The 68,957-nt window shown below is 41.0% G+C and overlaps 2 long non-coding RNA genes across 6 annotated transcripts; one reads left to right on the forward strand and one right to left on the reverse strand.

The window, feature by feature from the left end:
* Positions 1-16,467: 16,467 nt before the first annotated feature.
* Positions 16,468-60,035, reverse strand: LOC108585458. 5 transcript variants are annotated; one of them, XR_004184289.1, is made up of 7 exons: positions 50,914-51,430; positions 40,707-42,500; positions 35,752-35,953; positions 31,899-32,001; positions 23,508-23,597; positions 17,743-17,890; positions 16,468-17,620 (listed from the first exon to the last, which is right to left on the reverse strand). It is a non-coding gene; the product is annotated as an uncharacterized LOC108585458 (long non-coding RNA). The 5 variants fall into 5 exon arrangements; XR_001901819.3 differs by lacking the exon at positions 40,707-42,500; XR_002521571.2 differs by lacking the exons at positions 35,752-35,953; positions 40,707-42,500; positions 50,914-51,430 and adding an exon at positions 59,077-60,035.
* Positions 51,541-56,683, forward strand: LOC103883710. Its single transcript, XR_646044.4, has 2 exons — positions 51,541-51,629; positions 56,563-56,683. It is a non-coding gene; the product is annotated as an uncharacterized LOC103883710 (long non-coding RNA).
* Positions 60,036-68,957: the final 8,922 nt, after the last annotated feature.

Raw genomic sequence — 68,957 nt, forward strand, 5'->3', positions numbered from 1 at the left:
ACAGAGTCTTGCTCTGTAGCCTGAGCTGGAGTGCAGTGGCATGATCTCGGCTCACTGCAACCTCCGCCTCCCTGGTTCAAGGATTCTCCTGCCTCAGCCTCCCGAGTATCTGGGATTACAGGCCTGCACCAACACATCCGGCTCTTTTTTTTTTTTTTTTTTTTGTAAAGGTAGGATTCACCATGTTGGCCAGGCTGGTCTCGAACTCCTGGCCTCAAGTGATCCTCCCACCTTGGCCTCCCAAAGTGCTGGGATTACAGGTGTGAGCCACCACGCCTGGCCTCAGTAGTACTTTTAAACAAGGCAAAACAAGCAAACATTCAGAAAGCGCTTATTTTAAATATTCATGTCCCCACCTTCAAATATCAAAAATAGTCTCTTTTCTGTCTCTGAATGTAGAACGTGGGAAAATGGCTCATCAGACCCGATTTCTACCCCCTCCATGCCTTTCCTTCCAAGATTTCAAAAGGAAATGCAGTGCTGACTTTATGTTTCCCCAGTGTTTTTAATCAACCACCCCTTTGTGAAAATGGAGTATGGAAAGATTTTGGACCCCCAGTTTTTCCTTCTAGCACCTCCAGATTGCTCCTCAACATTTTTTCTCCCTCTCTCCTTCCTCTATATAAACACTAAGATGAAAACAAATGATAAGGGGTTATTTGCTTTCTTTTTCCTGAGGATAAAATTAATATGTGCTCCTTGCACAAAGTTTAGAAAATAGTTTTTAAAGGCATTAAAAAGAGCCATTGATAATTCCGCCATCAAGAATTTGGGGGCTGAGCTGGGAAGCTCTCTTACGGCCAGGAGTTCGAGACCATACTGGGCATCATAGTGAAACCCTGTCCCTACAAAAAGCAGAAATAAAAAAAAAATTAACCAGGCATGGTGGCCTGCGTCAGTAGTCCCAGCTACCCACAACATAGCTGCAAAGAGCTATGATGGTGCCACTGTACTCTGGCCTGGGCAACAGAGTGCAATCCCATCTCTTAAAAAAGAAAAAAGAAAAAAAAAAAAAGCAGAGAGAGAATTAACTGCTAAGGTTTTTTGGTGTGTTTTATCAAAAATTACATATCTATATAAGGAAAATATTTCTGTAAATATATGTAATGTTTCCATAAATAATATATGTAATGCAATTGTGTAAGAGAGAGAGGAGACAGAGAAAGGTATGAAGCATATATTGGCTATGTCCTGGTGGAGACATCTGTCTTCACACTGTGTTCATTTGTTTTTTGCACATCCAAAGAATAAAGACTCAACCCTACAATGCTTTAGACAAAATATGTTCCTGAAAATTCCGAAGAGGAGATGGATGATGGTTTCCCCTAGCTATTGGAAGATAGGCACACATAGTGCAAAAGTATTCAAGGAGGACATAAAACTAAAGAAGAGCAAAATTATGTTCTTCTTCCGCTGAACTGGCCATTAGGGAGGATTCTGTTTTAAGCTCTAGAAGAGGGCTTGGCGATCCACAGCCCGCAGATCAAATCCAGTCACACTCATTCACTTCAATATGTCTACGGCTACTCTCACACTACAATAGCAAAGTTGAATAGTTGTGACAGAGATGTGACAGAGACCATATGGTTCACAAAAACCAAAATACTTACTATATTAAATATTACTTGTCCTTTATAGAAAAGATTTGCTGATCTCTGACCTATAGAAATTTGTTCTAGTTCCAGGGACTCCAAAATTTAGAATTCCTATTTGTATTTTTGTTGTTGTATGGTTGGTTGATTTCTGCTGCTAGGGAGGAAACTTCATTCTTGGTGGAAGGGAGGAATGAGGAGAATCCCCACTATTCTGGTGGGGGTAGAAGGGTTTCCCTTGAAATATGAGACTTGGAGCCTTAGTCTGTAAGAAGAGGAGGGAACAGGTTCTTTAGGATTAGATCAGTAAAAACTTTCTCTAATATCACCCTGCCCTCCACACCCCAAACCGCAGAAATATCCCTTATCAACATCCTATGGGGGTAAAAGTGGATTAAATTGTCCTAGAGATAAATTAGGCACATTTCCAAAAAAATCAGATAGCAAAGGAGATTTTACACATTGCAAAGACCCATAAGAAATGTATTTCTTGAAAACTAATGTAGTATGGTGGTGAAATGCTTTGGCTCTCAAGTCAGACAGACATGGATTTGAGTTCTACCAGCTGTGTGACCCCTGGAAACCTCTGCTTTATCTTCTGAAAAACTGGAATAATAGTAGCCTCCTCATGGGGTTGGTATGAGAAGTAGATTTGATAATTCTTGAAAAAGATTTAGCACCATGCCCAACACATTAACAGAATTCAATAAATGCTTGCTGTTATTTTGAAGACAGTTTTCTGGCTGATTCATGTACTAGGAGTGCTATAATTGTAATTTCCTAAAAAGATTTTTAAAGTATTATTATTAATGGGCCTGACAGTTTTTAGGCCTTTAATAAATGATACCAATAAAGATCTATTTTGGCCAGGCGCGGTAGCTCACACCTGTAATCCTAGCACTTTGGGAGGCCAAGGCAGGCAGATCACCAGAGCTCAGGAGTTCGAGACCAGCCTGGGCAACATGGTGAAACCCTGTCTCTACTAAAATACAAAAATTAGCGGGGCATGGTGGCACATGCCTGTAGTCCCAGCTACTTAGGAGGCTGAGGCAGGAGAATCACTCTGCCGCAAGGCAGAGGTTACAATGAGCCAAGATTGCACCACTGCACTCCAGCCTTCAAGACCTAGTGAGACTCTGTCTAAAAAAAAAACAAAAACAAAAACAAAAAAGCGAGATATATTTGATAGATTACTTTGGCTAATGGAGCATCTTTCAAACTTCTTTGGTTGAATCCATGAGAAGAAACATATTTTGTAATGAAACTCATCACATATGCTTGTGTGTGTGTGTCTGTGGTTATAGCTGGAAAAAAAAAATGCCCATGAAATAGTACATAACCTTCCTACATGCAATGCACTTTGGTATTTTCTATTATATATTTTAAATGGTGATCATAATCTAATCAACTAATTTTGCAACCCACTAAAATGTTAAGACCCATGGTTTGAAAAACATGCAGCATGGGGCCATCCAATTGAGCATCCTGCCTACATGATTGTCTCTTACCTCTAACACAACCATTCTTTGCCATTTTGAGACCTGTAATACCTTTTGTTGTGGTTTATTTTATGTTTCTATGTCCTGGATCCTTAATTATATCTTTTGAAATAAAAATAAAGTTTTAGGCCAGACAAGGTGGCTTATGCCTGAAATCCTCAGCACTTTCGAATGCCAAGGGGAGTGGCTTGACTTGAGCCCAGGAGTTTGAGCCCAGCCTGGGCAATATGGCAAAATCCTACCTCTACACAAAATTAAAAAAAAAAAAAAAAAATTAGCCATGCATGGTGGTGCATGCGTGTAGTGCCATCTACTTAGGAGGCTGAGGTGAGAGGATCACCTGAGCTCGTGGGGCCAAGGTTACAGTGAACCACGATCGTGCCATTGCATTGCAGCTTTGGCAACAGAGTGAGACCTTGTCTCAAAAAAATGTTTTTATTCTTACTCAGAAACTCACAATTTTCTATCACAATGAAGGAACCGAAAGAACTCTCAAAAATTGTTTTTAGAGGGAAGAGATTTTATATTTGCAGAAAATTTAAGGGAGTAGATTGTTCTATCTTCCACAGGAAATTTCATAACACAAACTATAGAAGATAATCAGAAGCAAAAATTATCTGCCTGTTGAAGTCTGAATCAGGATGTGAAAGTTGCTCAGAGACAATTGAGCAAAATATATGAGGAAAAAAAATTCAGTCCTACTGGTTCCTATCTCCACCTACCCACCTCACCAGGATTGCTAATGGTGATTGCTAGTGGGCTGGATTCCAAGAACTTAGTATCAAATAATTTAAAATTTTCTGTTGTATCTCTACCCAAGAAGAATCAGTCTTCTTCATTCTTCTCCCCCTGACTACACACATTCAAATTTTGTAAAGTATGATTCCCTCTTTCATTGACAGAAACACAACCAATATCCAGAGTTTTTGTTTGGATGACCTAAAAACATGTAAAGCGGTGAAAATCCTAGAAAGAGACTCCAATGCAAATAAATGCCAGAACTCTACCTGCATTCCTGAGCCAGGATGGAACTGTCCTGAGCCAGATGAAACCAACTTGCAGAATCCCAAATCCCGAGACTTCCTTTCCTTTCTGTGTCACATACATATTTTCTAATGTTAGTGTGTATAACCTGCTGACCTTTGCCCCCACTGGAATTTCTGAACAAGTTACACAAGCTCAGCAGGGTTGGGGAAGCAACCTGAGTTTCAACCACAGTGTTTTAAATTTTTGTACTTTAATTTTTATCCTTCAAACATGATGCCTTAGATAAATGCTACCCCGCAAAATCTCAAAATATTAGTGAAAGAATGGTGACCCCTTCTCTCCCTTTTTCTTTTTTTTTTTTTCTCTCTTCCAATTTGCTGATTTTCCTACATTTTCTTCAATGAATTATGAGGTGAGGGAGGTTTTCTTTAATTGCTTGAGGAAAATTATACTCTTCTTCCTCTTAAAATATCAAGGAGCTTGTGCAAAACTCTTAGCTGGTTTGTTCTTAGCTGAGTATCAAAGGCAAGGTCAGGAGAATATGACACTTTCATGTATAGTAGCATTTTTTTAAGATAGGCTTTCTTTCTAAGCAGCTTAGGTCCTTCAGGTTCAGATCCTGTATCCCTTTGCCATTTGGTAATGCTAAGCCTCAGTTTTTATATCAGGAGAATGAAACTAATAATAGTATATTATTCATGGTGGTGTCAGGAAGGATTACATCAGATCATCACAGCATGCATGCAGCACTCTCATGTCCCCTGAGCAAGCACACTGTAAACGTTTTCATTATTTTTGTTATTACTTTTGCCTTAGGAGTCCTCTTCCGAAGCCAGAGCCCCTAATCCTGGATAGAGAGAGGACTCCAGCAGCATAATAGAGGCAAAGCTTTACTCCTAGCCTTCCCAGGAATTTCTCCCCAATGAACAGCCAGTCTTATGACTGGAAACTGTGGGAAAGACCTCTAGGATGAAGACATGACCTAGTGAGCATCCCATGACAGATCATCAAAACCTCCGAATAGCACTGGCCTGCTGCTCCAAACAGGCTCCCCTGGGACAAGAGGTCCTAAACGTTCACCCTGCCCTTACTGACAGTCCCCAGAAAGCATGCTGTTAGTGACAGAGTGAAGGTGAGTGAAACCTCCCTGAAGATGCCCCGGTGGGGAGGTGCACCCACAATGTGGGTATCAGGAGCAGACAACGTGAAGCAAAAGGAAGCCTGGGGCCACAACTCATGTTGACAACATTACTCAGATTTCCCCAGACCCCACAGCTTTAACCCTATGTCCTAGAACCACGAGCCAGGACACATGAACTCAGAGCAGGGTTCACACATATCCCCAGATCCCAGAGTTTCCTGCCGGGCCTCCTGGCTGAGAAATCTTTGCAGACCCTTAGGGAGGTGCCAGGGCCATCTCTAAGTTTTCCAGATCTATTAAAAAGATAACTTCCTGGCTGGGAATATTCAAAGTAAACCACCTAAACTGGAGAGGGAGAGACTTTCAGATTCCCTAAGGCCCACTGGCTATTGTTTTGAATGTCCTGCACCATACCTAAGCCTTTAGAGAGACTGGTGAAGTAAATGGTGAACTCTGGCTACTCTCTCAACCCACAAGATTAGTCTAAGAAAAGGTTTCATGATATAAATGTTAGAAACTGATTATCTAAACCTCAATCTCAAGAAATGGAGCTGCAGACACAGCACAACATTCCCCTGCATTTCCCAGTCTCCACATTTTGGCCCAGAGCCCTGGAGACCCAGGAGGCTGAAAACAGCAAAACAAGACATTTTGCCTCATGCTTCATTCCCATCTCCTACAATTTCCTGTCAAATCTGCAGCTGTTTTCTACACCAGGGCTTTACAAGGCTCACAGTAACCTCCCTCAGAAAGAGGAAGACTCTAGGGTTCAACTGGGCCATCCTCCTGCCTCTCGGCAGCTACACCCAACTCGTGAGATACACTCACATCTTTGTGAATTTGACTTCCCTTAAATATCTTTCAATCTCTTTCCAGGTTGACACTTTTATAGATGTCAGGGTTGCACATTCTGATGCAGAGTAAGAAGGAAGGAGTTTTTCCCCAAATTTTCCTTTCTTCCCATGTGCAGAATTTCTGATTTGCACTTAACAGGAGGCTTTGTGACATGTGCACCACAGCTATGTATTACAAAAACCACAGGTTTCAATGAATACTCCTGGGTTGGTTCAGTCCATTGTGCAATGTACAAAATCTGGTTGCATTTCAGGTCCTGGAACTTCCTGAGATATAAGGGATGATGGAGAGGAAGTGTTAAAGGTAAATGTGGTTTTGAGTCAGGATGATTAAGGCGTGGTCTCTGATAGAATAAGCAAGTCAAGAAGCGGAAAAACATTATGAAAGTTAAGACAGCAAGAGAACAGATTTGTGGGTACATTTTAGTTCATCAATGGGAGTGGAATCATTTATTTATTTATTTAGAGACAGGTTCTTGCCCTATCTCCCAGGCTGGAATACAGTGGTCATGTGTGATCACGGCTCACTGCAGTCTTAACCTCCTGGCTCAAGAGATCCTCCCACCTCAGCCCCTTTTCCCACACTCCCAGGTGGCTGGGACTACAGGTATGCACCACCACGCCTGGCTAGCTTTTTTTTTTTTTTTTTTTTTTTGGTTTCTTTTTTGTGTGTACAGACAGGGTCTCACTATGTTGCCCAGGCTTGTCTCAAACTCTTGGGCTCAGGTGATCCTCCTGACACAGTGAAATCATTTTAGAGGGCTTTACACCTTCATTCTGGATTCAGAAAATATGAATCTCATTAGATAAATGAGATTGTTTCTAAAGACTTGGAGCAGGGAAGATTGCTGTGCTGCAGAAACTATTTTTTGTCACAGGAGATAACTGGAAGAATAGGAAGGAGATCCTGCAAGATAATACTAAAAATGATTTGACATTTATATATATATTTAATAATTCCTCCATTTCTGGCATAAGGGAAATTGTAGGGGTGATAGTAGGGGAACTAACAAGGCTTCCTCTCCCTAAGTCAACTCTGAGTTCTGAACACATCTCAGTATTTGAGAACAGTTCTCAAGTCCCCCAAAAGCCTTCTATTTTTTAGTAGAATAGCCTCAGTTCCATCAAGTGATAGTTTCCAAAACCTTCAACACTCACTCTCTTCTGGATATGTTTTAGTTCATCAATGTTCCTCTAAAAATGTAGCATCTAGAACATTAGAAAAGTCTCTAAATGCCATCTGATCTGGTAAAAATTCAATAGATCTATCATCTCCCTTGTGCTGGCCACATGTTTTCCCTCAATGCAACCTAATGTCACATTGGATTATTTGCTGCAATGTGGCAGTCACGATTGGCTTGTATTGCCTTTGCAGTCAATTAATTCCCATTTGTCTTTTTCAAATAAATTACTAGTTTATATTTATGCAATTATTTTGTTTTGTTTTTTTGTCTAACTAAAGGCAAAAACTTACCCCTGTTAAATTATACTATGTAGATTTTAGCTGCCTGCCAATAGAGCTTGTTAAGGCCATTTTAAATCTGGATACTGACTTCTCATTAACCATCCTTCCCAGCTTTGTGTCATTCCCAAATTGGTAATCAGGCCAGTTACGAGTTCTCTCAAATGTTCAACAAAAATGTTCAGTTGTGGGGACAGAAACAAGCCAAGACCACTGTGGCATATGCTTTTATTTTCCTCCTTCTCAACTGGGTTCTTCTTCAGGGTCATATTGTTAGTGTTCACTTCATTAACTTAGAAAATAATGCCATTCCATTATATAAGTCATTGAAAAACTTAACTTTTTTCACAATACCTTTTTGATAAACTTCAATGGTTTGACAAAATGTAGAAGTAGTTACTTCATTAAGAAAAATGTGTCTATGTTATTAAATTGAATTAAAGAATAATGAAGTATTTTACTTGAGGCTCATATGTGGGTTAATGACATAATAATTTTCTAGCACTAGATCAAAGATGAAGGCCAAAGGGAGAGTTGAGAATTCATAAAATGGATGTATACTATAGGCTAGGAGGTAGCTACTCAAAGCTCAGCAGCTTGTTGACATCACAATTACCAAATGATATTTTTTATGATTGCGTAGGCACTGAAATCACTCTGGGGCTTAACATAAACAGAGTAATAAAAGGGAGCCATCTAAAATAGCACTAACCTTTTAAAATGATGTTTCCCATTGAGCGTAAGCTAAGGAATTGGGGTAATTGAGTGACTCATTTTGGCGTGATGATAAAAGGGGCAGAGGGGAAACATGAGCAAATATGTTGACATTCACCTAAAAAATATTTTTAATGAATTAAATTGAGTCTATCCCTGGCTATGGATTCCTGAAAAATAATCACAGTTTCTCAGTTAAGCAATCTCCAGCCTAACCTATATCCTCACCTTCTCTCGTCTCCACCAAAGAAAATAATGGGATTTGCCTTGCTGAGATGGATATGTATCTCACCCCAGCTATGACCTGAGCCTCTTTGACCAGTGAGCTTATGGGAAGGTCCTTTCCCTGCCAGGGGATCAGAGACCACCTGCTCTAAGAAGAGCAGGGAGTAAGTTGGACACGCACACAGAAAATGGGGCATAGGGCTGGGTGGGGAACCTATTGCAGGGTAATGATGTTTCTCATCCCTCCTTGGGTCCGCCTGGCTGGCCTGGGTGTGGCAAGAATATTTCAGACTCATTCAAAGAAGCCTTACACTAGAGTAACCAACCTTCCCAGTTTGTCCAGGACTAAGAGGTTGCCGGGAACTGAGAGGTTGCTCAGCACAATGAACTTGTAATGCCAAAACTGAGAAAGCTCCAGCCACGCTGTGATGAGTTGGTTACCTCATACATACAACTGAACAGGAGGACTGTAAGGGCTTATCCAAGTCAACAAATCTCTTCCCTTAATTCTCCCTGAAACCAAAACTAATGGGGGAGTGGATAGGGGGTGGAGACCTGTTCTTAATGTTACCTGTCAAAGCTCAAGGTACTGAATTTGTCTCCTTCCTATGAATTCCTGAAAATGTGCGGGGTTAGTGGTTTATCATGGGCCATGTAACATTGTGGACAGGATCACTGATTCTGGTCTCAACTGCCTGAATTCAAATGCCGTGTGACCTGGAGAATTTTTCTGATCCTCTCTGTGCTTTCATGTTCTCATTTGTAAAATGGGAATGAGAGTAAGGCCTAACTCATAGGTTTGCTGTGAGAAGTAAATGAGTTATAATAAAGAGCTTAGTACATTACTGGTCACATAGTCCATAGGCATCTGCTATCATGTCTATCTTTAGCAATCCAGCAGATCTTTGTTTGACCTTTGATCGTTGCTTGTGGCGTGCTTTGTATGATCATTCTTTCTCAGCTCTGAGCACCGTGCTAGATAGTAAAAATACGCTCATGAATAAGACTAAGTTCCAGCTCTGCTGCAGCCACAGCGTAGCGGGCAAGATAGACAAATTGGCAATTGGGCTAGTAAAGTAAGAAGGAGAACAAGAGTTAAGGAGTCTGTGATGGGATATCTTAGGGGGTGACATAACTCTGTCTTCCCAATTAAGAAAGTGATATATAGAGTGAGATCTGAAGGAGAAGGAACTGGTAGCACAAAGATAGGGAGGAGGCTGGTAGGGGCATTTCACGCAGAGGGAAACAACAGCATTTCGATTACTGTAAAGTATGAGAAACATGTCACTAAAACATTAAATTCCACGCCCTGTGAGTTCCACCGATAGACCTAAAGCTGCAGAAGAAAAATAATTGTCTCCTGTTCTCCCCTTCTTTCTTTTGGTAAGAAGACCTTGATCTCTGCTGGGTTTTAGCCAAGTACTTAGCCCCCGAGATTTCCTTGAAACTAAGCATGACCTTGTGACTAAGTTTTGGCTAAAGTGCCAACTTCCAGGATCCTCTTGTATTTCTTTTTTTTAAGGAATGTGCTTGCCCTTCAATTCCTCTCTCCCTCTTCCTGTGGGCTAGAATGTGTGGATGTGGAGTGAGCCAGGTTCCACAGTGCTGATGAGTACAATACTTCAGGAGACATGAGAACAGCATGAAGAAGGAACCTGGATCTGCAAGTGCCTGGCAGTGAACAGACCCCACCAACACTGGGCCACTGCTTCTGGACCATCCTAATAAAGTAATGCAAACAAACAAGTCTCTCTTTTTGAAGCCATGATATTTGAGCGTCTCCTTATTATGGCAGCTTCCCTATAACCTAAGTAAGAAAAAGGTAAAGGGAAAAGAGGAATAAAGTTGAAAGAGGAAATGGAAGTAGGTAGGAGAAAAGAAAGGAGAAGGAGAAAGTGTGAAAGCTGGAGAAAAATAAGACTGACAAGAAAATTAAAAAAAAAAAAATACTGTTTAAGCTTTCTAGTGCTTAAGTGACCGAGGATAGTAGTATTTCCAAATAAGCAAATCTGGCAATTGAGGAAAGGTGGCCTGAATGAGTTCAGGCCACAGGCGAGTGAAAAAGAGGCATGTTAGTGAGCTGGCCCAGGGACTACTCTCCACCCTCTCTGGCATCACGGCCTTTACTTCTCCATGTGGAAGGCAAACAATCTAGTTATCTACTAATAACCCAAACATCAGAGAGGTTTGCAAAAATGTAAAGCAATAAATGTAAAAGTCTTCTCACTTTGTTTTGGAAAATATATTTTTCATAAGAATTTATATTATTTATGCTACCAAAAATGAGTTTTTATTATTTTTAAATGGATTAATAAACATTTTTAAATTTTGTCAGCTTTAATATTCACTAAGTAAGATATAGCAATTATGTTTGCACCAACCTAACAGTCATGTCTTATTGTTGTTTTAATGTGCATTTTTCTAATGATATAAAATGTTGAGCATCTTTTCATGTGCTTATTTGTTACGTGCATATCTTTTTGGTGAGGTATCTGTTAAGATCTTTAGCCACTTTTTGATTGGGTGGTTCATTTTCTTATTGACTGAGTTATAAGAGTACTTTGTATATTTTGGGTAACAGTCTTTTATCAGATATGTGTTTTGCACATTTTCTCCCGGTCTATGGCTTGTCTTCCCATTCTCTTGACACTGTCTTTTGCAGAGCAGTTTTTCTTTTTAATGAAGTCCAGCTTATCAATTGTTTCTTTCCAGTATTATGCCTTTGCTATTGTATCTAAAAAGTAATCACCAAACCCAAGGTCACCTAGATTTTTTTTAGTTATCTTGTAGGAGTTTCATAGTTTTGCATTTTATACTTAGGTCTACTTTTTCTCCATTGTATTACTTTTGCTCCTTTGTCAAAGACCAGTTGACTATATTTAGGTGGGTCTGTGTCTGAGCTCTCTTTTCTGTTACATTTATCTGTTTGTCTTTTCTTTCACCAATACCACCTTGTCTTGATTACTGTAGCTTTACAGTAAATCTTGAGGTCAGGTAATGGCAGTCCTCCAACCTGGTTCTACTTCTTCAGTATTGTGTTGATTATTCTGGGTTTTTGCCTTTTCATATAAACTTTAGGATTAATTTGTCAAAAATTCACAAAATAACTTGCCGAGATTTTGATTGGAATTGCAATGAATCTATTGATCAAGTTGAGAAGAACTGACATCTTGACACTCTTGAGTCTTCTTCTTTAATTTTTTTTTTTTTTTTTTTTGAGACAGAGTCTCGCTCTGTCACTCAAGCTGGGGTGCAGTGGTGCGATCTTGGCTCACTGCAAGCTCTGTCTCCCAGGTTCACGCCATTCTCCTGCCTCAGCCTCCCGAGCAGCTGGGACTACAGGCGCCCGCCACCACGCCTGGATAATTTTTTGTACTTTTAGTAGAGATGGGGTTTCACCCTGTTAGCCAGGATGGCCTCGATCTCCTGACCTCGTGATCTGCCCGCCTCGGCCTCCCAAAGTGCTGGGATTACAGGTGTGAGCCACCGTGCCTGGCCTCTTCTTTAATTTTAAAAAGCAGTTTGTAGTTCTCTTCATACATATTTTTTACATATTTTATATAATTTACACCTAAGTATTTCATTTTGAGGGTGCTAATGTAAACAGTATGGTATTATACTTTTTATTTCAAATTCTACTTGTTCATTGCTGGTATAAGGGAAAGCAATTAATTTTTTATATTAACCTTGTATCTTGTAACCTTGCTATAATTGCTTATCAGTTCCAGGAAGGATTTTTGTTTTTGTTTGGTTGATTTTTTTCATATTTTCTACACAGACAATCATATCATCTGTGAACAAAGATAGCTTTATTTATTTTATCCTCATCAGTATACCTTTTGTTTCCTTTGTTATCCTATTGCATTAGCTAGAACTTTCAGTATGACTTTGAAAAGGAGTGGTGAAAAGGTACATCCTTGCCTAGTTCTTGATCTTGTTGGGAAATCTTCTAGTTTCTTATAATTGAATATGATGTTAGCTGTAGGGTTTCCATACATATCTTTTATCAGGTTGAGCTTAGTGTCTGACATTAATCTGGGGAAAATTCTCAGGTGTTTTTTTTTTTTTTTTGATATGGAGTTTTGCCCTGTTGCCCAGGCTGCAGTGCAGTGGTGCGATCTCAGCTCACTGCAACCTCTACCTCTTGAGTTCAAGCAATTCTCGTGTCTCAGCCTCCCGAGTAGCTGGGATTACAGGTGCGCACCGCCACTCCTGATGAATTTTTTTGTACTTTCAGTAGAAATGGGGTTTCGCCATGTTGGCCAGGCTGGTCTTGAACTCCTGACCTCAAGTGATCCGACTCCCTGGGCCTCCCAAAGTGCTGGGATTACAGGTGTGAGCCAGGCCAATTCTCAGTTATTATTGCTTCTACTATTTATTCTGTTTCTTTCTCTCTTTCTTCTTCTGGTGTTCCCATTTTGCATGGAATACCTTTTTAGTTGTCTCACAGTTGTTGGGTATTGTGTTCTCGGTGTTTTTTTTTTTTTTTTTTTTTTCAGTATTTTTCTTTGCTTTTCAGTTTCAGAAGTTTCTATTGAAAAAATCCTCAAGTTCAGAGATTCTTTCTCAGCCTCATTCAGTCTACTAATAAGCCTATCAAAAGCAATCTCTGTTTCTGTTATGGTGTTTTGATCTCTAGCATTTCTTTTAAATTTTTTCTCAGGATTTCCATCTCTCTGCTTGCATTGCCCAACCATTTTTGCATGCTATCTACTTTATTTGTTAGGTTCCTGACATTTTAATCATAGTCACTTTAAATTTTCAGTCTGATAATTTCAACACCCCTGGTGTATCTAAGTCTCGTTCTGATGCTTGCTGTCTTTTCAAACTGTGTTGTTTGCCTTTCCGTATACCTTGTAAATTTTTGATAGTTAGTCATGAGGTACTGGGAAAAAAGAACTGGTGCAAATGGGCCATTAGTAATGTGGTGGTAAGCTGTGGAGGAAGGAGAAACATTCTATAGTCTTATAATTAGGTCATAGTCTTTTAACAAGACTGTGCCTCTAGACGATGAACTTTATAAATGCTTGTCAGTTTTCCCCGCTCCCAGGTGGGACAAGGTGGCTAGAGTAGGCTAGAGGTAGGTAGTTGCCTTCTCCCAGATCAGTTAGGCTCTGGTAAAATCCCAGCAGGTGAGGCTCTGGTTTAATAGTTTCCCTGAGGACAGGCCTTGCTGAGAAGAACAAAATGCTGTCGCATCTTTCCAAATGGCTGTTTTTCCCCTCCCCCTGCCAGAAGCATGAGGGAATTTTTCTTACTCGCTGTGAGAATCTCGTTACATTACTAGAGGTAAAACTGAGACAAGTGTGCCCCCCACCCCAATCATGGCTGGATCCCCCTGAAGTTTCTAACTCATCAGGTTGTCCACGTTGAGCCTCCAGCTTTGGTCCATCACAGTTTTGTCTTTCTACCCCAGCACTGATTCCCATGGAAGCCTCTGCTCCTGGGTTTCTGCTCTAGTAAGCTGTGATTCTCTGTATTTGCCTGTCTCTCTCTCCAACTGGGGGACAGCAGTTTGCCCTGTGACCTCGCTTCTGTTATTGGTTTTTCAGTCTGTTCAGCATTTTACTTGTTAAGACAAGAGTGGTGACTTCCAAGCTCCTTATGTGCTGGACCAGAAACTGGAAGTCTGCCCTAGCGTTTTTTAAGCCCCCTTCATCTCTTTGAATTTTATCCAGCCTGCTCACACTGGTCACAAACTCCTGGGTCACTGCTTTTTCACCATTTTAATCCAATATACTCTTAAGGTGCATTTAGAAAGAAGGAAAGTAAAAGCCAGTATGCATAGCATTCTGTGAGGTCTCTATGTTTTAATTCTCCCTTTAATTATAATCTTAAGTTACAGCTCTCCAGCTGATTTCATTTAGCAGAAGCTTGATGACCAATTCAGATGAAATACTTTCAAAAGTAAGATCATGGATGTTGGCTTACATTGAAATATCCTTCTCCCCCATCACTCCCCGCCACCCCGGTTAAATTCTTTATTTCACTCCAAGGCATACTGACTTCACTTTGCCCCCTCTTTATGGACGCAAAATACTAAGTAGCCTTGATTGAATCTTAGAATAGCCAGGCCCAGTTTTAAGGGCCTTACCTGCATGGCTTCACTTATTTATACCAATAACACTCCTGAAGTTGTTGTGAAAATTAAGTGTTTAGAAAGAGAAAGTGTTCAGTAAGCAGGACATGCTCAAGAAACAATGAACATTATTAAATCTTCTCAAATGCCTTGTGAGTTGCTTATTGCTATCATTCCCATTTTACAGATGAGAAAATAGATGTTAAACAACTCTCCAAGGTCACCCATGTGGCACAGCCAACCTTGGAACCCAGACACTCTGGCTTTTAACCACTATATTTACGACTTTGATTTACTAGAAATTTATGAAAGTTTTAGATAAGACAGACTTTTAATATTTTTATTTTAGACCCCAATGGTCTCTAAAATTGGGGAAATAATCCTGTGTATTTAATTCCCTTTCTTTGTTTTTTTCAGAAACAATTATAAATTAATTAATTTATAATGCCTTAATATTATCCTTATCAACATTGCAGAAAGGAGAGTAAAGAGTTGACAATCACCTGATATCATGGAAATTATATGGATCAGTCTTCCCCAAATATCTTCTCTCAAAAAATGAAAACCCTTTTCTGGTAAAATTATCGTTATTTTTTTCTGGATTATGGATTCTACAGGCTTCAAAACAAGATCAATTGATTTGGCTGACTTCATACACGTCAAAGTCATTTGACTGACTTCATACAAGGCCAAAACTCAAGTTAGATCCTTCAGGGGTCTTTCCACCAGAGTATGCATTTAGTTGGTGCACAGAAAACCTATGCCAAAAACATTATAAGCAGAAGTTAAAAGAGTCCACATATGTTCATGTTGCTGAGGTGTCAGTTATTATTAATTATAACAACCATGGTAACACTTTCACCTTAGGAGACCTTCTGCTCTGAAGATACAAACACATTTTACAATTCACAACCATCTCCTGCTATGGTCTGATTGTTTGTTCCCTGAACCCCATCCCAATTCATATGTTGAAACCTAATCATCAGATTAGAAGGTGGGGCCTTTAGTGCATGATTAGGTCATGAGGGCTCCATCCTCAAGAATGGGACTCATACCCTATAAAAAAGGTCCCAGAGAGATGCCTTTCCTTTCAGCCATGTGAGGACATACCATAGCTATCTATGAAGAATGGGCCCTCAGCAGACAATGAGTCTGCTGGCACTTTGATCTTGGACTTCCCAGCCTCCAAACTGTGAGCAACACATTTCTTTTTTCTTTCTTTCTTTTCTTTTCTTTTCTTTTCTTTTTTTTTTTTTTTTTGAAACAGAGACTCACTCTGTTACTTAAGCTGGAGTGCAATGGCACAATCTTGGCTCACTACAACCTCCACCTCCTGGGTTCAAGGGATTCTCATGCCTCAGCCTACCGAGTAGCTGGGATTACAGACATGCACTACTACACCTACTAATTTTGGTATTTTTAGTAGAGATGGGGTTTTACCATGTTGGCCAGGCTGGTCTCAAACTCCCAACCTCAGGTGATCCGCTTGCCTCAGCCTCCCAAAGTGCTGGGATTGCAGGCATGAGCCACCACACCCAGCAGTAAACAATGAATTTCTATTGTTTATAAATTAAACAGTCTAAGGAATTTTGCTATAGCAGCCCAAACTTCACATCCCACTGAATAACTGAATAGTTATTTTACTAACTGTGGTACTAAAATGATTAAGTACAGAGCTGAGATCAAAAACATAATGAAGGCCAGGCACTGTGGCTCACGCCTGCAATCCCAGCACTTCGTGAGGCCGAGGCGGGTGGATCACCTGAGGCCGAAGTTCAAGACCAGCCTGGCTAACTTAGTGAAACCCTGTCTATACTAAAACAATACAAAAAATTTAGCCAGTCATGGTGGTGCACTCCTGTAGTCCCAGCTACTCAGCAGGCTAAGGCAGGAGAATGTCTTGAACCTGGGAGGTAGAGGTTGCAGTGAACCCAAATTGTGCCACTGCGCTCCTGCTTGGATGAGAGAGCAATACTCTGTCTCAAAAAAGAAAAATAACAATAATGAAGTTAAGTTGGGGGAATCAGAAGCCTGTGTAGTTTGAAACTCAATAACAAATAGATTATTTAGTGAGTAAGCATTAGAGTCAAACTCAATTTTGCCTGAGAGTTACAGTTCCAAGTGTAACTAAGACAGTGTGAGAAGGCACCCAAGTTCTCAGAGCCAGCATACTCTTTAGGAATATGGTGTCATTTTCTTTTAGTAGCAGAGTAATACACCCTCAGTTAGAATAGATGGGAGCAGGAACCAGCTTTGGTTTCTTTTAATATGTACAATCAATGGGAAAAATAAATAAAAATGTAAAAGTAAACAGTGAAAAAAAAAAATCAAAAACGGAGCTGAAAGAAGAAATTAGGAGTTTTGTCGCAAATAAGAGAAGTTCCAGGAAAATTATTTTTAGGGAATTGGCAACAACTGAATTTGTACACATTGAAAGGAAAAAAAGAGAAAAGGGAAAGAAGCGCATTGCTCCAGGCCTAAGTTCTCTCTTACCAGTGTGCTTTGCAAACTCAAGACACACAGTGCTGAGGACTTACAAAAGGCTTGCCTTGGCAACTAAAACATCTTTCACGAAAGCAAATATAAATAGAAGTTATTTACAATTATTAAAAGGGAAGTGTTTAACTCATCACAAACTAAACTACTACTAGAAGAGTAAAAGGTCAAGAGTCGTACAGTACCAAACAGGACCTCCATGCAGAATGGCAGCATTGGGTGGGAATGCCACCTGGGAGGCTCTGGCAAATCTGATGACGAATAAGCAACACCTGACAAGGGGAGTGCTAACTGTCCCTCTGGGTATGATGATGTGCCAACGTGCCCAGAAGAATCTTCGGTTCATGGGGAGTGATGCTGAGTGCCTCATTTGCACATGCATTTAAGCAGAGTAAGCAGAACACGGAACAAAATCTGATGCAAAAATGCAAAAACCCAGATCTTGGCCCAGGAGCGAGAAACCTTTATTCTAAGATTGCTATTGGGTGAGACAAGTGAGAGGAAGTCCTTTGCTCCAGATATTTCTGTGACCTCCTTTTCAAGGCTCCGTGGTGAGGACTTGCAGATTTCTCTGTGTGGATGACAAATATTTTTAGCACACCGGAGCTATTTTTATGCTGAATGTGGATAGCAAATTGACCCTCCCTGACTCCCCCCAGCCCACATGGAAGGGATAAACAATCGCCACCTAACTCTTCACACTTTGGAAAGCACTCCTTCCTTTCACCATGATAATAATTCTGTAAGCAGAGCAGGAATGATTGGGGAGGACCTTGGTCACAGGGCAAAGCAGCAGCTGTCTTCTGTGCGTCTCATGTCTGCTTCGTCAGACCTGCAATAGCTGAAAAGAAAGAGAGAGAAAAGAAAATGTAAGAAAGACATTTCAAGGGAGAGGAAATGTCAGCAAGCCCATCTCAGTCTCCATCTCATAGCTTAGAGACTGGGGAAGATCATGCCTCATTTTTTGTTCTGTGTTGATGATGCTAGGTATTCAGAAGCAACTGCGTGTAGCCACAGGCGTTCGGCTGGCAAAATTGCTTGAGGCGTTTCTCTATAGCCCTCAGTGCCACCACAGACAGCAAAAGTGTTCAGAGAGGATTTTTTTCCTCTTTATTTGTATTTAATATATGTGGGGTCAAAGGTACATATTATTCTCTACAGTGCCAAGCACTTGGCAGATGGTGGAAAAACCCAGCACGGACAGCCAAAGCTCTGCTTTCAGGACTGGGGAATGGGCCAGGGGACAAATTACTGAGTGAGCCCCCACCAAGATGTAAACACAGGTGAGAAGGTTAAGTCACATGAGCATCAGGGATAGTCTTTTTACAAATAAGTTGTTGGGTTGAGCTTTAAAACCACAAAAACAACAGTGTGATTTGCAACAGGCCAAACAATATGGAAATGTACACTTAGCTATAAGGCCAAGTCTCCTCCCCTTCTATCCTTCCCTGACCTCCGGGTAACTGTTATTAATGGTTTCATATGTATTCTATCTACACTCTTCATTATAACCAAGCAAACATACATATGTATCATATTGAGATTTTTTTTTTCTTTACTCCACGTCTAATCCATCAGGAAATCCTTTAGCAATACTTTCAAAATACACACAGAATCTGAACACTCCCCCAATCCAGGGCCACCACCAGGTCGGAGCCTCACCATCTCTAGCCTAGTTTATTATGGTAGCCTCCTAAATGTTCTTCCTGTTCTCTTTAAGATTTTTTAAAACAAAAACTGCATGTCCCTTCCCTGCCTACATCCTCTGAACAGTCTCATTTGCCTCAGAGTCGAAGTCCTCTTTTTACCTGACAAGCCTACCCCATTGCTGTCCCTCAGCTGCATCTCCTACTCCTTCTGCCATGCATTCCATGCCATGGCCTGAGCTCTCCTGCTCACACTCCACCACAAACACACCAGGCACGCTGCCACCAACCATGAGCCTTTGCCACAGCTGGGCCTGTCTGTCTGAAAACCCTTCCACAAAGACCCGGATTACCCTGTCCCTCACTTCCTTCAACCCTTTGGTCAAATGTCACCTTTTCAGTGTGGCACACCCTGCAAACCCAATTTTAAATTTAAAATGTGTCCCGCTCTCCCTCCCCCTTAACTCCACTTTATTTTCTTAAATAAAGTAGAGTGACCTTCTAGTATACTGTGTAATTTACTGTAGTTAGTATTTACTGTTCTTCTCCCAACTAAGAGGTATGCACGATTTTCATCTGTTTTTCGGTATTCCAAAGGCCTAGATCAGTGCCTGGAACACAATAAATGTTGGATGACGAAGGAAAATGATTACATCATATCCCCATAGGTATGTGTTGCTATATTTTAGTCACTCTTGATAAGGAACTAAACAACAACAACAAAAGATCCCAACAAAGAACAAAGCTCATCATGTGGAATAGAACGAGGAAATTATACAAAGCAGGACCAGATGCCTCAACTCTAACATGTATTAAGACTAGACCTTTTAAAATGTAATAAACACCACCTTCTCTGAGTGTTGTCCGGTGTTGGTGGTACCACTGGAATACTGGAAATAAATAGCAATAACAGAATTAAATGCAAAATATCTGAAAAAATAATTAGGGTCAAGCCTCATGATTTAGGAAAAGTCACTCTCTTTTGGTGGGGAAAGAGTCTCACTCTATCACCCAGGCTGGAGTGCAGTGTCGCGATGTCAATTCACTGCAACCTCCACCTCCTGGGCTCAGGAGATTCTTGTGCCTCAGCCTTCCAGTCACTGGGATCACAGGTGCGCACAGGCTAATTTGTTTTATATTTTTAGTAGAGAAAGAGTTTTACCATGTTGGCCAGGCTGGTCTTTGACCTCAAGTGAGCCACTGCCTCGGCCTCCTAAAGTGCTAGGTTTACAGGCATGAGCCATTGGGCCTGGCCTTAGGAAAAGTCACTCTTAACTCTCTGATCTCTTTTTGAGCTAGCTTTCCAAAAACTGGGAGTTATCAATGCTAGCTCTATAGCACTATGAGAACTAACCCAGCCAAAGGGCTTTAGAGAGGAGAAAAGGAGAAATACTAGAAAAGTCTATGTGAGATCAAACCCCTCCACCCTCCACTGTGCTAATTCTGCCAGCTAGACACCTTTGTTGTAATTCATTTTGTTTATTGTTGCTCCGTTTATAGCCTCCGCATGCTGTGCAGTTGCTAGGGAAACAATAAAGGGTGTCAGATATGGCAAGCGTGAGGAAGGGATTAGAGTACCCACACTGCTGGGTGAAATTTATTTGGGTTACAGGAGGGGAGGAAATTCACTGCAGGAATTATTGTGATTGCTCTCATGTCTCTAACAGTCTATAAATATAGATGCCAGAGGTTCAAACCTCTCTCCTTGCTAGAGCTCAAGCGCCTTAAAAGACAATTGAGTCTGGTTGGAGGGAGGAGAGTCTTAGCAGGCATGCAACTGAAACATATTAAATTCAACGCAGCTGTTAAACACCTAGCTACTATTTTAAATGTCTCCATCCAGGCATATTTTTTTTTCTCATACTCTCCACTGCCCTCAGGAAATCAAATATTCTTTTGATATACACAAGATTATCATATGATTACTGCAGTATTGGTTCCACCGAGACAGTCAGACTAGCAGCTAGCCCCTCTCTTTCACCATTTGGTTAAATACTGCCCAGCATCCCAAATTCTTCCAGATCCAGGGTTTTGTCTCCTTCCGGGTGATGTGGTCTAGAAGTGAGAGTGGGAATGGAACAAAGCAATGTCGCGGGATCTAATCTGGCTGTTTCCCTGGCAACTTGCTGTTGAGTCAAATTCCAGCATGGATGGCTGAGTGGTACCTGTAAGAAGCAAATTTTGGGTTCATCCGTTCATTCATTCAATTCATCCAACAAATACTTATTAAACGTGTTAATATGTACCACAGACTGTGCCATCATGAGGATAATGACTTTAGTCTGGTGTTTCCTTAACGTTGTTATTGAACCATGCAAGGATTCATAAGCGTAGGCCCTACCCTTAATGATCATCTTCTCCTATAAGCGAGACACTGTTTACTTTTATAACTACAACTCAATGTAGAAAGTAATTGTTGCATAGGATTAACTTGGAGTATTGTTATCTGATAAAGTGGTGTCAGAAGTTCTGCCCATCTAGGGGTGAAGAAAGAGGTAGAATGTGGAAGGATCAAGCCTTATTGCACAGATAACACTAAAACTACACTTTGACTGGACGTGGTGGCTCATGCCTGCAATCTCAGCACTTTGCGAAGCTGAGGCAGGTGGATCACTTGAGATCAGGAGTTTGAGACCAGCCTGGCCAACATGGTGAAACCCCATCTTCTACTGAAAATACAAAAATTGCCCCGGCATGGTGGCACATGACTGTAGTCCTAGCTACTCAGGAGACTGAGGCAGGAGAATCACTTGAACCCAGGAGGCAGAGGTTGCAGTGAGCTGAGATGGCACCACTGCACTCCAGCCTGGGTGACAAAGCGAGACTCCATCTCAAAAATTAAAAAAAAAAAAATTAAAAAACAACAACAACATGTAAAAGGCGGATTTGGCCAGGCACGGTGGCTCACACCTGCAATCCCAACACTTCGGGAGGCTGAGGCAGGCGGATCACCTGAGGTTCGACACCAGCCTGGCCAATGTGTCCAAACCTAGTCTCTACGATAAATACAAAAATTAGCCGAGCATGGTAGCGGGCACCTGTAGTCCCAGCTACTTAAGAGGCTGAGGCAGGAGAATCACTTGAATCCAGGAGTGGGAGGTTGCAGTGAGCCAAGATTGTACCACTGCACTCCAGCCTGGGCGACAGAGCGAGACTCCATCTCAAAAACCTCAGGTGATCCGACTGAAAAAAAAAAAAAAAAAGGTGGATTTGCTGGTGAACAATAAAACAGGAAGTCAGAGGAAGAGAAAATGAAAAGGAAAGAGGAGAGGAAGTGACATTTGTGTTCGGATCTATAAAGAAGCTGCTAGAACCAAGATCAGTTCCTAAAAACCTAGAGAAATGTATGAAGTTTGACCCCACTTGCACATTCCTTCCCTGCTTGTGTCAGCTGCACATCAAGACTCCACCCCACCCCACCCCACTTTCACATCCTCTACTTTTCTAAAATTGGGAAGCTTTGAAACCAGATTCCTTCTCCACTCCCCTCCCCTGTCTTTTCTTCAGGGTACTTTCACTCCCAGCCCTTTTCCCTCCACGGTCAGATAATCTACTCTCGGGAAATGACTCACACCAAGGTATAAATTACCAGTATTGACACAGCATGTTACACTTAAGCAGACTGTTCACTTTACAAGATAAGTGGCCTTTATCCAAAGAAATGACGTTGGATCTCAGACTGCAGGGTGCTTGTAGGAGTGGGAAGCAAGCGTTGCTAGGAGGAATAGAAATGTTCATCTTTTCTGGATGTGGGGTCTACTCTCCCTTCTTCGTGTGTTTATTTTGGGTCTATCCTCCACTAAAGTTAAGTTCTCTGAGGGCAGTTTTATCCGTCTGATTAGAGTAGTGCCTGGGCAATAGTAGATACTCAAAAAATATTAACACTTGTTAACTGGCTTTTAGTGAATGCTGTCTGTTTCTAGTGCCCTGCAGCACAGATCTGATCAACTGAGGGAGAGAAGGGGAAGTAAGAAAGCCTGAAATTTAAAACTAAATATAATTTTATTTTAAATGAAGTACATGTTTATTGTTGAAAAAATTTAAACACAGAGAAGCAAAAATAAGAAAGTAAAAGGCATTCATAATTCTCTCTCCAGGATCAATTCTTGTTAAGATAGTGATGTAAACCCATCCAGATTTTTATCCATATCTATGCATACCAAAAAAGCACACTGTATTTAACATTCTACACTTGTTTTTAAAAATACAATAAATCATGATCATCTTGCCACGTAACAATATATTTTGTGTCCTTTGAAACGACTGCCTAATAATAATCTAGGCTGCTAGATATACCAGCAGACCCTATTCTACCAATTCTCTATTGCTGGAATCAGGTTGTTTCCAACTTTTCACTACTACTTGTAAAAACACAGCAAAGAATGTCTTTATCACAAAATCTTTGTGCTTATTTCCTCTTACAAGTGAAAATATTGTCATCATTACTCTTAAAACATTGACAATATTTATCAAATACACTCTCTGTGCCAGGTACTTTACAAAACATTATTTAATCCTCCCCTAAACCCTACTATTTACAGATGAGGAAACTGACTTTGGAGATGCTGAGTCATTTGTCTGAGGTTACCATTAGTCATATCTTTAATGTTTTTGATACCTATTGCCAAATTGTCTTCTGGAAACAGGGTTTGGAATGCTGTAGGGAATACTAGAAACCTGTTGTTTCAGATAAATCCTTCATGAAGGACAGATTACACAATCTCCTTTTAGTGAGCTATTCCCATTTTATCGGCCTGTCAACATTTGTTTTCTCCATATATTTACCCAAAACCTTTGTGATAATATAATTACCTTATACTACCAGGCAGTGAGGTATCCTTTTGATTCACAATCACATCAGACTGCATTCCAGAGAAGTAGAACATTCTGGGGCTCAGAGTCCTAAAACATGGGTTTGAACACTGATTTTATCTTTCCTGAAGTGAGGTCCTGAGACACATCAGTTTACTTACCCAAGACTTGGCTTTCATGTAAAATGGCAAAACTAATATGAACCTAAATGATCTCCCAGGGTTGTGATGGTGGGATGAGATGATGACATTGAAAAGAGCTTTGCATGCTGGAAAGAACAACAGAAATGCAAGGTATTATAATTTTCAATGGCATCATCATGATCATCCCCATCTTTAAATCAATTACCTTGCTCTTATTCAGGCCTTTGCTTTCTTAGACAGAACCAGCTTGCTTTTTGACACCAGTTCATATGTAAAACAAACATATTCTATGTAAATTCATATAGAATAAAGGGAACCATCTTTTACTGGCATCTGTTAGTAGTGAGAGTTAGGGAGCCTTGTTCTTTTGGGCTAGTGACTGAGAGAGATGAAAGCTTGAGATAGAGATGTGCATAGATCCTGAGAAGAGACAGAAAAGACGAGAGCTGGGGACCACAATTGAGAGAAGTGCCCATTCCCCAGGAAGCAAAAATGTTGGCGCTTTTACTAAGTAAAAACAATCAGAGCAAAAGAAAATAAAAGATAGGAGGGAAAGGAAGATAAAAGAAGAAAATGGAAATCAGAAAGGAATGAACTGTGGTATTGAGGAATACTTGGGGTTACCGTTTGTAAGAAGGAGCAATTAATTGAAATTTAGACCAGGCTAATGAAACTGGATCATACATTCCTGTGCCTATATCCAGAGGACAGTGCATTCGAGAGAGTACTAACAGGGAAATCGAATCAGACCTGTATAAACCTTCGGGCTTCGACTACAATTAGGTTTGCATCTCATTGTCTTAATCTTTAAACGAAGAAGTTCCAGGATATATCTGGGCTTTCTAGTCCTGAATTCTATAATTATCTACAGTGTTTTCTATCAAAATTCCTTTGTCCACCAGGCTACGAACATTTCTTCTTCTCTTTCCAAGACTCTGGACTTCAAAATCACTGAAATCTCATCCTGAAGGGACAGAAGAGTCGATTTATGGCACCCAGTATGTTATTCAAGTTGATGTGGTCCAAAGCGCATTTTGTCTTCCTGGAGACCACAACACAACATGAAATAAAGGCTTTACAGGAGAATCCACTCATATGGCCTACAGGGTCTGAGGGTCTTGAGAAATCTACTGTGCAGAGAAGTTAAATTTTTAAATTTAATTTCTGCTTGCTAATTAGTCATTCCCAAATAAAAAGAAAAAGAGAGGTTAATCTAATACAGGCTTTGAAACAAAGCAGAAGATTAAAGTTAACTTCTCAGGAAGAATTCTGAGGACAGCACAAAAAGAAGGGAAAAATAGATAATTGGTATTAAGCACGACATGTCAGAAAAAAAGAAAACTTGAATGCTTTGTAAATGGAACTATTCTCTCCTATAATTTATTAAAGATGTATTTCCCCCACTAAGGATGGATATGAGACTAATGGCTTTCCTTCCCCCTCTTTAAATCAGAGAGCTAGATGTCATTTAACTGCCAAATTCTTGCAACGTTATTATTTGGGTATAAAAAGGCAAAATGGCATGTTTCTACAAACGGTTTGAGACTGTAAAAATGCAAATCACTCAGCCTAATTTACAAATTGGTGGGCGAGGGGGCTGAGCCCAGAGAAGTGTTCAATCACTAGTTTTCCCATTGTGCCAGAGCCAAAGAAGCTGTTGCATGGATCTCTGATTTTTTGTGTGGAAAACTGGCACTTGGTTTTCCAGCCTGTCATTTCAGATTGAAAAGCTTTGTCTCAAATCTTTTAGACATGAAGTTGGGCAATGATGCCTCTGAGTAAATTCAATTCCTGGAACCAAATAGATGAAAAAAAATCTTAATGATAGGAAGCTACGTGTCTTGGAAGTGGTATTTCAGAAAGAAATTTATTGGAAATGATGAGAACGTAATTAAAGTTTAAAAAGTGGATCATCTCGGTTATAGGAGCTGAGCTGGGTTTTACAGAGTTACCGCGAGGATTTCTGTTGTGGGAAAATACCCAGGAGGTGACTGAGCCCAGCCAGACGTCACTGGAGGCATGTAGAAGAAAAGGCAAGATTGGTTGTGACTCTGCTCTTCTGGGAACATTCTAGAAAGGCGTAGCAAGGATGCTGAAACCAGGTCAGCTCCATAAGACCTCACTTTGCAGAAATAGAGAGAAGCAAGGAGTGTAGGTAAAAAGAACAGAGTGGTACTGAGAAATCTCAAGGATGAGAGTGAAGGGGAAGAATAGCATAGAAAGTGTGGCTGCTTTTGTGTGGTGATCCTACTGCACACAATGGTTGAGTTCCATGGTCCTTGTCAGCCTCCCTCACGGGGGGAATGCACAGATCTCCAAATAAAATAGCTTCCTCTTCAGACTGCCCCAAAATCCCCACCTATTTCCACAAGGAAAATGCAGATTTTCCTGTGGAAAAGCAAATAAACTGTTCTTGGGAATGAATGTTGAAACAAATTAAACCTTGATGACTCATTCATGTCTTGGAAAATTTTCATTTACCAGAAGTTATCTCTTTTGTAGGAATTCTGAAAACAAGGAGGTGTTTTTTTATAATCCATTTTATTTATGTATTTATTATTTATCGATTTATTTATTTTTGAGATGGGGTCGTGCTCTGTCTCCCAGGCTGGAGTGCAGTGGCGTGATCTCAGTAACAGCAGCCTCCACCTCCTAGGTTCAAGCAATTCTCCCACTTCAGCCTTCCTAGTAGCTGGGATTACAGGGGCACGCCACCACACCCAGCTAATTTTTGTATTTTTAATAGAGATGAGGTTTCACCATGTTGGCCAAGCTGGTTTCTCACTCCTGACCTCAGGTGATCCACCCACTTTGGCCTCCCAAAGTGCTGGGATTACAGGTGTGAGCCACTGCCCCTGGCCCATTATTTCCATTTCAATGGTGGAGAGAAGAACATGGGAAAAGCTTGTAAAGGGTTGTAGTCATGTATTTAACAGTGTTTGCAAGCACCCACTCTGCAAGGTCTTATACTTGAAGTGGAGACTTTCAAAGAGCCTTAAGGCACCATCCCTTTCCTCAGGGTCTTACATCTCCTTCGGGATCTAAGTAAGACCTGAACTGCATGGAAGGAAACACTCAACAGAAGGCAGAATATAAATCCCAAATGAAAAGCGGAAGGTGTTCTAAGTGCCAGAAGTCAAAGGGGAGAGAAGACCTTCAAGGAGGTTCACAGCTACCCCAAGAGAGGGGCTTGAGTATATTACTGCGAGCAGCACAGACAATGCAAAAAAGGAAGGTGGACGTGGGGCCAAGGAGGGGCTCAGAAAGAGACTAGCTGGGGGGAGGGCACAAAACACAGGAAAAAAAAACCCCATGGAACAAGAAAGAGAGCTCCTAAGGGGAATTCAAAGATGGGAACCAACTTGAACAGACCAACAGCCATACTTTTAGCAATGCAATTCTGTCTAACAGAAAGACAGTGTACAGTCTTGGAGTCAGATAACCAGCTGTCTTGTGTTGGGCGCAGCGTAGTGTCTTGGTGTCCTCATTTGTAAAACTGGGATAAAAACCCTTATTTCAAAGGATAGCAAAGGATAAGTTACACAGCAATGGGCCTGACACATAGTGAGATCTTCACACAAGTTCAGTCCCTTCCTCTGACCTCCAGATCTTTTCATCCTGCTCCCCATTGTACTCAGTAAGCTTGAAAAAGAAAGAACATTCACCATACATTTTTGGTTAGCTTGATCCACAAATCACTTCTTTTTCTTTCTTTCTTTCTTTTTTTAATAGAGACAAGGTCTTGCTCTGTTGCCTATGCTGGTCTCAAACTCCTGGGCTCAAGTGATCCACCTACCTCGATCTCCCAAAGTGCTGGGATTACAGGAGTGGGCCACCGCATCCATCCCCACAAATCGCTTCTATAAACTGTCTTTGGGAGAAGGAAAGAGTGGAGGTATAAAAGTCCACTCTGAATATTTGGGGATATAATATCTCCTAGGATCTGTCCTTTAAGAAAAACCACTATTAGGAGTAATATAGAAAACAAATATGTTATACGCACCCTGAATGGAGGGCATTATCCCTTGTTAAAGTTAGCACTTTCCAAGTAGGAATTTTGTTTGTAAAATAACTTTTGCATAGCTGGGATAAAACCCCTTTCTTTGCTCCCAATATTCTAATAACTGCAATCAGCTTTGGTGATTTATCAGAGGCGAATTACAATAACTCTTCCTCCAAGCCTTACAACAATTTTCCCTCATTTTTTCTCATTGTTACTCAAAAATGCTGATGCTTTTAAGGGGCATCTCCTCCATACAGTTAGGATTATCCACCAACTCTGCATTCTTGTCTTCATCCGAAAGGCCATATAAAAGAAAGAAGGTGATAGAAGAAGACAATTTCACAGTAAAAGCCAAATTTTACTTAGGTACTACTTTATAGGTATTCAGCTTTGTGAGTTTTTGTGTGTTTTTTTGCACTTAGCTTTTATGTCTTACACACAAGATTTGTAAATTAAGAACTAGTTTCTAACCCCTAAGGTTTTCGGCACCTGTCTTTTCCCTCCCTATATTACCACTACCATCACTATTCAATTGCTCTGGAAAAGACACCTGTCAACACTGTCAAAGAACAAAACTTCAACACATTGAGTTTTGAATACTGAATTGACTTTTATTAGCTATCCATGCAGTGGGAAACCTCCCAGCCATGAAATAGAAAGACACTCTGCTGAGGAGAGTAGAGAGGCTGGGCCTTATAGGCAGAAAAGCCTCAAGAAAGTGGAGACAAGGCACAAGAAGCAGATTTGTCATTTCCTTGTATGGGTTAAAAGAGAAGGGACTTCCTAATCATGGTGGCTCAGGTCAACTGGGCTGCTTTTCTATTGGCTGTTGTGAATCTCCTGGGTTTTTGTTGGTGATGTTTTAAACTGGCTTAACCCCAGTGACTCCGTTCTGGTCTAGTCTGGTCTCTTGGGGCCTAGTGTAGGAACTCAGTCCAGAACAATGGCCTCTCATAAATTTTATTTAACCATACAAACTAAAATGTTTGCCTTCAGGGTTCTAGTTGATATATTTAGAAAATGTAGTAACAATTAATTACAATGAGGCTTATTGCCACTATTAAGACTTAGAAATCTTAAAGAAGGCTGGGCATGGTGGCTCACTTCTGCAATCCTAGCACTTCGAGAGGCTGAGGTGAGCGGATTACTTGAGTCTAGGAGGTGGAGACCAGCCTGGGCAACATGATGAAACCCTGTCTCTACTAAAAATACAAAAATTAGCTGAATGTGGTGGCGAGTGCCTGTAATCCCAGCTACTCAGGAGGCTGAGGCACAAAAATCACTTGAACCCAGGAGGTGGAGGTTGCAGTGAGGCAAGATTGTGCCACTGCACTCCAGCCTAGGTGATGGAGTAAGACTGTCTCAAAAAAAGAAAAAAAGAAATCTTAAAGTTTATCTCAACCTTCTTAAAACTGTACCTGCAGTTTAGATAAGCTTCTCAAAGATTTACTAGCTCCGCTCTGCCCAGTTATTAAACAGCTATGTATTCCTTTCATTTGGTTAACAGCACACACATGTTTTCCTCCATTATACTTTTAAATAGAAATAGAATTTAAAAGTTAAACAGTATGTCAGGAAAAAGTGTGAAAAACTCTGAAATGAGCAAAAAAGTTACGGAATATTCTTTCAGTGGAATATTACATAGAGTCTAGTGCACCTTTCAGAGTCATCTGATTCTCTAAGATCAATGCATTCAACTGTCATTGTCTGAGCCATTTTACAACTTTAAAAATTGTAGAAAACTGATAGTAATGGAAATAAATCTTGCCCATAAAGATGTAAGAGAACTGTGTTCAGTAGAGATTCAACTGATTTCTCCCTGGTGACAGTGGCCAGTTTTGCATTTATCAGGAAATTCACTTCACGATCACTTATTGCTTATTTATGTCAGTTTTACAGATTCCCCTTTGTTTTACTAGTTTCCTCATTAATTGATGATAATAACATCTTACTAGTTCCTCATTAACTGATAGCTTAAATAAAATCTTTGACATGTATTCATTTTATATTTTATGTAAGTCATAATTTTACCATTTAAAAAGTTTCCTTTAGCAATAGGGAAGTATAATTGTTGCAAACTAATTCTGTACTTAAAAGAATGAAAAAAATTAGAGCAAGACTTATCTAATGTATTTAAGCAGATAATCTTAACAATGATAATTCTTATCAAGCCCTCCAAAAGAATTGTGAAACCCCATGTGAGCTCTATTTCCATGTGATCATTTCCCTCAGAAAATCTATCAGTTTAATTATCTTTTCCTGAAGGAATCTCAGCTGGGCCTTCCTTTCCCCTCTTCCACTCAGAATTATTTGCACTACTGTGGCCCTGGGACTTTCCTTTCCATCTCTGTATTTCTGGTCTTATGTTTTCCTCTTTGTTTAGCCCCTTATTTTTGAGATGCACATCCTACAATATCTTTTGAGAAAGAGTTCACAGGGAATAGATTTTAGAGACATTGCCAGTCTTAAAATATATCCTTATCCCACTCTTAGTCATGATTTGTTAGTTTGGCTAGGTATAGAATTCAACAAACCTTACTCCCAACCCCCTCCTCCAAATGATTTCTTTAAAATGGTAAATGTGTTGCTTTACTTTTTTAAAAAAGTGTTGTATTTATTTATTTTTAAGAGACAGAATCTTGCTGTGTTGCCCAGGCTGACCTCAAACTACTGGGCTCAAGTGATCCTCTCATTTCAGCTTCCCAAGTAGCTTGGGTTACAGGTGTGTGATGCCACACTCAGCTTAGAATGGTAACTGTGTTTCTTCTTTGTCTTGTTTGTTTCCCATTTCCTTCCTTCCTTCCTTCCTTCTTTCCTTCCTTCCTTCCTTCCTTCCTTCTTTCCATCTCCTTCTTTCTTTCTTTTCCTTCTCTCTTTCTTTCTTTCTTTCTTTCTTTCTTTCTTTCTTTCTTTCTTTCTTTCTTTCCTTCTTTCCTTCTTTCCTTCTTTCCTTCTTTCCTTTCTTTCTTTTTTTTTTCCCCAGAGTCTTGCTCTGTCACTCAGGCTGGAGTGCAGTGCCACAATCTGGGCTCACTGCAATCTCCACCTCCCAGGTTCAAGCGATTCCCCTGCCTCAGTCTTCCGAGTAGCTGGGATTACAGGCATGTTCCACCATGCCTGGCTAATTTTATATTTTTACTAGAGATGGGGTTTCACCATCTTGGCCAGGCTTACCTCAAACCCCAGAACTCAGGTGATCCGCCCACCTCAGCCTCCGAAAGTGTTGGCATTACATATGCGAGCCACCGTGCCCAGCTACAATTTTTTTTTTTTTTGACATGGAGTTTCACTCTTGTGGTCCAGACTGGAGCACAATGGCACGATATCTTGGCTCACTGCAACCTCTGCTTCCTGAGTTCAAGTCAGTCTCCAGCCTCAGTCTCCCAAGTAGCTAGGATTACAGGTGCCCACCACCATGCCTGGCAAATTTTTGTATTTTTAGTAAAGATGGGGTTTTACCACCTTGGCCAGGCTGGTCTCAAACTCCTGACCTCAGGTGATCCACCCACCTTGGCTTCCCAAGGTGCTGGGATTACAGGCTTGAGCCACTGTATCCGGCCTTGTTTCCCATTTTCATATTGAGAAGACAAATGCCATTTTTAATATTTTTCTCCTGGGAATCATCTATTTTTCCTCCCAGAAGCTTTTAGAATTTTTCTCTCTATTCCAGTTTATGGAAATTTCACAATAAAGCACATTGGTATGAGTCTTTTTTTTTTTTTTTCATTGTATTGGTGCTCAATGGGTTCTTATTATCAGGAAACTCAGATTATTATTCTGTTGTGATATATTTACTGGTATCATTTTAATACTCTTCTCCCCTTGGTATTTTGTTTTCTGTTTCTGGAATAAATTGACCCTCCTCCAATTTTCTTATCTTTTCTCTCTACTTTTTAAGGTATTTTTTGTCTTTTTGTTCTGTATCCAAGAAGATTTTTTCTAACTTTACCTTCCAACCCTCTTTTATTTTTCTTCTGTCATATTTGAAACTTCTAAGAATTTGTTCTTGTCTTTGCTCCTTTCACTAGGACGTTAGTTTAATTCTATGGATGCTGTAAATTTCCTTGACTCTGAAGATTTTTCATTATAGATTTTTAAATTTGTCTTTTATTCCCAAATTAACTCTATTTCCAAAACAATCTCCTCAGCTCAGGGAGTCAGCTGAGCTCTGCTTGGTTTCCCTTCTCAGCTCCCCAGCCTGGAAAATCTCTAAAGGCAGTAAGCTTGGGCAATCACAGGACTTACATCATTTGTTTTCCATGTCTCAGGATTCACTGTCCTTCGTTGACTAACGTCCATTGTCTCAAAAACAGATGTTTCATATATTTCATCAGTTTTCAGTTGTTTCCTAAAGGAAGATAAATTCTCTCTTATCCCATCTTAGAAAAAAACACAAGTTTTGTGTGTGTATGTGTGTCCCCTTATTAATTTTGTTATTAAAAGGTACATTTCTAAGATTTCTTGTTGTAGTAATAGTTTTTCAACTTATTTCCTTTAGTTTTCTTGATATAACATTTATGTCTCTTATTTATACTTTAACCTAACTGTAATAGACTGTGCTTAGCCAATAATGTCTCAAAATAGTGCTATGTGTGGGAAACTTTGTCTTTTAAAGCTTCTGGTGTTTTCACTGTAAGCCTAATGCTGACTTCGAGCTTGTAATATCTTTTTATTGTTATTTGGTGAAGACAGTATCTATTAGAGTTTTATTGTCTGTGTGTTTATCTGTGTTTTCAAATGAGAACTAGTTATAGAACTTTACTAAATGTCTTTGCCGTTGATCAAGATAAGTATACTTTTTTCCTTTGATCTATTTTTAATATAGTACAATATATGTCAAGTGCTGAGCTGTAGTTCATTTTTGAAAATAAATTTCATTTGTTATATTTTAATGTTTTGCTGAATTTTGTATTCTTAATACTTAGGATTTGTCATCTCTATCTTAAGTGAGATTAGATGTTAGTTTTCTTTTTTAGTACTATGTTAGTAAGGTTTTGGTACAATGTTACTTTGCCTTTCTAAAAATAATTTGAAGGCTTTGTATACTTCTCAGTGCTCTGGAACAGTTTAAATAGCACTGGAATTATCTGTTGCCCCAAACTTAAATGTTTGAAATAATTCACCTATGAAGTAATCTAGGCCTAACGTTTTTAGCCTGACACCAGTAGGTGTAGGAGTCAGAGAAGTGGGTGGATAGGTCTTCAATAATCTTTTCAACTTGTTCTGTGGTTGTTGCTCTGTTCTATGTCTTTATATCTTCTGAGGTTAATTTTGTAAATTTACATTTTCCTAGAAAATTCCTCTCTCATCCAAATCTCCAAGTTCATTTGCATATCATTTTGAAAGGTGCTGTTTAATAGTGCTTTAGTGTCAGAATGTGTGGTTATTTCTAATTTCTTACTTATAATTATATACACAATTGGTAATTTTTTTCCCTTTGTCTTCTTGATTAAACTGGGTAGTGGTTAACATATAGTTAAGATGTAATGGACTTTGGAGTAAAAATTCCTGGATTCGAATCCCGTCTGAATTATTGCTTGTCTTTAGTGCTTTATCTGTAAATGTGTGGATTTATTAGGACAGATTAGGTTATGCCATGGAAACAAACGTTTCCCTTTAATGTAACTTTTTAAGTGGTAGCAGGGCATGAGAGAAAAGGAGTGATTAGGGGGAGAGATCACTATTTTTTTTAACACCTACCATTTGCCAAGCACTGTGTTTAGGAGCTTAATGTAAATTACCTTGTAGGTTGGTGTATTAACACAAATGAAGAAACTGAGCCCCAGCAAGGTGAAGTAACTTGCTCAAGGTCATACAGGTAATAAGACACAAGCCTCTCTGGTTCCAAACCCCATGATCTTTCTATTACACCACGTAACTGGGTCGGGGAAACCAAGCACCAAGCCAGTAGTTCTCCAAGTGTGGTCCTCAAGCCAGCAACATCAGCATCACCTAGGAATTTGTTAGAAATTCAAATTCTCAGACCCTACCCAGACCGACCCCAGAATCAGAAATTCAGGAAGCAAGACCCAGCACTCTGTGTCTTAACAAGCTCCCTGGTGAGTCTGATGTCTACTAAAGATTGGGAACCAGTGCACAAGGCCAATTGTACTCAAGGGTATTTGATGATGAAGGGCTCCTAAACCTCCATTTAATACTTTCCTAGCATCTCTTCTCCTTCAAAAATAAAAAGCAGTCATAGAGGTGCTTCCAAGGAAGGAGGGAAGGAAGGAAGAAAGGAACGAAAGAAGGAAGAAAGGAAGGAAGGAAGGAAGGGAAGAACGAAAAGAAGGAAGGAAAAGGAAGGAAGAGGAAAAGGAAGGAAGGAAGGAAGGAAAGGAAGGAAGGAAGGAAGGACCTCCTGTTGCTTCCACAAATCCATTGTCAGCAGCAGCACAGTAGCTGCTCTTATGTTCCCAGATGTTATTACACCCTGATATAAAATTCCCAACAGAACCCTACCCAAAGGGCCCTGTAGAAGTAACAACATGCTTGTTCCTCCACTCCCCTGGATAATAGAGAGCCCAGGAGGGCTATAAAGAAACTTCCTGTCCCTTTGTACTTATAAAAATGTAGAAGAACTGGGGAGTGGCTTCAGAGCTCAAGAGAGGATTCTTACTGTCCTTAATAAAGGAAATTCAGCAAAAGAGGCCCCTGACAGAACAGACTTACGCCTAGGGAAGCATGAATCCATCACTCACTCGTGCATTTTTGAACAATATTAACATCTGAAACTTGGTTTAAAAGAGCAGGGAACAGTGTGGTGGGCAGGGAGAATCATGAAAAAGAGATGCAGTCCATGGGGTGCCTAGAGGGAGTCGGAGATGGTGTTGCAGGAGGTCATCTACAGTTGCCTGTCAGTCCATTAGGGTCTGTGGGCTGTGGGAACTTGTTGTAGCACCACAAGACACCACGTTTTTTCACATCAGCTGATAAAGCTTCCTCCTTTCTATTCACTGCTCCCCTTCAACTATTACCCTCACCTGCCAGGGCCCCAGACAAGTTCAATGTTTCTCTAAAGCATCCAACTCAAGACAAATGACCCAGTTTACCATGCCCTGAGAGAGCCTGGAATTGGGGAATTACAGTGCAGGTCACACTGCCATTTTGTAATTTGCCCTAGACATGTGTCAAATTTCAACTTGCTGCCAAGACAGAGCCCAGATCTGAGGGTACGCTGGCAACACTAACCATACAAACTTTACTTTGGATCCAAATCCTCAAGCAGAATTATGCTGACCTTTGAATGTTCAAACAGTGTTAAGTTTAGAGAGTTGGTAGAGGAAAGCATTAGGTTAAGCAGGAACCAAAAACCATCAATCACTTTGGTCAACCGTGATTAAAAAAAGAGGAAAATTCAATTATACCTATGGGAATTGTCCTTATTTCTCTAGTCACTGCAGAGTCAGGCCAGCCTGTGAAATCTCATTCGCCTCTTCATTTATTTGCTAACAAAAGGAAGAGTGAGAAGAAAAATATATTTGCTTTTTACTAAGCAAACACCACAGGTGGGTGTTGGTTATTGCTCTTTCTTTTCTTGGAGAACAGTTTTTTGGGATTTTTTTTTTTTCTTTTTGAATAGGTACTGGTTATGAGGAATGGCCTGGATTCTAAATGAGTATTTTTCTATAACAAGGCTAGTATAACAATGCACTATTTGTGAATTATACTGCTATGATTACATGAAGAATGGAAGTGGGGATGTAGGCTGATGTTAAAAAGCAAGCTGAATTATTTAGTGGACTTAATCATATGGCTGCCTCTGCTTGCCCTTAAAAACTAGGTCACCACGCTCTTGCAGAAGAAGAAAAATTAACACTGAGTTTAAACGAATCCCATCAATATGACTCAAACTCGACATTCCCCAATCAGTGAGACCAGAGGCACTGCTCCATGTTTAGCCATTTCACCAGCCCACAGCTACAAAGGCGGCCCCTTCCTGCAGGGTCTATGCCCTTCTCATTGCCAAACTGAAGACCTTGCTCTCAAATATGAACTGCAGACTCATACATGTATATAAACATTTGTCACTTTGTTTCAATCTCCCAGCACTTTTCAACACCATTCTTATGATTGGGAAATTCTTCATTATACACACCAGTCATACTCTCATGGACTCCCTTGAAGGTAGGGCCTGGCATGTGTGACTTAGATATTGTCATCAGAGCCACCTCCTTTCGAAGCCAGTGGCATGAAGGAGCAGATACTACACTGAATCCATTTCAGCAAGGATGTTAGCAGCCGGGTTCAGTTTCCTGAGGCAGCAGTGAGGGGGAGTTCTAGCAGCAGTGTCTAGTGTCCTAGGACAGAGAGAAGGGCAAATTCTGTGACCACCCTTACCGCCAGACCAGATCTCTTATCCAATTTTAGGTGTTTCTGACTACATAGCCTCTAATCCCACCTCACCAGTCTTGATGGACACTGTAAATTGTTCATTTTCAATGGGTAACACTGTAAGTTACCCATTTTCAAGTGAATTCTGTTTCCGCCTAAGCTGATCCAAACTGAATTCTGTTGCTTGCAACCGAGAATCCTAACTTGTACAACATGTATCAACTCAATCAATCCCCAGAACAACCCTTTTTAGCAGAGCTAACCTCATTTCACAGATGGATTTTTTGTTTGTTGTTTGTTTGTTTTTGTTTTTGAGATGGACTTTTGCTCTTGTCATCCAGGCTGGAGTGCAATGGTGCAATCTTGGTTCATTGCAACCTCTGCCTCCCTGGTTCAAGTGATTCTCCTACCTCAGCCTCCCCAACAGCTGGGATTACAGGCTCCTGCCACCACGTCCGGCTAATTTTTGTATTTTTAGTAGAGACAGGGTTTCACCACATTGGCCAGGCTGGTCTTAAAACCCTGACTTCAGGTGATCTGCCCACCTCAGCCTCCCGAAGTGCTGGGATTACAGGCGTGAGCCACTCACTGTGCCCGGCCTGGAAGACAGAGACTTAGCAGTCACTTAGCCTAATGCATAGGAAAGCTGAGATACCATGTCTTTTTTTTTTTCCAGTTCCATGGACTTTCAACCACACCACACTACCTATCTTGACGGTGAACTCAGAATTTAGTTTCTTCAATTTATCAGCCTGCAGCATTCTATCCTTAACTCATGCAATACTTTTTTATTCGTTTGGGTACTTAAGTCTTATCTCTCTGTGTAAATGTTCAGCTGCTAGGACTCTAATATCTATGTTGTATCACAGCTAGCTTTTTTTTTTTTTTTTTTTTTTTTTTGATACAATCTTGCTCTGCCGCCCAGGCTGGAGTGCAGTGACGCGATCTCGGCTCACTGCAAGCTCGGCCTCCCGGGTTCACGCCGTTCTCCTGCCTCAGCCTGCCGAGTAGCTGGGACTACAGACGCCTGCTAATATTTCGTATTTTTTAGTAGAGACGGAGTTTCACCGCATTAGTCAGGATGGTCTCAATCTCCTAACCTCGTGATTTTGGGAGGCCTCAGTCTCCCAAAGTTCTAGGATTACAGGCGTGAGCCACCGCACCCGGCCAACAGCTAGCTTTTTTAACTTTCCTCTCTTCTTTATCATTTTTATACCACTAAAATCAGATTAAAATGAAAATGTTATAGGTAATATTTTGGTATGTACATATTATAATCAGCACGCAGCCTATAAAAATCCTTGGAAGGAAAGAGGAGAATATAGTTGCCAGGTTCCCAGTCTCTATCTTCCCTGCTGGTGGGGTGCTAAAGAGCATCACTTCTATGTTAGCACCTGCGTCTTGCTACCATCCACCCCTTCCCTTCATACACACTTGCAGGTAGCCTCCCCAACTCATCCAAGTCTTCTTGCCCCCCAAAGAAGCTCAGATAAAGCTCTCATTACCTCCAAACTCTTTCTGGGTCTACCTCTTCTAACCTCTTCCTATCAGCCCTGGGTCCATCAACCTCATAATGAAGGAGGACCACAGCTACCCCAAGCCCCATCTTGGGACTGCAGACAAGGCCATACTGGCATTCCAAGTGGAGTTGACAACAGCTGCTAATTGCCTAATGTACAGCCTGTGTTCTAATCCTGGTGTCACCAGCCACAGGCCATTGGGTCCACCCTTGCAGAGAAAGGTTGTTTAACACGTGAAGGATGTACTGGGTGTCATCTCTTCAACCTCCCTTCATTGTCCTTCCTCCTTCTCAGCTCCAGGGAAATTTAGGGGATCTGTACTCTCTAAAGTTCAACAACTCCTCAGGGTCCTTTGGAGTTTAGAATTCTGTCTCTGAACTCCACTGGTGAGCACGGGGCAGGGACTAGAAATGAGACCCACTGGAAATGGCAAGAGAGAAAGCTGTAGTATTTTAAATTACTGTCTGTCACCTAGATGTCATTCCATCACCAACATTATTGGTTCATTCTCCACAGCATTCATGAAAATAGGAGTGGAAAATAGGCAACTAACATCTCCTGAGTGCTTGCTATGTGCAATGCTGTGCATGGATGATTTAGGTTTTCACTTAATCTTTACAAGAACCCTACAATATCATCTCTTTTGTTTCAGTTTTATAAATAAGAAATTTAAGCCAATGAGAGAACAAGTAATCAGTTATATAGGTAGCATCCAATAGAATTATTATTACTGTCCAAGATTTTTAATACCAAAGTTCCTAACCACAGCAAAACAAACCTATGAACAATACCTGCATTCTCAGAGTGTCCACAGCACATCAAAATGTGGATAAGCTAAGATTTTATATTTTAAAATCCACAGTGCTTGTTTTTACTTTAGAGATTTTTAGAGAACTGTAGATGCTAGTTGTTTCTTCCTTAAACTAGCTGACTTTATTGAATCACTCACAAAAATTGTTCACTTAGTTGACAAACCTGGAAATTCACCACACCTCATTTATTTTAATAGTCCTTACAGTGACACAACTAGCAAAATGCATCACAAAAATAAGAATCAGCCCAGGATGGCCTTAAAATGTAGAGCAGAATGGACAAAGTCTCATTATCATACTGTCAGACCATACTCTTTGGGGCAAGTTTTATTTTATTTTATTTTGTTTTATTTTATTTTATTTTATTATTTTTCTTCTTCTTCTTCTTCTTATTTTATTTTATTTTATTTGAGACAGGGTCTTGCTCTGTTGCCCAGGTTAGAGTATACTGGCATGATCATAGCTCACTGCAGTCTCAAACTCCTGGGCTCAAGCAATCCTCCCACCTCAGCCTCCTAAGTATCTGGGACTACAGGCACACACCACTACTCTTGGTTAATTTTTTTTGTTTTGTTTTTAATTTTTTGTAGAGATCGTATCAGCCTGTGTTGACCCAGGCTGGTCTTGAACTCCTGTCCTCAAGTAATCTACCCACCTAGGCCTCCCAAAGTGCTGAGATTATAGGTATAAGCCACCATGTCTGCCCGTGAGGCAAGTTTTCAATGGACTGCAAATAAAAATCCTGAAGCCAGAAAACAGGAAATTTTAGAGTTCCGCCCAAAAAATTCCTTGAGTGTCATTTCAATTTGCATAATCTAGAAATTAAAAAAAAAAAAAACAAAACAGCAACAGAAACCAAATGTTATGCATTGAATCAATTTCAAAAGTCTGAAAAACAAAGAGGAAGACGCTGTCTTCCCCCCGGCCCTAACCTTCAATTGAGTGTGTTCTGTCCAAGATCTCATGATTCTAGGAATGTGGAAGATGGCTTTGCTAAACAAATGAACAAACAAACAAAAATAGTAATGCTGACTCACTCCAGATCCAGAAAGGCAACAGAAGCCTTTTACTCCTTGGAGTGAATTCAAACAAAGATATTGAGAGAGACTGAAACGGAAGGAGAGATGAGAGAGATATTCCTCTCCCAATCTGTCACCTTTAGGATCATAGCGCTGTTGGTATTCCCCTTCATCTGCGTCACCTTCCTCTCCCAATGTTCTTCCATACGACAGATACCCAGGCCAGGCCCGATGGCTCATGCCTGTAATTCCAGCACTCTGGGAGTTGGAGGGGGGTGGATTGCTTGAGCCCGGGAGTTCTAGACCAGCCTGAGCAACATGGCAAAACCTTGTGTCTACAAAAAATATAAAAACTTAGCCAGGTGTGGTGGTGTGTGCCTGTGGTCTCAGCTACTCAGGAGGCTGAGGTAGGAGAATCAATTGAGCTCAGGTCAAAGCTGCAGTGAGCTGTCGTTATGTCACTGCACTCTAGCCTGGGCAACAGAGCAAGACCCTGTCTCAAGAGAAGAGGAGAGGAGAGAAGGGGAGAGGAGGGGAGAGACATCCAGCAAATTAAAGTGAAAACCTGCCTTGCACCACACCTGGGATTTTGTGGATGTAAACCATACCCATTAGCTGGGTTAGAGTTCAGCTGACTGGCAAATACGCATTTTTTTTTTTTTTTTGAGACAGAGTCTCGCTCTGTCGCCCAGGCTGGAGTGCAGTGGCCGGATCTCAGCTCACTGCAAGCTCCGCCTCCCGGGTTGACGCCATTCTCCTGCCTCAGCCTCCCGAGTAACTGGGACTACAGGCGCCCGCCACATCGCCTGGCTAGTTTTTTTGTATTTTTTTAGTAGAGACGGGGTTTCACCGTGTTAGCCAAGATGGTCTCGATCTCCTGACCTCGTGATCCACCCGTCTCGGCCTCCCAAAGTCCTGGGATTACAGGCTTGAGCCACCGCGCCCGGCCAGCAAATACGCATTTTCAAAGACCATAGCATCATTCCAGGTGCTGTAGGAAACAGACATGTTTGGCCAGGAATGGTGGCTCATGCCCATAATTCCAGTAATTTGGGAGGCTGAAGCAGGAAAATAGCTTGAGTCCAGGAGTTCAAGACCAGCCTGGGCGACATAGCAAGACTCCGTCTCTACAAAATAATTTTTAAAAAGGCATATTTGAAAACTGATCCTTACTCTGGAACAGTATATGTGCTTTACAGAAAAAAGATAATCACAAATGAAACAAAAGTGAGCAAAATCAAATTACATTCAATTATTACATTTTATGGCATACCCTGCAAGTGTTGTAAGCTTTCAGAAAATAAGGGAATTAATTTGAACAGTGTTTGTAGGCAATCCTGCTTAGTAAATTCCTTAGCCCCAACCTACCACTTCACCGTAGCAGCCAACTCCAAGCGTGGAGGCTTCTCTGCCAGGTCAGTTGGCCCTTCACTTTGGTATTAACCCTGAAGTCTTCAGACATTTATTCCTTACTAGCTTCCAGCTCAAATAAACAGAAAAGTATTAATAAACTACCATGTACAAAGTACTTCCTGTGTTTAGAAGACACAGCAATCACTAAGAAGCTGGTATTCTCCAACAACACTTCTCTTTCATCTTTGGATGTGGGCTGCTACAGAAGGGAAACATGTAACCTGGGGCAAGGAAACTCTCTTCCGTCAGCACAAATATTGCAAAGGGCTGACAGCTCAGGGTATCTGCACACAGCACTACCATCAGATAGAGGAGTAAGTCCTCCAGTACGGATGAGGGATGCAGGCAGTACATTACAGCATCCACTCTGGTCTCTCCTTTACACTGCCTGGATCCACTGTTTTAAGTTCTAGAAGCGTCTCCTCTAGGAGTCCAGCTGTGAGGTTGGAGGATAGTAAAGATTCTCCTAAGGGAAACATAAGAGGAAATGGTTTGTAGGACAAGCTGCAGGCTTGGCCCTTGCAGCCATGGCCACTGCAGCTGGTTTCAGGGTTACAACTGATATCCATGATCTCATTCCTCTTCAATTACTGTATTGACTCCCCTTTCTCTTGTCTAGCATCTCTGCTGATAGTGGTGGCTTACCCAAGGCATATCCAGATCCTCGTTCCCAAGGAATCTCAGTCCCTGTTCCCCTGCTGCTGCATTTAACTATTTATCATCAACAATGAACAAGGGAGTATGAAGAATGAATTACTTGGGTGAAGAACATTTTTCTCCCTGCCCATTGTGTAACAGAAGTGACACTTCCTCCAGATATTCAGCGTTAATTACCCCTGCTAGAATTGTGACTTGAATTACTATGTTAAGCCAACCCATTCTTGAATCAAGTTCAGACTTTTGCCTCATTCATTCGCTGATTGTTACAGAGGTGTAAGTTCAGAGGTTGTCATTTAGCCTTCCTCACTACAATAACTCTAATCCACAGGCCAAGGAACCAGTGTGAAGATTGTGCCTACTACCAAACGTGTCTTCTCCAACTATACATTCAGGGACTGGAAAAAGGACTTCTGACTGAGTCTGTGGACCCAGTGGCACATTGAAATCCAGATGTGGGCAGAGATCCATTTAGTACCAGATGTCATATGCCCCTACTCTAACAGAGAGCCCATGTTGATGCTTTGAATCTCTGTGTATCAGTCAACTCAGACCCTGTGCCCAGTCTTGAAATCTTTGGATACTCCCTTTTTCACAGCATACAATTTCCTGAATAAATGCAGATTCCTTTGGGAAGTACTGAGGGAATCGTTAGCTGTTAACTCATTGTGGTATTGCAGAATTCTTTCTCTTTGGGACCTGACCTCTCCTTCAGTGGGTTCTGGGTTTGAAAACTTGCTCAGATCTAGAACTGGGAGACAGCTTATGACTTTTTGTTGGGGCAACTGCTGTTAGCATTCTGATCATCTGCTCTTGATTTATTTTGTCACGTCGATCGAGTAGTGACTTTGTTGCCTGCCCATCTATTTTGTTAGTAGTGATAAAGTGTTGTGCTAACCATCTCCATCGTTCTCTGTGGGTCAGATTCCCTGGCTATTCCTCTGTCCTTGACCCTCCTTATGGTAAGTTTTACCCACCTGGCTTCTACAGGTGCAGTGGCACCACCTGCAGCTACTGTCATGACATCCTCCCATCACCGTTGTTATCAGCGAGTGCAGCTCTGCAAATTCATGTCCTGCAATCAGCCCCAACCTGTAGACAATAGCTACCTCTGAGCTTCTTAATGATGCTGGTGCCACTTTCATCCACATTTCTTAATGCTTTGACCAATGGTGTACCATATGGGACCTCCGTGGAGTATAGTCATCTGGTGGATTTTCCAGTCTTACATAATGTATCTATCACAGAGTGCCCACCTTTGAGTCTTTTCAGCCCTTCTACCATAGCTATGACAATAATGTGTTTCTACTTCACTTAATGTGTGTTTTCTCCATGCCTGTGGGAACCATTTAGTAGCATGTTCATGTCATCTGCAGGTGTCCTAGACAAAATGTGAAATCCTGTATTCCGTAATTCTCCCCAATTGATAAATCTTCCATCATTCAGTTTTATATTCTGACATCCCCGATGCAGAATCTACAAAATCCAGTCTTATTTATAATCTCCTGGCTCCCACAGGCACTTGCTGGTTGAATCCTATACTCCTAAAGCTCTGGAACCTTTCCCCCTTTATCTGGCCCAGCTCAGTCCTCAGCCAAGTCAGACTGTGATTTAACTCTAGTTATTGTCCTGGTGACCAGGAAAGTCAGGGACAGATTCTGAGAGGACACATGTTTCCCTACAAGGGAGAGAACTCTGCACGATCTTCAAATGTGGGAAGAGCACTGGTGCTTAATGGGAAGGAATCAACCCCTTCTGGGAGCTCAGGGCCTATAGAGAAATCCTGGAATTTAAGCTTTTTTAACTGCAAACTCCAGCAACATCTCATGTGTCAGGGTCTTATTCCTTTCCAACCAAGGTGAGGATTTTAACATTGCAGATTTCCCAAATTGAGATATCAGCCTTCTTGGGAGTTCTGCTAATTTTCTTTTCTTTTCTTCCTTTTTTTTTTTTTTTTTTCTGAGACAGATTCTCACTCTGTTGCCCAGGCTGGAGTGCAGTGGCGCGATCTCAGCTCACCGCAACTTCCACCTCCCAGGCTCAAGCGAATCTCCTGCCACAGCCTCCTGAGTAGCTGGGACAATAGGCATCTGCTACTATGCCCAGCTAATTTTTGTATTTTTAGTAGAGACATGGTTTCTCTATGTTGGCCAGGCTGATCTCAAACTCCTGACCTCGAGTGATCCTCCCACCCCAACCTCCCAAAGTGCTAGGATTATAGGAGTGAGCTACTGCCTCCTCACCCTGTTAATCTTGTGATTAAATCATGGGCCTCAAGTTCTCAGCCTTAGGCTATAGAAGATGAAAACTTCATTTTTTTTTTTTTCCCCTTTTTTTTTGAGATGGAGTCTTGCTCTGTGGCCCAGGCTGGAGTGCAATGGCATGATCTTGGCTCACTGACACATCTGCCTCCCAGGTTGAAGCAATTCTCCCACCTCAGCCTCCCGAGTAGCTGGGACTACAGCCATGCGCCACCAGGCCTGGCTAATTTTTTTTTGTATTTTTAGTAGAGACAGGGTTTCACCACATTGGCCAGACTGCTCTCGAACTCCTGACCTCAAGTGATCCACCCGTCTTGTCCTCCCAAAGTACTGGGATTGCAGGCGTGAGCCACTGTGCCCGGCGAAGAGCTTCTATATAAACTACCAAGGAAGTTCTCTGGCTTTCAAACTTAGCCTTTAATTGCTGCTTAATCCCTCATAGCTTTTCATTATTTAGTTCCTAAACTGTCCATTGTTCTTAGCAACAGCCACCCTCTTCCACTTAGAGTTACTTTTCCCCCTACAAACCCCTGATGCATGGCACCTGCTGGAGCATTCTCTTCTTTCTGGAATATCTTTCCAGTTCATCTCCAGTACGAGTAAAGTTAATAAGTGCACTACTACCTTGTGCCAGGTGCTATCTGATGGTTGGTAAGGTCATCATTGCCAATGAGCAGTGAGTGAGCCAGCTCCAAAAATCCCATTTTAGCATCTGGTTTCTCAAACTACTCCTGGCACCGACTGTCACAGGCTGGGTTCCTAGGAAGCAAACTTAGTGATAGAAAGTCATACACAGGAAATGTGTTACTGATTGTTCTTGCGGTTAATATCTGTGAAAGAGCAGAAGAAGCAGGGCTGGGTAGAGAAAGAAGTTGGGCTGTATTGCAGGTTCAACAAAGCTTCAGGGGACTCCTTGGGAAGTTCTGAATATGGGATGGTCAAACACAATTGTGCAGAATCTGGCCAGCCTTTTCACCTTTTTACCACTAGTCACTGGATACAGGCTGACCTAGGAAAGGGGTCTTGAATTTGGGTGAGGTGACCCTCTTTAAATAATTCTGAAGAGGATTGACAGATGAAGGCTCTGTGGACAATATTCTCTGCAGCCAGGGGAATAGAGTCTTTTGGTGCTAGTTGGGGACCTAGGTGGCCCATCTCAGCACCCACTACAGCTTCTCTATTGTATAAGGACATGGGATGATTAACACAGGCAAGAAACTGAGGACTAACTTTATTCTTCTTTTAGTAGTTTTTAAATTAACATATAATAATTATAGATACCTATGGGTACATTGTGATGTCTCTCTATATAATGTATAGTGATCAGATCAGGATAATTACCATATCCATCATCTCGAACATTTATAATTTCTTGTTTTGGGAATATTCCATAAAAGCACCAACTTTAGACAGCTCACCCTGGAAGGCTGTGTGCCCACGAAAGGAGAGTTTGGTTCAGAGAAGTTGTGTGGGCTAAATAGAAGGCAGGTCACTGAGTCAGAGAGAGGTCAAGGCTAGATGTGGGGAGAGCACTGCATGGAGGCTCAGGAGACAGAGACTGGGGCCTTTCTTTTCACAACTACTAAAGACGGGGAAAGTTGATTTACCTCTCTGACCCTCTGTTTCCTCTTCTGAAAATGAACCTGATGGATCAGTGGTTGCTTGTGTCTAGAATACACAAAGGTTTCTCAAAACTCAACAATTAAATGAAAAATTCAAAAATTAGAAAAGGGGCAAAAGGCAAGCAGACATTTCACCAAAGAGGATATTCTGATGGCAAATAAGTACACAAAACGTCAAAGTTCAACGTCATTATTTGTTCAACATCAATGACAAAAATGCAAAATAAAACTACAGTGAGATATCACTACACAACTATCAGAATAGCTACATTTAAAACAAAATAGTGATAACACCAAATGCTGGTAAGGATGTGAGGAAACTGTATCATCCATATATTACTAGTGAAAATGTTTTGGTTCAGCCACTCTAAAACCAGTTTGGCAATTTATTTAAAAACTAAACATATGCTTACCATATGACCCAGCAAATGTACTCATCGGCATTTATCCCAGAGAAATGAAAACTTATTTTCACACAAGAAACTGAACATGAATGTTCATAGCAGATTTATTTGTATGACCAAAAACTGGAACAAACCAAATGTCCTAAGTGAATGGCTAAAGAAACTGTGATACATCCATACCATGGCACACTACTCTGCAATACAAGGAGAAAAAAACTGCTGATAATGCAATAACTTAAGTGGTTCAAAAAGAAGTCATGCTGAATGAGAAGAACCAATCTCAGAACTGTATATACCGTTTGATTTAATTTATACAACATTCTTAAAATGATAAAATGGTAGCTATGGAGATCTGATTGTTGGCGGCCAGACACTGGGAGTGGGAAGCAGAAGGAGCGAGGTGTCTGTAGCTCTGAAAGGGTAACATGAGGAACTCTTCTGATGTAACTGTTATATATTTTACTGTGGTGGTGATCTCATGAATCTACACATATGACAAAATTACATGGAAGTAGATACACACACACACACACACACACACAGAGAGTACATGTAAAACTGATGAAATCTGAATAATATTGGTAGATTCTATCAATGTCAATTTCCTGGTTGTGCCGTTGTACTACAATTATGCAAGCTGTTGCCAACTGGGAGAAACTGGGCAAGGAGTATATGTATTATTTCTTACAATTGCATGTGAATCTATCATTATCTCAAAATAAAGTTAAAATGTTAACAGAGGTGGCTTTAGGATTGCATTAATTGATCGTCAATCAGGAAAGTGATCATCACCCTCCGATTCGAACAGTGGAGAGGTTCATTGGGAAGAGAGTCATTTAGCCAATTGTATATTAATTCATTCAACATATATAGTAATTACCTATTACGTGCCAGGCACTGTGGAAGAGGCAAAGAATACAACAATTAATAGGACAGATGTGATTTTTCCCTAATGGAACTTACAGCATAGAGAGAAAGCCAGACGTTAAACAGATAATTACGTAAGTAATAAACTCAAAATTACTGTGTAATTACTGGTTTGGGTACAATGGGAAGCTTGACCATGTATATGGGGCTACGGAAGGCTTCCCTGAGGAAATGGGGTTTAAGATGAAACCAATGGAAGTACAATTACTTAAAGGTAGAAGAGGAGAGGCCAGGCGCAGTGGTTCATGCCTGTAATCCCAGCACTTTGGACGGCCAAGGCAGGTGGCTCACGAGGTCAAGAGATCAAGACCATCCTGGCCAACATGGTGAAACCCCATCTCTACTAAAAATACAAAAATTAACAAGGCGTGGTAGTGCACACCTGTAATTCCAGCTACTAGGGAGGCTGAGGCAGGACAATGGCTTGAACCCAGGAGGCGGAGATTGCAGTGAGCTGAGATCGTGCCATTGCACTCCAGCCTGGGTGACAGAGCGAGATTTTGTCTCAAAAAAAAAAGAGGAGGTAGCTGCAGGAGAAGGAAATAGACTAGAGCCATGAGAGCAAAGGGGCTGTGTGGGGATAGTTCAGGGACCCAAAGTGAGTCTGGAAAGGCAGGCAGGCAGAAACTGGATCATGTGGGTCCTCCAGGGACAAGAGCAATGGGAAGATACGGAAGGTTTTAGGCAGAGGGAGAGGTGATTGCAGCTGTATGAGAAATGTAAGCTATTTCAGGAACTTTGCGATTACAATAGAAATTCAGTACTGGAATAGACTATCAACAGAGCTTGGGGGAGCACTGTCCTCAAATAAATCGAGTTGACTGCTAAGGAAGATAAATAACCTCACATGGGAAAGCGTGCAGAAGAGAGCTGCAGGGCTTTGTAAATTAGGTCAGAGTGAGGGAACTGGACAAAGCAAGCATATCAGGCCTGATATCACGCCTTTAAAGTAAGAAAGAAAAAGTAGACATTGTGCTCCTTTTGCCACAAGCTGAAAGTTTACTTTGCAAAGCTATAGTAGCGTTTTCCCATTGTTTCTTAGGCTCACTACCACGCAGGGTGATAGGGCAATATTTCAAAAGGGAAGGAATGGTTATGACAGCCAAAAGAACATGCCCACAAACTTCTGCAAAGACTTTTTTTTAAATTTTTTTTTTCTGAGACAGGGTCTCACTCTGTCACCCAGGCTGGAGTGCAAGTGTGCAGTCTCAGCTAACTGCAACCTCTGCCTCCTGGGCTCAAGTGATCCTCCCGCCTCCGCCTCTCGAGTGGCTTGGACTACAGGTGCGCATCACCACACCTGGCTAATTTTTTGCATTTTGGGTAGAGACAAGGTTTTGTCATGTTCCCCAGGCTGGTCTCAAACTCCTGAACTCAGATGATCCACCTGCCTTGGCTTCCCAAAGTGCAGGGATTACAGGCGTGAGCCATCGTGGCTGGCTGCAAAGACTTTTTCAGAGACTTCTCCACCCACATCCATGGATGATTATTTTCCTAGAGCAACACCTGTGTCCAATAGGTGGGCAACTTGTGGGGAAGAGAATGAGGAAGAAGATGGTCTTAATTTTCAACAAATTCTCAAGAAACTTTTTCCTTTTCCTATACAGTTTCCCCAACCTCAGGCTAAACTCTGTGTGAGTCCCTTTGTTCTGTTTCAAAATTGCTGTTGCTTAAGAACAAATAGTTACAATGCTGGAGTGGGGAAGCTTGTAAAATCTGTTGTCACAGTGGTCAGTGGTGATAATTTCTAAGTACAGTTTCACTGTATTTAATTATTGATAATTACATTAATGGTTATTGAGAGCTACATGCCATGTTAAGTGTATATTGTTTTATACATGTAATTTATAGAAAAGTGTGAGTGCAAATGTGTATTGAAAAACTGACTGAACAATAAATAAAACACTAAAATAAAAAGTGATTAAACTACAATAATTCTCATTAGGTAACCAGAAACTGATGACGGAATTAGGGGGTGAATGAAAATGAGTCCTACTAAGTTAAAGAACCCTAATTTGGCGCACATCTACCAGAGAATACACCTAGCTGAAGGAAAAACAGACAATAATAATCACTTAATTACACCACATTGAGAAATCTCTAAATTGGCTTGGAATTTTGTAAAGCTCAAGTACGTCCCAGTTACTAATTGATTTGAAAGGATTATCAAGGAAAAGTTAAGCAAATTAGCAGAGACACCTGAGTAAGCTTAGCTATTGTGTAAAAGAACAAGGAATCATTTTGATTGCATTTGATGGGAATCGATAATGCAAATCCTTTTTAATAAGCATGAACAGAGCCAGATACTGAAGGGACTATGGAAATTGTGACCTCAATGTGTAGGAGAGGATGTGTGTATATATGAATAAAGTACTGTGAGAATTGAAACTTCCACATTTACTAGTATTTCAAACAAGCCTTTAACCCTAATATTTTATTTGGTCTTATTTGATATTCCTCTTAACTGAATATCAACTCCTTTCTTTCCCTTCACTGAACCTAGGCTTAGAAGTTAAAGTCTGAGAATCTATTGAATGGCAGAGATCAACATACAGTAACCAGCAACACCCAGCATGTTGGTTGTTCTATCAGCCTGATTCCCTAAGCCAAGGCCCACTGTTGACTCATAGTTGGCATACAATTTGAGGAAGGAAAAAGCCTTTGTGGCAGCAACTCACTAAGAGTCTATAGTTGCTTGTTATTGCAGAATAAATCTAGAGCATAGGGCCCAGCTCTCACTAGGAGCTCAATAAATGTTTTATTTTGTTTTCTTGAATCAGGCTCACAGAATTGGAACATTCATAATCCTTGGTTCATGAAACAGCATCAGCAGTAATCCATGCATGACCCTCTTTCATTTTATTTATTCTTTTGAATTTAATTATTTTTATAATGAGCATCTATGAGCCTATCACCCAGCGCAAGAATGAGAACATTGTCAGTAAATTCATCTCTGTGTGCTCTTTCTTTACCCCAACCTCCCTGCACTGATCATTTGAATTTACTTCTTTTTTAATCTTGAATTTTCTTTTTCTCATTTCATTGCTTAAAAAAAATCAGTTTATACATATATATATAAATGCCTAACCAATTTATTGTTTTGGCTTCCAAACTTTGTTAAAAGGTTATTTTACTGTCTATATTTTCCTGGAACTTGCTTTTTTCATTATTCAGTCTTATTCATTCATGTTCTTATCCATAGCAGTAATTCTTTAATTTTCTTCACTGTATAATATTGTTTTGCATGAATATCCCAATTGTCTCTGGCTTTTTGCTATTATGAATTATGTTGCTATAAACATTCTTGCATATGTCTACTAGCATACATCTGTAAGAATAATAAGATAAATACAAAGGAAGGGACAATTAGATATCTTTCATTATAAAATTATTTGAAATATCAAAAATTTAAAAATCTACCAAGATTACATGTTGGAATGGTAAGTAGCAATGAGATCTTGTATACACATTGCTGGTAGGAATGTAAGTATAAGCACCATTTAAAACAATTTGGCATTATTTTTAAAGTTGAACACTGGTAAATCCTATAGCAAATCTCCATAAATGTTGAATGAACAAATGAATGAGTAATCACCCAGCAATTTAGTCAAAGATATTTTCTATCTTTTGTCCCTGACAAGTTTCCTGGTGATTTTTCCATATTCATGGATTTTGCTTCCTGGCCCACCACGTTCTTCTCTGCCATCATTTAGATTGACATCAATTCCCAAGTGAATGACCCATGCTAGACTTCTCTTGACATGACAACAGTTACGAGGACCAAATAAGCTAATAAATTTAAAGTACTTATAGCAGTATCTAGCACAGAGTAAGTGTTATATAAATGTTTATTATTATCATATTTCCTTCAGAGCTCTTATAGGAATTGTGACTACGGTCTGTTACATAATTTAGATGTTGTTGGTTCTTGGCCAAATGTTATATTTGTATGCTCCTTTCTATTTCTTTCATTTTGAGTTTGGGGCCCAAATATTTGTTTTCCTTTGTTTTGCAGATTTTCCCTTGGGTGTCACCCCACAATGAGTTCTGGGTCTGGACAAGTCACGCATTATTCAAGTAAGTCACAACTCCCTTCCTTTGGGAGAATAGTTTTACCCAAATGTTGCCTGCCCTCGGTCATTACAATACCTAACAGAGGTCTGAACTTCATCTCTGCCTGTATCTCCTTGAGAGCTCCCTTTGGAGCTCTGACTTCATTAATTGTCTCTGCCTGTTGCCTCTCACTCATTTCTACTTCCCCATTCAATCACACTGTCACCTTGAAACTTACCAACCAATGCTTGAAATAGCCCATGCTGATCTTCTTGTTCTTCCTTTCTCCAAAGTATCCAGAATATATCTCCCACCTAGTCCATCTGTCCCAGTCATCAAAGGCAGGTTCTGCTATTGATTTTATTATTGATTCCTTGTCTATAACTTTCAGAGAACTGCTAGAAACTTTCCTTCTGGGTCAGAATCAAACATGCATTAGGCATTGCTATTTTGAGATTTAAAGCACATGCTATTGGCTCTGGCTTCACCATCTATTCCATCTAAGCCAGGAAGGACTTGGAGGGTGTAGCTGGGATTTAATGAAGTGGTTACCATACTAATCTTGTGAGCCATGGAGTACGATATTTCATTTTTGTCTCCACCAGGCAGAGGTCATCAAAACAAGTCAACTACCAAGGTCTGGGAGAGGATTGTGTCCTGGGAAGCCCGGATACATTGTTTACAGGCTTCTGGGAAAGGGCTTGGAATGGGACATGTGTCTCACAATAGCACCTGGAAACGTGGTTTACTCAGTCGGTAACTATGGGCATGAACTGGTCTAGGTTAAGAAGAGGATAGAAAAAAATAGGTGGATTAATAAAAAGAGTGCCAGATCTGAATCAGATAACAAGTGGAAGAGGGGTCAACACTAGATCATGCATGCCTTCGAGTCATTGAATTTCAGAACCGAAAGCGACCTCAGAACCTGTCTAATTTAACCAGCTCGTTTTACAGGTAGGGAAGCTCAGATCATAGAAATGAATAGAGTTGCCCAAGGTCAGAGAGCTGTCAGCTGGATGGAAAACTGTTTCCACACCAAGGTGTTTTCTTTCCACTTCCTGTACTATAAGGTGGTAGGGGTGGGGGGAGTAGGAAATAAGCTAAATGGCTACAAATAGGAAGGAAGTAAGGAAAACGTTTGGTTTATGTCAAGCAGTTTATCATAACATGAAAAAATGCTCGCTATCTTAAGGGTTAAAAATAATGCGGAAATGTAGTGTAATAAGGTAAGAATAAAACTAAATTAACCAAAGGTTATTTTTGGTCCCTTGGCCAAAAACTATTACAATTTTACCTTGGTTTTTAACCATGGATGGAGGTTTTCTCTGGTCCAGAAAATTATAGGTATTTTTACTCTTCTATTCTTCTGTATTTCCATTATAATCACATATTTCTTTCAGAATGATTAAAATACATATGGTTTACCCTTTGACCTAGCCTTATTGGTCCCCATCAAATTGAGCAGAAAAAAACAGTAAATTAGATAATCCATCATCCCATTTTATGATATGCAGGACTCGGCAAACTTCTTTTAGTTGCTATTCTTAGCAGAGAATCCATTTTAACCTTCTGCTTCACCCAAAGTCTCAGGTACCCTCTTTACTCTCCATTTTCAAAGTACTAATATAGAGTGAGCTAGAGGATGGAGCAAACCCGCTATGGGATCTAAACATTGTCCTACCATAATAAAAAGCAGAACTTCCCACCACTTCTAGATGCAGATAAAAATTCTCCCTGCTCAGCTTCTATCTGCCCTCAACCAGGTGAAGATAAACAGAGGCCAGTCATAAATGAAGTTGCTAAATCTTCCAACTTAGTCTCTGAACCTCAGTACAGGCCAAGATGCCTTCTCCATCCTTTTTAACTTTCATCCAACCCCACCCTCTGTTCCAGGACAACAGGTGATCACCTAAGTTTTCAGAAATACTGCTTTTTAAAATAATCTTGAATGTCATCTACTGTTTTTATTTTTATTAACATAGCTAGAAACTTTAGAATATACAGAAAAGCAGAAGGAAGAAACTAAAAGTCATTCAAAATTTCACCATCCCAAAATGACCTCTTTTAATATTTTTTGCATATTTCCTGGCAGTCCTTTTATTATTTTTTGCACACACATAATATAGAAAACTGAGATCATATTGTACATACTCTTCATATACACTGTAAATTTTACAGATCATTAAATATTATTCCATAGCACATTTAATGCCTGAATAATAATCATTTGGAAGTACAGTAATTTATCAAGCCAATATTTTAGGGTTGCACAATCAGGCTGTATTCCATTTTTCAACATGCTGTACCACACTGCTGTCAACATCCTTGAATAGAAACCTTCACTCATATCATTGTTTTCCCTGATTTGCTATCAAAGTCAATATTTAATATGTTTAATTCCCCTGTCCCCCAGTTGTTGGAAAAATGTCCCTATTTTGTCTACAGAAATTCTACCTCTGATTAGGAAGTTTCTACCTATACTTAGACGTGTCTATATAATGTATATTATGTATTAAGAGACATAGAATTAATGCTCATTACTTATAGTAGTTATGGTCTATAATGTTGCCATGAAGATTGAATTAGTGAATACCGAACCATTGCTCCTAGGGGAAATACAGGATTAGGTTCCTGCAAGCCTATGATCACAAGATTTTCATCACTCAATCAATGCATAACCTTGTTTTATGTTTTTCTGTTTAAAACACTATATTTAAAATATAATACTGATTCATTAACATTGAACTCAATCACCAATGGCACTATAATTCAGGCCTGGATAAAGCTTATCTGGCCTGGCGAGTTGGCTCACGTCTGTAATCCCGGCACTTGGGGAGGCCGAGGGGGGCAGATCATGAGGTCAGGAGATTGAGATCATCCTGGCTAACACAGTGAAACCCCGTCTCTACTAAAAATACAAAAAAAAAAAAAATTAGCCGGGCGTGGTGGCGGACGCCTATAGTCCCAACTACTAGGGAGGCTGAGGCAGGAGAATTTCGTGAACCCAGGAGGTGGAGCTTGCAGTGAGCCGAGATAGCTCCACTGCACTCCAGCCTGGGTGACAGGGTGAAACTCCATCTCAAAAAAAAAAAAAAAAAAGGCTTATCTAATCTAATGCATATCTTTCCTCCATTGCAGCCTTCCTGTTCTTTAGGAAATCAAACAGAACTTCAGCAGTATGCATTGAGACCATTTTAAACAGTGAAATCACCAATATAAAGCACAAATATTTGAAAACATTACCTTAAATAGACCACAAAAAGGAAACTTGTTAACAGTGTAAGAACTGAAACAAGAAGGCAGAGCATCACCCTGTTTGACCCCAGCTGGGAACACATCTATCAGATGACTCAAATGTTTTCTTGCTCTGTGCATGTCTGCAAATGACCATGAAAGCCACCTATACTGATTTTGGAGTTACAAATAAATTTTAGCGAGTAAAAAATTTGCAAATACATACAGAATCCACAAGTAATGAGGGTCAACTGTATTTTGTTTTCACATATTTATTCACACTTCATTATATGTGGCTTATGAATATAAATAATTATATGCTGCTTATCTGCATTAACTTTTACACTCATGTATAAGATTTCAACTGAGACTTGGTTAATTCTTCCTCTTCATTTGTTTTCTGCAATTGTGCCTAAAAGGTGATCAGCACAGGACAAGCATTCAGAATAAACCTTTCATGGTGTGCCACATTGTGCTTCAAATGTATTATCTTTAATAATAAATCTATCCTGCTTGATATATAAGATCACATAAATGCACCAAGATGCCAAGAAACTGAAGGACTTGCAACATCAGTCATGGCTGGTTCCATACCTGACAGCCATTCTTTCTTTGCTGACAGAACCCTGATTTTGTATTAGCAGCATTGTGCTCAAACCCACTGGGTGAATTGTGAATTATCAATGCTAATCATGGCAATCCATATTCTTTAGCCAGTGAGTCTCCTGGAGATCTAACCAATGAGAAGTAAAGAGACATCTGCTGGAAACTCTGGCAAAGTTTCTTCTACCTGATAAAAGATATGTGGAGAAAACCCTCTTTGGCATTGCCTCTTTCTCTCTCCTTTCTTCCTTCCTGCTTTTAGAAGCTGTCATATGAGGACCTAATGCCTAGAGTGGTTGATGCCATGTTGTGTTTAAGAGGAGGGAATGAAGAAAATTGCAAAGATGCCAAGCTTGTACTCTGATATCACTGAGGTGTTTCACGTAATTTGTACCAATTAGCTCCAGACTTCGTGTTAGATGAGACAATTAAATGTTCATTTATGGCTAAAGCAACTGCTGGTTGGGGTTTCTGTGACTTGCAACCCAAAGATATTCCTAATCAATGCCAATGGCTGACATCATCATATTATTAGCAGAGCTGGGCTTGAATGCAATCTATCTGGCTCCAAAGTCCCTTCTTCTTTTTTCCTTAATTTTGGATTTTTTTTGAGAAAGGGTCTTACTCTGTTGCCCAGGCTGGAGTGCAGTGGCACAATCTTGGCTCACTGCAAACTCCATCTCCCAGCTCAAGCAACCCTCCCACGTCACCCTTCGGAGTAGCTGGGACTGCAGGTATGTGCCACCATGCCCAGCTAATTTTTATTTTATTTTTTAGTAGAAACAAAATTTCACCATGTCATCCAGGTTGGTCTCGAACTCCTGAGTGCAAGCAATCCGCCCACCTAGCCTCTCAAAAGTGCTGAGATTACAGGCATGAGCCACCCTACTCAGTCATCCCAAAGTTCCTCTTTCTGTTATAACGTGCTAGTTTCCTTCCTCTCTAAATAATGAGTGATCAATTCTCTTAAAATAATTTTAAGTTTTGAAGGGGAGAACCCAGGTCCTGTGTAATACCACCTTGTTTCTATAAGACTATTAAGATCATTTTTAATTTTTCTCTGGTCTTCCTGACTACTAAGCATATTACCTTATTTAGTACCATTATCAAATTTAGTTAATGCCATTTTTACTTTTCTCCAGTTATTCATAAAGATAGAGAACAGAATTTTCTCCAAGTCAGCCTCAAAGGAATACCATTTGAGTTTGAACTTCCCTTCTCCCCATCCTTGCACCCCCAGCATGCCTTCCTCTGAGCTGCCTGTCCATCTGGGTAGCCCTAATACTAGTGATTCTTGCTACCTACTCTGCTGCAGCTGGCAGTGACCAGAGGGCCTGCGTGCTCTCTTTTTGCTTCACGAACCTCTGAAGAGTACTCAGTCTGGAAACTGCTCCATCTGTTCTACTAGTTGGCTTAATTTTACCAATCACCTAAAATATCACACAGCAAGTTAAGACATTTTGCTGCTTATACAACCTGAATTCCTAGAGTAAAAAGAATAAGGTTAGTACTAACTGCAGTAAGTTTTTAATATCCCATACGATATATCATCCTTCCTAAGGAAAGACTTGACTGCTAAGCCACATGATTATGATGTTATCACTTTCAGAAAAATAAGGGTAGAGAAGGCCCTCCAAAATGGTGTTTCATTCCAAGTTAATAGGTTTCTTGATCCCAAACCACAGAAATGGACCTTGATAAACTTAAGCAAAAAGGAAGTTGCGTAATAAGTCCTGGATAACTCACAGAATAAAATATAGTATTGAACACTCAGAAGGATGGGAAGGGAGCAGCTTTGGGAATCTTGGTAACCGGGACTAATCCATAGGCCCTGCTGGTCACTACTATTGGAATGACACAAAGCCACAAGGATCATTGATTCTAAGGAGATCACATGGAACAGGGAAAGGAGAGTTTCCTCAAGAAAAGTGGGGCTCTTTTCAAAAGATAGAGGGAGGAATACTCAGTGCACTAGTGTACGTGAGTGTACATGTGTGGGTTGCGAGTGAAGAGAGGAAAAATCCATTGACTGAAACTCTTTATGTTGCAGACTAAAAGGAATCACAGGAGCAGAGTTGGCATCTAAATGAAGGCAACAAGGAGACCACAGAAAGGTGTTATTTCCCAGACTTTACCAGCTACTGGCTATCATAAACCATCTAAAAAACTGATTTCAAAGTTAGGAAGTTTTGTCATTTGGAGAGTGCTAGAGTTCCTGGAGAATGGGAGATGAGGTTACATAAAACTGAAATGTACCTAGAATACTGACCACAATAAGCTTGAAATTTCCCCCAAGGAAGTCCATGAGCTGTAAGCTTCTCCAGATCTGGTACTGACATGCACAATTTGGCCATGCCCAGCCTGGCAGGCATCAGGGCAGCCTCAGAACCTACTCCCTAGTATCCTATGATGACTCCCTCCAGCAAAATGCACTTGACTCACGTCTTCTGCATTGGGGAGCTCAAATTCCCTCTGTAGGGGAGATGGAGGCCTTGTCAGACTATCCATATAGCTTAACTTCTTAGTCAGTGCTGGAGAGAAGGTTTTATGTTACAAAGGGTAATGAAACTTAGCCTGAGGGCCCAGAAAGGTACTACAGTGTACATTTTGTCATTGGGTAGCTTCTTTAGCTTTGTATAATCAGAACTTTCCCCCTTTCTTCATGTAACTGTTTAAAGCAGAAATCAGAGTCCCTAGCTCGTAAGTTAATGGCAAGGAGGGGAAATGGAGGCAGTGAGGAACACTACCTGAACCTTTATGTGGCAATAGTCATTGTTGTAACTTCCCGTCCCGGTCACCAACATTTCTGCAAGTGACACAACCATCTGTCCGTTAAGACTGGCTATATCATTTGTAGAAACCAGTGCAACATGAAAATGTGATACTTCTTATTCAAAACTTATTATGAATTTCAAGACTGCAACAGCAGAACATAAAACTAACTGTGGACCACCCTGAGTTCAGGGCCTAAGTAAATGCATAGGTTTCATTCCCATGAAGCCAGCCCTATGACCATTACTTCCAGCTCACTCATCATTAAATTTCCAGCATTTAAATTATTTATGGAGCCGAAGAGTTATTCTTTTCTCTCTTTCCAGTCTCTTCCAGAGCTGTCGCTATTCACAACTTTCATATGGAGGTATCAAAGTAAAGAGAATGTAGTAAAGAGAAGAAAATACTTCTATTAGTCAGGGTTCTCCAGAGACACAGAACTGACAGGAGGTACATGTATATGAAGAGTTATACTAAAGTCATTGGTTCATATGGTTATGGAGACTGAAAACTCCCACAATCTACAGTCAACAAGTTGTAAACCCAGGAGAGTCAATGGTATTGTTTTGGCTCAAGTCTAAAGGCTTGAGAACCAGTAGAGTTGGTGGGAGAAGTTCCAGTCCAAGTCCTAGTCCAAGAACCATGTCTAGGCTGAAGGCTGGAGAAGATCAATGTCCCAGCTCAAAGACAGTCAGGCAAGGAGAGCAAAGTTTTCCTTATTCCATCTTTTTGTTCTATTCAAGCCTTCAATGGGTGGGATGAAGTCCACCCACCTTGGTGAGGGCAATCTGCTTCCCTCAGTCAACTGATTCAAATGTTACCCTCATCCAGAAACACCCTCACAGACACACATCCAGAATAACATGGAATTAAATATCTGGGCATCCCATTACCCAGTCAAGTTGATACATAATATTAACCATCATAATGCTTTTCTCTCTTTCCTCTGCCCATCATTAGAATTCCCATGGTCGTTTTGTTCCCTCCAATGCAAGAGGAAAACTAGGCCTGGCTTTCAAGAAAACAAAGAAGCCTAGGAATAAAATCTGCCTATGCACACTGGCCTCCAACCAGTCCTTCTTACTTAGAAGTTGGCAGGTTGATTCATTGTCTATACTCCACCAGAAACTTCCTCCTATCCTGTGCTGGGCATCAACCCCTCATGATTCAGGGTTATGTTTTCTTGGCTTCCCTGAGCCTAACTACTTGGTACAGCTAATCCAGCAGAAAACCTCAGTAGGCCATTCTACACTTCTTCACACCCAGTGTGTAACTATTTCCATAGAAACTTCCTGATAACAAAACTAAACTACTTTTTCTTTTTTTGGTCATTTCATCCATTTGTGATACTGGAGCTAGAGCTAACATGTCAAACAGGAAGAGCAAGGGTAGGTCACTGGAGACATTTGGGAGCAAATACGAAGTCAGGACTTGCCTGTACTTGCTAGAGGGGCAGGGTTGCTTCCACCAACATATCTCGGCTGTATCTGCTTGGTGGGGAGGAAAGAGTTTGGTTTTGGGGTAACCCCTGCCTAAATCATTGCTAACTTACTCTGTGGCTTTGGACACATTTCTTAGTACTTCTATCTGGGCCTCAGTTTCACCATCTGCAAAATAGGGAGGCTGGTATCTATGCTGTGAAATTGCTTTGAAGATCATAGATAAATGCGTGAAACACCTGGCACGAAATAGAGCCTAAGGAAATAGTTACTCACAGTCCATCTCCTTGTTCTACAACTAGATCTTGCTGATTCATTCTAAAGAACAAGAGAGAGATGAGATGAGCACATACCCTCAGGGAGGCCTTGAACAGACCGGACGTGTCTTCCATCTTCAAAAGAGAACGCTTGGGCTTGGTTAGCGTCTTGCTTTCCTTTCCCCAAATCACTTCCCCTCTTGGTTTCCTGCGACTCATACCACTCTGGGGCAATCACTGAAGCTGCTGACAGCGAGCCCCGCTCCTTCACTCCTTCCAGGGCAAACATGTCAGCACTTCGTGCTCAGAAACAGAGTTTGCGGGCCCTACTGACATGGCCAAAGGTCACAAAGAAGCACTTGGCTTTGTTTCACATTTGGCAATCAGAGGGTAGCTGGAGATGTTTAGCTGAGATATATAATTCAGGTAAAAAAAAAAAAAAAAATCCCCTTTCTCCATTTGCAGAATGCCATCCACAATTGCTTAATAATTACATACATGGTCTAGTTTCCTTCTGCCCCAGACCTCCGCACTGAAGGTCACACATGTGTTAAACTCTCAAGGCTTGTGGGCAGCTAAGATTTATTTCCCATACCCCACACATAAAGGTTAAGTAGGCAATGCCTCTGGGTTCCAAGGCTCCTCTGGGGTCACTTGAGGTGTCCATCTGGCTATATTTAATAGGGACAAAAAACTGGCCTCCTTTCGGTTACCAGGCCCAAGACTGTGTCCTACTGAGGCTTCCCTGGCCTCTCTTACTCAATCCCTCAGATCTCGTGCTCTGCAGTGGTCGACCTGCATGGCTCCCCACTGCATTTCAACCTCAGGCTGGCCACGGGCCTCCTCTGTGGGGTGCAACTGCAGCAGAGTTGGCAGATGCTTTCTGTAAAGGGCCAGATAATTAATATTTTAGGCTTTACGACCCAAGAGGCAAAGTCAAAGATATCATTTGTGTATTAACATAACACTTTAGGCTGGGCATGGTGGTTCACAGTTGCAGTCCCAATACTTTGGGAATTCAAGGCAGGAGTATCACTTGAGGTCAAGAGTTTGAGACCAGCCTGGTCAACATGGTGAAAACCCGTCTCTACTAAAAATACAAAATCAGCCAGGCATGGTGGCAAGCACCTGTAATCCCAGCTACTTGGGAGGCTGAGGCAGGAGAATCTCTTGAACCAGGAAGGTAGAGGTTGCAGTGAGCCAAGATTGTACCACTACACTCCAGCCTGGGCAATAAGAGTGAAATGTCATCTCAAAAATAAAATAAATAATAATATAACACTTTAAAATGTATTTTTGGCCAGGTGTGGTGGCTCACCCCTGTAATCCCAGCACTTTAGGAGGCTGGGGCAAGTGGATTCCTTGAACTCAGGAGTTTGAGACCAGCCTGGGAAACATGGTGAAATCCCATATGTACTAAAAATACAAAAATTAGTCAGGCATGGTGGTGCACACCTGTAGTCTCAGCTACTCGGGAGGCTAAGGTAAATAGATTGCTTGAGCCCAGGAGGTCGAGCCTGCAGTGAGCCAAGATTGTGCCACTGCACTCCAACCTGAGCAACAGAATGAGACCCTGTCTTAAAAGAAAAAAAAAAAAAGGACTTTTTTTACTTTTAATAATTTTAATTTTTATTTGCAGAAGTTCTATTTGGTTGTTTGTTGTCGATAGTCTCTTATTTTTTGCTCAACCATTTGATAGCATCTCTTCTGTGTTAAGCATATCTAACATGCTTGAATTTGTTTCATAATTAATAATCAAGCATTTAAAGTGTTTGTCAGCCTATATCTGCTGTTTGTTGTTTTTTGCTAGTTCTTTTTCATGGTACCTTGTTTTCCCAAGTGTATTATGATTCTTTCCTTCAGTTGCAAGCTCCAGTTCAATAGAATTTTATATCTGGAAATCTTTTGATTTTTATTGTTGTGAGTACATAGTAAGTATATATATTTATGGGGTACATGAGATATTTTTATATAGGCATATAATGATGTGTAATAATCACATCAGGGAAAATAGGGTCTCTATCCCCTCAAGCATTTATCTTTTGTGTTACAAACAATGCAATTATACTCTTTTAGTTCTTTTTAAATGTACAATTCAATTGTTATTGACTCTAGTCACACTATTGTGGTATCAAATACCAGATCTTATTCATTCTGTCTAAGATCTGGGAATCTCTGAGGCCTGTGATAACAGTGGTTCCTCCAGTGAGGATCTGTGCTTGTTTCTGGACTTGAGAGTACTTCCAACTCTGAGTCACATTAAAACACATTTTCAGCTAGGATTGTTCAAACCATACTGATATTATAAATTTGGTTACAAGCCTGCATAAAGCTAACCTATAGTTACAAATTCTCAGATGTTTCCCTACCATCAGAGTGAACAGGCAACCTACAGAATGGGAGAAAATTTTTGCAATCTGCCCATCTGACAAAGGGCTAATATCTGGAATCTACAAAGAACCTAAACAAATTTACAAGAAAAAATCAAACAACCCCTTCAAAAAGTGGGCAAAGGATATAAAAGACACTTTTCAAAAGAAGACATTTATGCAGCCAAGAGACACATGAAAAAATGCTCATCATCACTGGTCATCAGAGAAATGCAAATCAAAACCACAATGAGATACCATCTCACATGAGTTAGAATGGTGATCATTAAAAAGTCAGGAAACAACAGGTGCTGGAGAGGATGTGGAGAAATAGGAACACTTTTACACTGTTGGTGGGACTGTAAACTAGTTCAACCATTGTGGAAGACAGTGTAGCGATTCCTCAAGGATCTAGAACTAGAAATACCATTTGACCCAGTGATCCCATTACTGGGTATAAACTCAAAGGATTATAAATCATGCCACTACAAAGACACATGCACACATATGTTTATTGTGGCACAATTCACGATAGCAAAGACTTGGAACCAACCCAAATGTCCATCAATGATAGACTGGATTAAGAAAATGTGGCACATATACACCACAGAATACTCTGCAGCCATAAAAAAGGACGAGTTCATGTCATTTGTAGGGACATGGATGAAGCTGGAAACCATCATTCTGAGCAAACTATTGCAAGGACAGAAAACCAAACACCACATGTTCTCATTCATAGGTGGGAATTGAACAATGAGAACACTTGGATACATCACACATTGGGGAATATCACACACTGGGGCCTGTCATGGGATGGGAGTTGGGGGAGGGAGAGCATTAGGAGAAATACCTATTGTAAATGACAAGTTAATGGGTACAGCACACCAACATGGCACATGTATACATCTGTAACAAACCTGCTTGTTGTGCACATGTACCCTAGAACTTAAAGTATAATTTAAAAAAATAAAAATAAAATCTCAGATGTTTCCTCTTGCTATCTAGAGCTAGGGTTGAGGCAGGCAGATTTCCTTTCTATTCTTGTGTGGGGAAAGGGAGTTGAAGAAATTCCTGGTGTAAATAGTCACTGACAAGATACCCTTTGGGATATAAGGTGATTTATAAGAGGGTCTCTTATCTGCCTTCCCATGCTCCCCTAGACTTTGTCTCATGTTTGCTATGTAGCTGTCAAAATCAGCTCTCTGGGTCACTTGCAGGTAGATATCCGTCTCTGGGGGAGTCTTCAGCTCATGCACTCACTTATCTCCCTGGATTCATGCTTCCTTGTTTGTTTGTTTGTTTGATCTCTTACTTTCCTGCAAAGGTAGTGATGCATTTTTAAAGATTTTTAAAAATATTTTATTCAGCATTTTTTGGTACTTTAAAGATAGGTCTTTAGGATATACAGTTCACTGTATCACCTCTGGTATATGTTTTTTTGTTTGTTTGTTTGTTTGAGACAGAGTCTTACTCTGTCACCCAGGCTGGAGTGCAGTGGCACGATCTCAGCTCACTGCAATCTCTACCTCCCAGGTTCAAGCAATTCTTGTGCCTCAGCCTCCTAAGTAGCTGGGATTACAGGCATGAGCCACCACATTTGGCTATTTCTGTATTTTCAGTAAAGGTGGGGTTTTCCCATGTTGGCCAGGCTGGTCTTGAACTCCCGGCCTCAACTGATCCACCTGCCTCAGCCTCCCAAGGTGCTGAGATTACAGGTGTGAGCCACCATGCCCAGCCTATATGTTTTAAAAGCTCTAGTCTCCCCAAAATATAAACTCAATGGTAGCCAGTCTTTGAGATGGCCCCCAGTGGTTTTTTTTGTATAATTCATTTCCACATTGAATCAAGAAAGGTCATAGTGACCAATAAAATACAGCAGAAGTGAAAGTGGGTCAGAGACTAAGCTATAAATGGCACTGATCATCCTGTTTGCTCATTTCTGTATAATTCACTCTTGGAGAAGCCAACTATCGTGTTGCAAGAACACTCACCTATGGAGAGACCCAGGATTCGAGGGACTGACGCTCACCAAGGCCACATGAGTGAGCTTGGAAGCAGACTATTCAGTCAGGCAAAGCTGCAGAGGACACTGTTCAGGCCAGTATCTTGTTTGCAACCTCATAAGTGACCTTGAGCCAGATCTACCTAGCTACGTGGCTCCTGAACTCTTGACTCTCAGAAACTATGTGAAATGGGAAATGTTTGTTTTTCAAAGCTGCTAAGTTTGGGAAATTTTTTGCACAGCAATAGATATCAAATATAAACTGTTTCTGCCCTACCTGTAATTCCAAGAATTTTAGAAATGTTTTATGACAATATGTCTAGTAGTTTCTTATTAAATTGAATACTTATTATATCAATGGGTAAATATATTAATACTTAACCTCACATTCTCTTCTGTAACAGGCTACCCCTCTTTAGAAAGCAGTCCTGGGCACATGAGACATGAGATGGGTACATTCTGCTGAGGAGAGTGTTGTGGGTCTGGAGTGAGGACTGCACTTAAGAGGGGCCTGTTGCGAATGGGGACCATGATGCCCTGGAGTGAACAGGGTCACTGAGGTGGCGCCTCCTTCTATACCTTTGTATACATTGTTTTCTCCCCTTGTGATCCTTCTGGTCCTCTCTGTTTTTCTAAACTCTACTCATTCTTCACTCAACTCAAGCCTCACCTTCTCAGAACAACCTTCTCCAACTATACCAGCAAAGAGTGATTGTTCATTCCTGCTTGTGAAGTCCCATAGTTCATTCACTGCTCACGCTCAGGCAGCACAGAGCAGGTCCTGTCTCTTCCAAGGTTCGATTAGAAATGTCTATACATCTATGCAGCCCACATCCTAGTACCAGGCAAACAATTTTGCATATAGTAGCTGCTCTATGCAATGGTGATGATGAAGGTCAACTTTGGGAGTGGTTTGCCTCCTATTACGACTTAGATTGGAGCCTAAAATAAGATGATTTAGGCTTTTATATTAGTCAGGGTTCCCTAGAGGGGCAGAACTAATAGGATTGATGTATATGTGAAGGGTAGTTTATTAAGGAATATTGACTCACATGATCACAGGCAAAGTCCCACAATAGGCCATCTGCAAACTGAGGAGCAAGGAAGTCCGTCCAAGTACCAAAACCTCAAAAGTAAGGAAGCCAATAGTGCAATATTCAGTCCGTGGCCGAAGGCCTGAGAGTCCTTGGTAAATCACTGGTGTAAGCCCAAGAGTCCAAAAGCTGAAGAACTTGGAGTCTGATGTGCAAGGGAAGGAACCATCCAGCACAGAAGAAAGATGAAGGCCAAAAGATTCAGTGAGCCTGCTCATTTCACTTTCTTCTGCCTGCTTTTATTCTGTCCATGCTAGCAGCTGATTAGATGGTGCTCACCCAGATTGAGAGTAGGTCTGCCTCTGCCAGTCCACTGACTCAAATGTTAATCTCCTTTGGCAACACCCTCACAGACACACCGAGGAACAATATTTTGCATCCTTCAATACAATCAAGTTGACACTCAATATTAACCATCACAAATCTACCCCTTGTCAAATAAAAACAATAATAGGGTTATAATTATACCTAACATAAGACAGTTATCCTTTCTACAACCGGAAGCGCACTAATCCTTAACGTAAATGTTATTGCATAAAGTTAATAATACTTATATTCTGATTTGAAGTCAACAAATCTTATGTCACATGATAAAAGGAAAAAGAAAGGAAGTGAAGATATTTTCTTAGTGCAAGTGTATACATGCACAAACATATTCTTAACAAAATAAAGAGGAAATATTTATGACAATTACAGTCCTCGTTTCTACAACTGGTCACATGGTTGTAGCTGGTATTAATGACTACCTTCTTCTACTACTCATTCTGTATTCCCTTTGCCTTGAGCAAGCACCGCAGTGGGATTTTCACCTGGTGGAGTGACCCAAACCCTCATTCCCGAAGGGTCTGGGCCATTAGTAGTCCTGCCTGGATTGGGTTGTTGTAGTTTCCCATTGACCTTAATCGCAGGGCATGGTAATGCTAAGAGATGCCCTAATGGATCTCCTATATTCCATGCATATGCTTTCTTACCTTCAATGTGGAGTAGTAGACTGATTTCGTATTGATAGTCTGGGTGAATCACCCCAGCCAACACTGTAACTCCCTTCTCAGCCTGTTGACTTAGAGATAGGAGAAGCCCAAAGTGGCCAGGTGGCAATCTTAACTTCCAGTTAGGGGGTATCACTGTTGTGTCTCCTGGTGGCAGCATTCCTCCCTCTGGAACTAAGACCTCTAGGCCAGCAGAACGTAATGTCAGGGGAACAGGAAGCAAAAATTTTACTACTGGGTCACTAGGGGATCTGCAAACTGAGGAGCAAGGAAGCCTGTCCAAGTACCAAAACCTCAAAAGTAGGGAAGCCAACAGTGCAATCACTAGGGGTGATGATGAGTGGTGCTACTTCCACTTTTCCCCCTTGATTCCTGGACCTGTGAATCCTGGCTATGGTGGAAACATACCATATATTGGATGCTGATTCAGAGCATACACAGTCTCCTGGAGAACTTTGCCCCAGCCTTGCAAAGTGTTGTCACCTACTTGGCATTGTAATTGTGACTTCAAAAGGCCATTTCACCACTCTGTCAACCCAGTTGCTTCAGGATAATAGGGAACATGTTAAGACCAGTGAATTCCATGGGCATGAGCCCACTGCTGCACTTCTTTAGCTGTAAAGTGAGAGCCCTGGTCAGAGGCAATGCTGTGAGGAATACTATAACGGTGAATAAAGCATGCTGTGAGGCCACGGATGGTAGTCTTGGCAGAAGCATTGCATGTAGGATAGGCAAACCCATATCCAGAGTAAGTGTCTATTCTGGGGGAAAATTGCTGCCCTTTCCATGATGGAAGAGGTCCAACATAATCAACCTGCCACCAAGTAGCTGGCTGATCACCCTGGGGAATGGTGCCATATCAAGGGCACAATTCTCTCTCTGCTGCTGACAAATTGGGCACTCAGCAGTGGCTGTAGCCAGGTCAGCCTTGGTGAGTGGAAGTCCACATTCCTGAGCCCACGTGTAAACTCCATCCTTGCCACCATGGGCACTTTGTTCATGGGCCCATTGGGCAATGACAGGGGCAGCTGGGGAAAGAGGCTGAGTGGTATCCATAGAACTAGTCATCCTATCCACTTGATTATATAAATGTTCCTCTGTTGAAGTCACCCTTCAGTGAGCATTCAAATGAGATACAAATATCTTCATAGTGTTTGACCTCTCAGAGAGGTCCACGCACATGCCTCTTCCCCAAATTTCATTATCACCAATTTCCCAATCATGCTGCTTTCCAGTCCCTGACCATCCAGCCAAACTATTGGCTAGAGCCCATGCATCAGTATATCATTGCACATCTGGCCATTTCTCCTTCCATGCAAAGTGCACAACCAGATGCACTTCTCGAAGTTCTGCCCACTTGGGAAGATTTCCCTTCACCACTGTCCTTCAAGGATGTCCTAGAAAGGGGCTGTAGTGCTGCGGCTGTCCACTTTTAGGTGGTGCTTCCATATTGTGCAGAACCATTTGTAAACCAGGCCGTCGTCTTCTCTTCCTCTGTCAACTGATCATAGAGAACTCCTCATGAGGCCATCGGTACAGGCTGAGGGAGGATAGGCAGGGTGGCAGAAGTGGTGAACTAAGCATTTGAGCCACTTCCTCATGTAACTTACTTGTACCTTCAGGATCTGCTTGAACCCGATCACGTATATATCACTTCCATTTGATGATGGAATGCTGCTGTGCATGCCACACTTTATGGCTAGATGGGTCAGAAAGCACCCAGTTCATTATAGGCAGTTCGGGTTGCATAGTGACTTGATGACCCATAGTCAAACGTTTGGTTTCCACCAAGGCCCAGTAAAAAGCCAAAAGGAGAGTAGTCATCTGCAGAAGATGGCAGGGTCTTGCTCCAAAACCCTAGAATCCTCTGCTGTGATTCACCTATGGGGACCTACCAAAGGCTCCAAACAGCATCCCTATCTGCTACTGACACCTAAAGCACCATTGGATCTGCTGGGTCATATGGCCTGAGTGGCAGAGCAGCTTGCACAGCAGCCTGGACCTGTTGCAGAGCTTTCTACTCTTCTGGACACAACTCAAAACTGGTAGCCTTTCAGGTCATTCAATAAATGGGCTGGAGTAACATGCCCAAATGAGGAATATGTTGCTTCCAAAATCCAAATAGGCCCACAATGCATTGTGCCTCTTTCTTGGTTGTAGGAAGGGCCAAATGCAGCAACTTATTCTTCACCTTAGAAGGGATATCTTGAGAGGCCCCACATCACTGGACCCCTAGAAATTTTATTAAACTATAAGGTCCCTGAATTTTAGTCCAATTTATTTCCCATCCCTTGGCACACAAACATCTCACCAATAAGTCCAATGTGTTTGCTACTTCTTGGTCACTGAATCCAATCAGCGTAATGTCATCAATGTAATGGACCAGTGTGATATCTTGTGGAAAGGAAAAGCAATCAAGATTTCTCTGAATAAGATTATGACACAAAACTGGGGAGGTGATATACCCCTAATGTAGGAGAGTGAGGGTATATTGCTGGCCTTGCCAGCTGAAGGCAAATTGCTTCTGGTGGGCCTTATGAACAGAATGGAGAGAAAGGCATTTGCCAAATCAATGGCTGCATACCAGGTACCAGGAGATGTGTTAATTTTTTCAAGTAATAAAACCACATCTGGTACAGCAGCTGTAATTGGAATCATCATTTTGTGAAGCTTATGATAATCCACTCTCATTTTCCAAGATCCATCTGCACAGGTCAAATAGGAGAGCTGAACTGGGATGTGGTGAAAATCACCACCCCTGCAATCCCTGTAATCCTGCCAGGGATGCAACATTGTTTTTGATTTACTATTTGTCTAGATAGAGGCAGCTCTAATGGTTTCCATTTGGCCTTTCCTACTATAGTAACCCTCACCCTACCAGTCAGGGAGCCAGTGTGGTGATTCTGCCAGCTGCCAAGTACATCTATGCCAATTATGCATTCTGGCACTGGGGAAATGACCACAGGATGACTCCAGGGACACACTGGACCCACTGTAAGTCAGACCTGAGCTAAAACTCCATTAATTACCTGACCTTCATAAGCCCTTACTTTAACTGGAGGACTACAGTGATGTTTTGGGTCCCCTGGAATCAACGTTGGCTCGAGCCAGTGTCCAATAGTCGCTGAAAGGTATGATCATTCCGCTTTCCCCAATGCAGTTACCCTGGCAAAAGGCCAGAGGCCTCCTTGGGGAAGGATGGGAGAAAGATTAACAGCATAAATTGTCAATAGTGTAGTGGAGTCCTTCCTTAAGGGGACCCAGACTCCCCTTCATTCAAGGGGTTCTGGGTCTGTAAACTTGTTTGAGTCTGGAAATTGATTGAGGGGCTGTGACTCTCTACTTTTACAGTTCAAATTAGTCTTTTGTCCACTCAATCTGGGAGGTTTCCACTTATACAATTTTTACTTATACATTAAGTAAAAATGCAGTAGGTTTCCTATCAATTTCACTTCTAGGAACACTATGATCAACTACCCAATGCCAGAGCTCTACATAGGTCAGAGTATGCTGATTGCTGCTT

Source organism: Papio anubis, chromosome 6, assembly GCF_008728515.1.
Source record: "Papio anubis isolate 15944 chromosome 6, Panubis1.0, whole genome shotgun sequence".
NCBI classification, from domain to species: Eukaryota; Metazoa; Chordata; class Mammalia; order Primates; family Cercopithecidae; genus Papio; species Papio anubis.